This window comes from Lonchura striata, chromosome 6 (assembly GCF_046129695.1).
Source record: "Lonchura striata isolate bLonStr1 chromosome 6, bLonStr1.mat, whole genome shotgun sequence".
Taxonomy (NCBI): Eukaryota; Metazoa; Chordata; class Aves; order Passeriformes; family Estrildidae; genus Lonchura; species Lonchura striata.
This window is the reverse complement of record NC_134608.1, coordinates 28,259,658-28,331,746: the sequence shown is the minus strand read 5'-3', so window position 1 is coordinate 28,331,746 and position 72,089 is coordinate 28,259,658. Positions and strand designations below refer to the sequence as shown.

The window sequence follows — 72,089 nt, the reverse complement described above, 5'->3', positions numbered from 1 at the left end:
GACCCTCTGACTCTCCACCTGGGGCCCATCAGCCCAACTAGCAGGCTGGAGAGGATGAAGATGTATTCAGAGCTCTGACACAGGTAGGTTTGTTTCTAGTTTCAGGTGATCCAGATCACATAGGTATGTTTGGTCTTAAAATTTAAGCCAGTGGAAAAAAGAGAGAATGTAGAAATATTTACTAATCAATACGTTCCAGGGAGAGTAGGAGAGAAGAAAAGCACTTTAAACAAAGGATTAAATAACCAGCTTCTAGTACCTAGGAGATGTTGAAACATGCATAAAACCTGGCATTAGTACAATCAAGATATTTGTAACAAGCCTTATTTCCTTTTACTGGTGACATTATTACTTTTGTAGGAAGGTTGTATGTGTATTTTTTTTTTTTTCAAAAATACTTTAGTTTAGTCTATAACATTCTCATATGCAAAATAACAAAAAATGGTGAAGATTAAATCATGTGTGACTGAGTCCCTAGCTGAACAAAAAGGGAATATTAAAAGCAGGTCTATTTGTGGAATATGGGGTTATATTTGTTAAAGTTATCATGCCTCTGGGTTTTGGGTCTTATAATCTAGGAAATGGACCAGATAAATAATATATCATACTTGTGATACCTGACTACTAAGGGTAGAGTGTTCTTTTGGAATGGATCATGGTCTGAATAGAATCATGGAATCACTAAAATCAGAAAAAAACCCAAAATGTTACAGTGTCCAACCTTTGAATGAACACCAGCATGTCAACTAGAACATAGCACTAGATGCCCCATTCAGTTGTTTCTTGAAAAAAAAGTTTTGTTTACCCCCTTCCTTCCTTCACCAAGAACTGAAAATGCCATCGTTTCATGGTTGCTATGTCCAAGATAGCCTCCGATCACCACGTCTTTCACCAGCCCTTGTAAATCCATAAGGTCCAATGAGGTCCCACCCCTGGTAGCTTCACTTGACAACTGAGTCAGGAAGTTACCTTCTACACCCTCCAGGAGCCTCCTACAGCCTGCTCTCCACTGTGTTGGATTTCCAGTGGACATCCAGCAAGTTAAAGTCTCTGACAAGAACAAGCAATCATAAAACATCAGCCAAAATGACACAGAAAGGACACAGAAATGACACAGCATTGTAAAATCAGTGTAAAATATTTTTTCCAAAAATTTCTTCTAAAATTAAGTATAAAATAGCGTGAAGTACACACCTGACAAGCACCACACTTTAAATGCTACTCTGCTGAGAAAAAATCATATCCTGTTTTAAAATATGTACTTCTGATTGTTTAGCAAGAGTAGGATTTAAGCAGTAAGCTTTAAGTCTAAGATGACTTACCTATATGTCCAATTATGCTGAGAATAGAAGGGAATCAGGTTTTGCATAAATAAATGCACTTAAAGACAGGAGTACAAAACTGGAGAGGTGTGGATGGCAAAACAAAATAAATGGACTTCAGGTAGTCATTATTTTCCCAGTGCTTTTCATGATTCTTATCAGGAAGCATAGCCCCAAATCTTGCTGCAACAGCTTCTTTTCAAATGATAATGTTGTCTTCATTTCAAATTAATGGCATCTGGGTGCAGTAATTCTTCTGGTAAGCTTTCCTGAAATGTCTTTTGTTTTTACTTGTAACACAAACTGTGGTACAGAGAGTGTGAATTTGTTCATGTTTTTGTTCAAAAAGATAAAATTTTGGATTTCAATAATTTCAGAGAATGTGAAACTGCCTTAGCTGTGGAAAGACCTAAGCTAAATTGAGCTAGGAGTTCAGGGGAAAACCTGATTGAAATGTTTCTATCTTTTGTTTGGTAGCAGTGAATATAGTTTGTACTAACTATAGGTTAGGGAGTTCTGGAATAAATCTGCCTGCAGCCTTTCACTGAATTTAGTGAAACATTGATTGAATTGACTGTCAGGGATTTTTCTTACTGACTTTATTATGAAGAGTTAGCCACAATATACTGGAAAATGCTGTCATTGATGTGTATTGCACATGTAATAATTCTGTGAAATTTTCTTGTTAATATATTAAATTACTGAGAGAACCTACAGAAAGCACCTCTGCATGCTGTTGGCAACATAGTTCTGATTCCCATCTCAACAATCCAGAGAGGTTTTTCCCAGCAAGCAGACTTTTACAGGGAAGAATCCAAATATTTTGTAGAGAGTGACTTTGAAATACAGAGAAAACAAATGTTGAACTTGCTTACACTTTTTCCAAGTTATTTATTTATTTTGGATACTAAAATTATCTAGGTCTTATACAATATATTGAGTTGTATAAAACAAGGATCCTAGCTGGAGAAGAAATCTTCCCAGAAACTGGTCTTCAACTGTCCTCTTGACTTCACAACTATGTTCGTCCTCAGAAACAAAATTTCCAAGATCAGGCACCAAATCAAAGCTGACTGTAACTGGGTAGCACATGCAAATGTGTCATTACTTATAAACATGTAAATTACTGGCATCAAATTAAAAAATCCTCAATTACCTTCACCTCTCAATGTTTGTTCTCAATAAAAAACTAAATTAAAAAAAATAAAAAGAGATAGGGTTTAAAAGACTGGGATGGAACATAAAACAACATAATCAGATTTGAAAGTCATAAACTCTAGAGGTAATAATTTACTGGATCATAGTAATTAATCTCATCTTTAATTCATCTCAATCTCCTTTAACAGAATTTTGCTATCAACCATTTTCTTTCTCCCAGTCTGATTAGTGTACCTTGTAACATCCACAGCATTTATTCTAAAACTTGTATGTAGCTTTGAAGATTGTTTCTTCTTTTTCTCATGGCAGAATAGCTTATGGATCCAAAAGCTTCCCTCTTTTCTCAAGCTATACCAATTGATCTAAATAATGATACTATATCTTCCTACAAGCTTTGCCTAATTTGTATCCTTACACTGCCAGAGCTGCAATCAATAGAATCGACCTACACCTAAGTTATGGTAACATTAAGTGAGCGGTCATAATGTCTTTTTAAGGCATTTAGCTAAAGTTTAAACACTTTTTGTTTTTCTGATTATATCTGTCTCCATTCCTATCATACTAACTATCGTAGTCAGCCTTTTTAATAATCTTCCCCAAACCCTTCTCAAATGAAGAAACCCACTGTTTTTTATGAGTTTAGATCAATGATAGATAAGAGATGTCAGGTATTTGCTCAAGTTTACCTAAAAAGCCTCTGGACAAAAGCACAGTGCAAGGCTCTTAAACCTTGACTGCTCCTCTTCCCTGCAGAAATATCCTTTTGCTCACTTAAAAATGTGGATAAAAAGAGACCAAAAAAAAATCAATCTTATGTTCAAAAAATGTTTTTCCAGTGTAGTCGATATTCTGACTCCGACCTACAGTTAATTTTAAATTTTATCTACAACACACTTTAGGTTAAAATAAGGTGGCACAATTATACTGTAGGAATTCCTTGGGGACACCTGGCCATGATTTTTCTAGTATGGTACCTAGCCTATTTTTCTAGTAGGAGAATTATATCAAGGATTCAGTTTTTCTCACAGAACTTCAGTTGGTTTGCTTGACTTTGGGCCAAATCTTGGAAGCAAGACCTGCAAATGGTTCAACTTTGCTCTTATATACAAATGTGAAGTTCCTTGCAGTTCACATTTCTCAGCCAAAACTGAAAATCTTTTGCAATTTAAAACTACACTAAACAGATTTTGCTTTTTTGAATATATATGGCATTCGCCTATGAGGAGTCTAGCAATTAAGACATAGTAAGACATAAAAACTGGAAAACTAATGAATTTAGTTAAATAAAGTAATAATTTAAATAAAGTAAAAATTTGCAAGTTTCAAATCCCAAATTTCAAGCCATGTTTCTACAGAGTTTGTATATTTGAAATAGCAACTACCCCAGAATTAAAAATTCTTTCATAGGATTAGCACGGTAAGTCTATTTTTTTCAAACTCCTCGGTCTAGGCTCCTTATTGGTTCATAAATCTTGATGAGCCTTGTAAATGTTCTCATATTTTCATTAACTGTGATGGTACTTACAGCAAAATTATCCATTCTGACCAGAAGATGACTATAAAACAGTGTAAAGATGATGCAGAAAAGTAAAAATAAAAGTAAGTATCTGTAGGACTTATCTATATGCACTGCACAGCTCTACAGTTCACAACAGCCCTATGAAAGTATCAGTTTAAAATAATAATAAATAGAAAAAGCCCATTCATGACTCTTAAGTAGATAGAAACTCTGATTTTTTTCACTCATCTTTTAGTCAACTAATGAAAAAAAGATGAAGTTTTTAATTTATTTCTTAGGTCAAGCCATAACATTTCCTGAGTTTTTCAACTAAAGGAGAAATAATATAAATATGAGTGGTTGAGTGACTTTTTTTTTAATACATTACCTATAACTTCTTGGTTTGATTTTTTGCAATTCAATGGTTGTTGCTTTTCATCAGACTAATAAGAGTACTATAAAATAGTTTCAAAACAGCATGGATTAAGTAATGTTGCTGAAAGATGCAAGTCTTATAAATACTCCAGAAAAATCACAAATACTGATTGATAATCCTTGCTTTCCTCCTTCCATATCTCAGAACCCACTGCTGCAAACCTCTGGACATCTCATTACCATGTTCCTAAACAAAAGCAAAGTAACTAAGCTAATAGCATGTGTTTTTTCTGCTTCAATATTCCTGAAATACAAAGTTATGCAAAGACTACTACTCAGAGAAATTATTCTCCTTAAAAAACATAGCTTAATGGGTTGAAATACTGGTCTTATTAGGATTTCTGTCTGAAAGTTGAAACTCTTTTCAGTAAAATTCCAACTTCTTTATTCCAGATGGTCAGTTATAGAAGCTAATTTACAAAAGCAGTTTGGTTTCCATGTTAATTAAGATTATAAAGTGGTTTTTAAATGGAGATGTTGCTCTGTTTTTCTTCCTATCATAGTTTTGAGCCTTATAGTGATTTAAAAACAAACAAACAAACAAAACAAACAAAACAAAACAAAAAAAAAAAAAAAAGAAAAATATTAAACCAGTAAAATTGTTTCCATTGCAATCAATCAGTGAGATTTTGAACCAGGGCCATTTATGCAAATGATAAAAAACTGAGTGAGCCATTTGCAATGCATAATTTAGCTAAAAATGTTAACCTCTCCTTCTGTTCAAGGCTTATCCACAAACAGATCACACATTCTTTGAATTTATTTCTATTTAGATATGCTCTCTGGGAAGAAAAGATAAATTAATCTGGTATTTTTATAATCACAAATATTCACAAGTATTTGGCAACATTTATTTATAGTTGTGTCTGGTAGTAAATACAGATTTATTTATTCTTAGTATTTCTAATTCAAATCATGGGGTTAAAAATATTTGTGGATAAAATTCCATAGAATTTTCTTTAAAGAGAAAGTAAGACCTCTTTGTCTTATTCTTAATATTTTCAGAACCAGTTCCAAATAGTTGCTCTGTCTGATACCTTAAAGAGCTTTCAGAAAGAGGATTTTTCAAACTGCCTCTACTTTAAGCCTTCCTATTTTGACAACATATGATCCTATGAGCATATGATCTAATTCTGTTTAAAATGTTATATATGGCTTGCCTTTGTGAGAGGTCATACGAAGAGAATTGCAAACTCATTGCTCTAAAGGGTGCTTTGCAGACAGAGGAAAACTTGCTGACCATGCACAGACCCTACTGTAACCATGTAAGCACATTGTAAATATTAATGTAATAAAGCCCTTCTCTCAGCTTTGATTTCTAACAGACTGGGCAGCACAGTGGTGCAGCCTCCTGCTCCTGGCTTTGTAAGACTTGGTGAGTTTACATGTGGTCATGTCATGAAGTGTAGCATATCTGCAAAAAAGGCACCTCTTACACTCTCTAGAAGCCCAGTTGCTAATAGAACAGACTATGTGGATTAAATAACAAGACACGGGAGCATCATTTTCATATTTTGCTTCCATAAATGCAGGAAACAGAAAGTGCAACCCAGTAGGTGGGGTTCTGTCTTATTAGAATAGTACTACTTTCCTATCATAATGACACCTGCAGAAAATTAAAAACAACCATTCTTAGTCAATTATAAACATATTCTGCCATGGAATGTTTGTAATTAGCTGATATTGTGATTTAGAATAAGCAGTGTCTTAAATTTATGAGAATTTTACTGCAAGAAAGAAATTTAGATATCCTAATATTTATTGGAATTAAAATTGTACTGCTAATACAGCAAACTGTTTATAAAAGAAATAGAAAACAAAGTAATAGGAATACCTATTACAGCTAGAAAAGTATGTCCATTTTTCTTAACATAATTAACTAAGCACCATAAGACATGGATTGGCTGTTACCCACAAGCAATAAAATATTATCATAAAAAGTTTAAAATAGAAAAAATGCTCATACATGTTAAGCATCCATTTTAGATTTAGTTCCTGTAAGGGCAGAGTGTTTCCACTGCAGTTAATTCAGCATCCCCATTCCCTGAATAGTATTCTCTTGGGTTCCAGTCTATATCACACCAACAAGGCTTAAATCAGTGAAAATATGAATAAGCTAAAATCAAAAAGATCCCAAATGAAGCATATTTTATTCTTGTTTGACTAAGCCCTTTGGATCTATGGTATTTCACTGAAATCTTTTAAATCTCAAAAATTTCTTCTATATTCATCATGAATGGAGTTAGACAAACAAGAGTCATTGCCAAATTATCTTATTGTATAGTAAATAATTGCTTAGTTTGCCACAGGTACATTTTCTCTTGCTGTCTAAGGCAGGAACAGGAGCGTTTCTTAGTAAATATCAAATCCCCATCATCAGAGAAAGCAAAGGTTTTGTTGATTTTGTGTCACCTTTGTTCCTGAACTATGACAGATTCTAATAGCATATGTCACAAATGTCAAAAAGTATAAAGATTTCAGTCCTCAGTTTTGGTTTTCTCACAGTTTTATATATGATATCTGGCATTTTCTTTAATATATATATATAATCATATTTATTCAGCTTTCCTTCCCAAAAGAAATAATCTCCATCCCTTGGGAAGGAACTGAGAATAATTTCCAGGCACTGGGAATCTAAAGGGTTTTCTTTGGTAAACCATAGCCATGCTTTCCCTTTACATGTTTGTGTGAACTGTCAGACAAACAAGTTTACCCCTGTAAGAAAACACATATGATCAGTTGCCTCCTACAGATGCAGGATTGCAGAATGAAGACCAGATGGAAATAAGAAGAAATGGAGGAGAGAAAGGGTGTTCTGTACACAGTGGCATTTCAGGACAAAAAAGAACCTCCATCTGACCTGAGGACTGATCATTAATGAATTTGGATTTTATATTAAGGCAAATATAAACGATTACTTCTACTGGGGATAGGAAATTGAACAAACTAATTCAGTTCCTGTAGTGAAACTTGTAAGAATTGAATGCACCCTGTCTTAATTTAATGATTTGATTGCCAAATACATTAATTGGATGACCTGTGACTTAATTCACTGTCACATCTGAGCTTCATTTTCTAATTATAATATCTAAATTTTTTTGCATTTAAAATTGACACTGGTTAGAATTTATGGCAATGGCCTTGACTTTTCTCTTTATTTGTTTTATAGTTCTTTATAAAATCTACAAAGGTGTATATAAAAGCAGATCAAATGAGAGATTAGTTAACTTGCACTGAAAGTCTTAATAATCTTCATCTTAAAAGTCTTAAAAACTTCCTGAAGGACATTATTTTGCCTCATCAAGTAATTGATTCTCTCTCTGAAAAGGATAAACAGATTTCCCAGCAGAAAGACAAGGGGAAAAGAGGAGAGGTGCCCTTTCTTTCCCAGGGACAAAGAGAATGCAAGGGCTTTGCCAGGCCATCTCTGACTCAAGGTTGCAAGCTTCTTTCTACCCATTATATGATGTCATTTCCACGTCCTGTATAGTGGATTTTTAAATAAGAATGCCCCATGCATATATGCCTTCAGCACACTGGTCATAGAGGGTATGAAAACAAAGAACTCAGTTCCCACAAATAGAAAAGCCATGATTTTAAACAGTTGTAACTCGTAAATACAACAACATATTAAATATAGTGGAAACAATCTATAAAACTTTGAATATAAATAAAATAATTTATAAATTATTTGCCTGGTGCAACTTGCATTAAGATCATGTAAAAAGGAGAAACTCAATTATTCAAGCTTTCTACTTTGCTAGAAGTTGTCAATATTCAAATGACATGAAAGTTTGCTTTTGGGCTTTTTGAGAAGTTCTCATGTTTGCTATAAAATCTTGTATGGCAGTAAAAAAATGTCAGAGCTCAAAACACAGAAAAAAGCTTCATGCTTGAATTGTCATTTTATTCTTTTGTGCAGAGATTGATTGTAAGGGTCCATACTTTTAGTCAGTGATGTCAACAAAACTGACATATAAATGAACAACTTATACCTGAGGATTTTTGTGCATTTGACAAGTTATAATGGAAATGTTTGCAAAGTTTTATTGAAGTTGCTACTTCCATTTATCTTTGTTAGCATAGCTACAGAAATCTGCTTTATAATATTCCTTTAAAAATTAAACTAACTATAAGAGAATTAGACAAGGAGAGGAAAAGATCTTTATCCCTTTATCTTACTTTAAATATATCAGAAGTAAAAAATACATTTTTCTTATCCTTCCTGTGATTTCCACAATAGTTACTGTCTTAAAAAATGAATCAATATGAAATCATTGGAACAGCTTTTGGTAATAGTACTAAAAATTCCCTGTACCTTGCTCTATCTTACTGCTGGTATAGACCTGTCAGGTGTTGAAACAATCCTGGTCACTGGAAACTCAGTTCCTTTGTAGCCAAAGGAAATTTTTCCACAAGCTTTCACAAGGCAAAAATTCCACTTTATAAATTAAATCAAACATTTATGAAAGCCTTTAGAAATTTCAGCTGTTTCTCATGCTTTTAGTATCCTGAATATGCCAGAATGTGCACAGCAGGAATGCAACTCTATTAGAAAGAACTTGAATCTGTTTACTTCCACAAAATGCCAGATATACCTGAATTTTCTTTTAGATATCTGCTTCTTCTGATTGCTATTGTCTCCTGTTGTGTTATGCTTTTCTTCAGAACACACTTACTAGTGAATAACTTTAGCATTTGAATATCAGCTTGACATGAGCTTTATATTTCAAGACAAATTTTCTATAAAATTTGTAAGTGTGTTCATCAAGACAGCAGTGTTCCATTGCAGGGGATAACTCATTATTATGTGCACAAATAATGTATAAAAGATTTATCTGAGGGTTAATACATCCAGTTGGGAGTCTGGGAAACCAAATTTCTCCTGCTGTGAGACATAGAGCAGGGCAACTTAGAAACTGTTTGCAATCTGAAACAGGTTGCTGTACTTGTTGTCCACCCAGCTTGTCTAAATTTTTTGAGTGATTGTGCTCCTATGGGTGCATTTCCTACAGTCACACATGCTGCAGGAAAAAGAAATGCTTCGGATTTGTTACAGTAATAAGCCTGATACTTTAAATTGGTACACATCATCATACAACTTTTTGCCCACTTACTACTCTGCTTCAAACTGCAGCAATGGCTGTGCTAGCTAGTCCTTCTCCTCAAAGTTTGCTCACAATCATGAGCAGATATGAAAATTATTTAAAATTATTTTCAGGTTTCCCTCAGTGTCTGTATCAAATGATTCCTAACACATGCTACATGTGTATTTCCTCTTCAAATACTTGTATTCACTAAAATGGAATGTAATAAAAAGTAGGATTTCTTTAAACTGTATTTGTTATTGACATCAAAATTATGCTTCTAAAGATGATACCCATCATCTAGCCCATGCATCATTGTTAAAATTATAACTTATGTCTCAACTCTGTGGAAATTGTCTATATATTATGCAAGTTGTCTTACAACGCAATGATTCTGTGTACTTAAAGATCACTTTGAAAGTTCCTTGTTAACATATACATAATTAGAATTTGCCTGTTAATAAATTAAATATAGGTTTTAATAGGTTAATTGTTCAAAGTTAAATTTCACCTTTAGGAAAACTGTCTCTATGGCAATTGGTGTCACTAGTAACAAACCAAAAAGCTCCTTTGAGCAGTTTTCATCTAAAATTAATGTTTCTGAAGCTATTTCTCTCAGATTTGTTTAAAATATAGCCACTGAATTTATGATTATTCTTTAACAAACTGCTACTTAAAGCTTTTTCTTCCCATTACCAAGAGTGATACTGAACCTTTTTATTTCATTGTTGTTATTTTTATAGCATTTTAGCTGACTAATTAAATTACAGCATAACACCACCCTCAACTTTGGCAATACAGTAGGGAATCTAGTCTGACTGAGTAGAGATTTAGCCTCTGAACCCTGTGATTCCTATTACCTTATTTGGTTGGCATTAGACAAAAAGTACCTAAAACTAATTCAAGCAGTCAAGAATTGAATATTTGCCAGTATTCTATTTCAGTTTACATTCACTGATACAAATCATTGTGCTAGAGATATTACTTTCATCTTGTCCAAAATCTTTGGCAAGATTATCATCACCTTTATTAATACCAAAAGCTAAATTTTAGCTTTTTTTAATGGGGGGCATGAAAGATTAAAGACAATTTGTAGGATAACTTGTATTATTGTCTGAAGCACTAAAACTTCAACAAAAATTGAGTACTATATTTAACAGGGAAAATCCTACTTTACCTCTTTTTCAGCACTTTACTTGAAGTTCCCATTAACCTTAACAGTGCCATCAGAAAATTTTTGATTGAATGAAATATTCTTCTAACAGAAAAGGCTAGATTTGGATATGATGAATCCCATGAGTAGTGTTAGCAAGTTCAAAAGGTCTGACAGAACTAATACATCAACAGATTCTATACAGCAGAGAGAGTGCCTGACTGGCATACAAAGTACAGAGAGACTTTTGTCAACATTATATCCTCTCCCAACATCTTCTCTTACATTAATATTTTCTTGTCTCTCTCCAGTTTTTTTCTCTCATTCTTGTCTCTCTCAAGAGCCCTGCATAAACCCACCATAAATCCAGAATGTGTCAAAATTCCTGAGGAAATTTTCATCAAGATTTGGCTTTACTTTTGCATGCAGACACCTGTGATGTCAAGCAGACACATTGAAATGTACTGGGCTAGAAATTTTCCACAAATTTTCCATAACTTTTCATAATTTCCTGTGGACCAGTTTTTAGGATATGAGGTACTTTTATTTTGGTTAGTGTTTCCAGGTATATTGGCTATTAGTTTTGTGGCTATTCAGAGACAGCACAGGTGTGGTGTTCCCTTCTGTTATAGGGCTACTACACGCTGAATCTTTTGTGATATTTATGAAACAAAGGCATCTTCAACATAGAATAATCTCATACAGAAGCAAGGAAATTACTTTAGTCATGATCATAGCTGAAATGGAATGATGGTAGAAAAGTCAAAGTTGAGCATTAAGGAAGCAGAAATACAGCAGCCTCCAAACTGTTCAGAAATTTTGAAGGCAATTTAAAAAGAAAAAACACAGACTGTGTGCAATGTGAACTGAACTTCAGTTTAGTATCTTGAGTTCATACCCTAAGAGGATGAATTTAGGAGGCTGGATAAAAGCTGAAATTACTCTTACTTCCTAGAAAGGAAAAAAAAAGGACATCATTAAGCATTAAAATCCCTCATAGTACATAATTAAGAATTTATGTTTAGTGAGGTGTCAGTGGAGAATTACATTATGTTTTATCAAGGTGCAGACTTCAAACAACTGACCATACTGAGGCATACTGTCTTAAAGACACATTTTCTCACTTGAAATTCAAAGGGTTTTTTCCAGATAGATTTTCAGTGGTTAACAGACATGTAGGGGTTATAGTCTGCATCATCTCTTAAGTGACATTTTTTTTAAATCCCAGACAGTGAGAATTATAACTCCACTGTAATTCCTACAGATATTCTGTATCAGTCAAACTATTTTTAAGATTGAAAAAATATTTCAAAGCAAACATCAGAAAGAAAGTTTTTTTCCAAATGTGGATCATCCATATTCTTGTGAGAAGTGTCATGAAAAATAAAAAAGTGAACATAATTACACTTTTCTCATAAATTACCAGTGACGCAAAATCTTCCTGAGGGAAGAAAATATTAAAACATACAGTTAGTTTTCAAGCTAGCTTCTATTTCTGTTTTTCTACAATTCTCTGCTTCATGTCCTATTTATGACAATGGCAGTTAAAGCTAAACAAGGGCTATTTTCTACAGGATTTCTGCCACAGCAACAGTGTAGCATGCATATTCCTTCTGATTAATTTGGTGGTTTGCATATGTACATAAAAGGTTGCCACAATTTTGCCAAATATCAGCATACTATGTATTAGGAATACTTTCTTTTTAAGTTATTTTTCATCCTGAAATTGTCTTTATTGGCTGAATGCTGAGCTGTTATACAACTGCACACAGTGCAAGTCAAGATGGCAGAGACAGTGACTGTGACTGTTTATAATACACTAGTGGGAAAACAGTGCAAAGATTGTTACTGAAGTCCTTATCATACTTTCATTAAAAGAAATAACAGGGTTTAGGGCACTAAAAAAGAGATAACAACTGAAAAATTTACAAGGTGTTTCATGAAGATTTTATTTCTAAACATTTTTCCCTGTTAAATTTGCTTATCATTCTATTGCAAAGATTTTAGCTGTGACCTCCTTTATTTTGCTAGAGATCAAAAATTATATTCATTAATGTATTCAGGTGCAAAAAGTTGTGAAATTTAATTAGGTCCAATTGGTTTAAAAATGGGATAGAGAAATGAACGTGATAATGACCATCATAAGCAAACTTTCCTTTTATACATTAAAGCACAGTTTTTCTGTTTTGTCCCCTTCTCTAAAACTTTATTTGATTAAATAGTTCTATTCTGATCTTATACTAAAAATAACAATTGAAATTTAGTCTGTGTTAGTATGAGGGGCTTTCAGTCTGACATGGGGCAAATTCTGCTCAGTGTCAAGGGCGTAAGTGAAGGCAGACAATGAGCTTTTTTCACGTTCCAGTTCCATGAAAAATCAAAGTTGTTCAGTAGTTAATATCTTTCCTACCCAAATATCCTATTAATTAAAGAACTGTGCTCTATTCTTTTCCTCCAGGACCCCAAACCTCATAAATTTTGTTTCTCTGGGTTCAAAGTGATCTCAAATTCATTTCTCCCTAATCGGTTAGCTCATTAAGCAACTTTAACCACCTTATGTAACAGCTTTTATGTTAAATAAATTATAATGAGGAATCAATAGTAAAGCAAGCCTGATCAGGAAGAGGATCAAAGCTTTATACAGAGATAATTTGCTGTATGTCCTTGGAGTGTGATCTCTATGAAATTAAGGACAGATGCTTTATAGTCTACAAAATAATATTTTATATTACAAGTACACAGATACATGACCAGTCTCATGTGCATATGGGTTCTCAAACAGCCACCAAAACTGGTAAAAACTCAAATATGTACAGGTGAAAACTAAAAACACTTCAAGTTACTTAAATATTTTTGGATGTTCAAATTTGTAATTATTTTTTAAACACTAGCAGAAACAAAACACTTCTAACTTTATTTTTCTTAAATAACTGTCTTTCTAAATGTTGTATAACATTTCTCATAGTTATTCCTTTATCATTTACATTCTTTAACATGTAATTAAGTAATATAAAGTTTCTAATTTTTCAGCACTATAGAAAATAAGGTTTATTTTCTGGGAAATTCGTCAGTGTTTGTGTTGGTTTTAATATTTAATGAATGGCACAAATATGCCAATTCACCACTTCCTGTATGAAAGCAGTGGGAAAAAAAGTTAAGGTTCATTTGTAGAAAAAAATTCACCCACAACACAAACAATTCTTGCTGAATATTCTACTGTTCTCTGGAGCACCACTTTCTAAAGTGTGTATGAGGAGGGGGTGAGGGGTACAGCTTTTATTATCTCAGTGATTTGCAGGTAATATCTGCTTTGTGGAAGGACAGTTTATTCTGACTGCCAGCTCCACTCAACTTGTGGCCTACAAATGAAGAAGGCAAGCTTTGGTTTGGTCTGGTGTAACTTTATTTGGCTTGGATTTTTTATTTTAAATCAGGTAACACCAGTAATAAAGTTTCTGTAACTGAAACTTGACTTCAAACTTGGTTGATGACATGCGAGACAGAATAGAATAAACATCCATAGTCCTCTTTACAGCAAATAAAACTGCTAAAAGCAACAGATTCTGAATGCTTAGGGGTAAACATCTTCAAAGGGGAACTGACCCTAGAGGGCTGCAAGAAGTGTTCAACCCTCACAACTCCCAGCCTTAGTCACCCTTTCTTCCTTGCAGCACCTGATATTATTTGTCTCTGTGCTCAAAATGAGAAAATAGCTCATGGGAATTGTTTCTTTGCTGTATCCAAGTAATCAAGCTTCAGAAACAAATGAATACAACAGAACAAGTGAAAACAGAACAGCTCACTTTTTCTGTAAGTTTATATTTTACTGTCACAGCAAACCTGTGTCTCATCACCTGCTATTTTCAATCATCTGGTGAGAAAGAGCACTTCCTATTCAGTCTTTCTGGTATACACAGGGACTGGAGCTAGCATACACAGGGAACTGATACTCTGATTTCCTTCTGTTGTAAAAACTTTTTTAATAATAGTTATAATTTTCATTTGGAGTGCAAGTGTTTTCCATTTTTGAATGTTTCAAACTGATTCTAATATGAATATGTTTAAATATTTTTTATGTGTCTCAAAAAATGACAGTTTTGTCTTTAGAATTAGAAGATTAAATACTGTTCTCTTAACTGGGCACCATGGCTAGCCATCACATTTTTTATAATACTGCACTTTCTGTGTTTCGTAAATTGTTGGTCCACTCTATAGTTACTGAAAATTATGGTTAAAAATCTCTGCTGTTCAAAACATCTCTCCAAAAACTGTTCATTACTCACATATACACAGAAAGCTATTGCTGCATACATGATGCCAGGACGTTGGGATAGAGATTTACAAATACCATCATAAAGATGAGGCTGTTTCCAAGTGTCTAATCTAGCATGTCCAGGTCAGTGCTATTCAACTTCTAAATTATCATCTATGCCATAATAATAGTCAGCCCTGAGGCTGATCTGCAATCTTAATTAAACTGTTGTGAAGTCAGTTCACAATAATGAATTAATTATCTGTGGTAGTGTCTCTAAATTTCAGAGAAATAGACCCACTTCACAATTGGCATGGACTCAGCAGAAGTACATTAATGATTATCATGGTGAGCTGACAGCTAAATAGTTTTTAGTGCTGCACGAACTAGTCAGGCCCAGTTGCTGCTGCTCTAGATCCAATGCTTTTATTGTCTCTCTGAACTGAGTTTATGAAGATTCAGAGAGCAGGTGTTCATTAATAGTTCTAAAACACTGTCACCTTGTACAGAAGATTCACATTGGAATTTAAGATTTTAGATGTTCTCAATATCTTTACAAAGTAAGCATGTAATGGTTGGAGACATTAAAAATATTTTTGTTTCATTTCTTAAAATTTTATTGTACTGGATGAATCTGGAAAATATCAGGAAAATAATGTCTAAGTATGATACGTACTACTCTGCAAACATCAATTTTCAGATTCAGCATCTGGAGAGAGAGAAATGGTTGACAGATACAAAGCTATCTTCTGCAAGAACTAATTCTGCAAGAAACAAAAATTTTTAAGCTGCTGGTAATTAGAAATATAGGTCATAAAAATACTTGCCAAATATTGCCACCAGCATAATGTTTTGTGTAGCAATGTTTCTCTTCCCATATTTATAGCTTCTTCCACTTAGCCTCAGTCTCAAAAGTTGTTGTGCAACAAAAGTTTATACAGTTTATTAAGGGAAATGGAACTCAGTAATATGTCTCGGTCTGAGTTTGATTAGCCTCCCCCTAAACAGATGGCAAAATCAAGTTCCATGTGAGAGAGAACCTTCCCTACAGAGTTATCCTACTCAATGCTTTACCCACTGTCACCCAACGAGAAGTGCTGCCTTGTTCCGCTGTGCTGCCTGAGCTCTCTCTCACATTTCCAGTTCTAGTCCAGGACAGGTTGGGCTCTCTCTTTCATCCAGACCATTTGGGTTAAGAGGTGCCCCACTGATCTACATTAGGAATCGCATGCCCAATCTTCATGTTACATTTTTCAGTTTCTTTGCCTTGGAACTATACTAAGGAACTATATTCTTTTATTTGCTTCAAGCCTTCTATCATTTAATTATATTTTTGCTTTTATATCACAGAACCAGGATAGGAAATTTGTTTTATTTTTTTCATGTATGCTTATTTGATCATTCATTATTTCATACACATCTCTGGTTTCCATTTTTTCCTTTCAGAAAAAATGCCCTTGAACATTCTTATTTTACCCTTGAACATTCTTATTCTTATTTCTTATTAATTCCCTGTATTTCTTAATTTATTTATTTGTTACAGCGATGAGAAAATTAGTTTTGCATTTCACAAATAATTTACAAGTATTTGACCTCCTCTATTTTCCCAATTCTAAAGTTTCTTCACTTTTTTTTAATACACTTAGCAGATTGTTTTCCTGAAACTGCATAAATGATTTATTAATAATTGACATTTGGATATTTGTCATTACAGTCCTTATAAAACTGCCATCAAACACCTGAAAAGCAGATTTCCTGTGTGAATAGATAAAATTTTAATAGATCAAGTACATTCTATGGAAAATATTACAGCCAAATGGTAACTTTAAATAGGACAAGCTATTCCTGATCAGGACATTTTGAAAATAAGGCTCTATGACTTAAGTAATTTAAAAGTTTGTCTAAATTAAGATTTTTTTTAATTCTTAGATTATAAAGAAGAATACATCTCTTCATCTCTTCTCATTCAATAGCTATATAAATTCAATGTGAATGGTTTCAATGCAGGACAGGAACACATTGAACACTAAATTCATAAGGAACAAACCTTTAAAATTAGATGCTTATATTAAACTTCTTAATGTTTGCTGGATATCAAGAGCAGAGGAAGGAAACTCAAAGAATTACGTGGCTATCTAAGATATTTCCAAGGATTTTAGACAATCCCTGTAAAGCATCTAATATCTTTCAGGTTCAAAATGGTACCTAAGACCTTTAACCATCTTTAGAAATGTTACCCCTAAAAAAATGGCCTATTATGCAAAGACACAGCTCCTTCTACTGAAACTGAAGCAATAGATGTAAGAGTGTAATTTTAAGCAGTAATTTAAAAGATGGAATGTTAAACAATAATAACTCAACTAGCTTTAGTCACAAAATAACCTTTCCTACCTCTTCTTTCCTTCTTTTTTTTTTCTTCAGCATTTCCCCATAAAACTGTAAGTCTCCTCCAAAAAAAAAAAAAAAATTAAACGGGGTAGTAGATTTCCAAAGGTATTATTAATGTTCCTGTCAAAGTAGTTTCTTGTCTGCTAGGAAATTGGTTTTTTATGGTGAACCAGACTTCGACTATAGTTGGAGCTTTATAAGTTAAAAAAGTTCCCTTCTCAATAATAAAGAAAAAGCTTTGAAATAATACATTAAAAATGTCACTAAGGGCACTGTAGATGACTAATGAGTGATTTGGAAAGGATGAGTGCAATGTTTAGTCTTATAAGATTATTTATTGACTGTACTGTTACCTTTTATCTATTTTGTGATTGACCTTTTTTGAGATATAAGAATTACTCTGTGTCTGTCACCATCTTTATGAGGTTTTGGTACTAGAGATTAATGGATGAAGATACACCACAAAAGATTTTTTTCTCTTTTCTTATTATATTTTAATAATATTTAAGGAGGAAATAAGTCACTGGTACCAGTGCTTCATCTATACTAATGGCAGCCTGCATACTTGCAGTTATTTGCAGAAATCAGTTTTCATTTTTTATCACAAACTTGGTATCTACAAACTTCTTTTCAACAGAAAACCCAACTATTTATATGAATAATAACTTGTGCTTAAAATGTACATTTTTATAATTGCATTGGTTAAATGTTTGGGTTAATTTAAATTAGACAAAAGTCTCATATATTTAACAAAATAATTCATAATAAGCCCTTCACAGGAAATAAACAAATCAGGATATTTGGAAATTGCATGAAGAATTGAATGGTAAAGGAAAACAAATGCACAACTTTGATCCTTGCTCTTGACAGAACTAAGAAAAGACAGTTTCAAATTTTATCATAATATCCAGAGAATAAAACACATTTGATATCTCAGCAACAGGCACAAACTTGGCATTTCAGTGAGAGCAAATGACATTGAGCAGGACTTGGTATGATTATACCTTTCTAGTGAGTGGTAACTAATGAAGCAGTCTCATGCTCAGGAAGTGAAACTGGTGACAAAAAGGGAAAGAATGCAACTGGCAAGATCATGGAGGCAGGGAAGGAGGATCTCACACACATTAGTTCAATTCATCCTGGCCTGGATCAGCAATAGTGTGGCCAGCAGGACCAGGTAGTTCTTGTCCCCATGCACCCAGCACTGGTGAGGCCACACCTGGAATCCTCTGTCCAGCTCTCGGCCCCTTCGTGCAAGAAGCACATTGAGGTGCTGGAGCGTGTCCAGAGAAGGGCAAAGAGCAGGGGAAGGGTCTGGAGCACAAGTCATGAAGAACAGCTGGGGGAGCTGAGGTTGTTCAGCCCGGAGAAAAGGAGACTCAGGGGAGACCTCGTTGCTCTCTACACCTGCCAGAAAGGAGGCTGTCGAGAAATGAGGATCAGTCTCTTCTCCCAGGCAGCTGGTGACAGGACAAGAAAAAAATGGCTTCACATTGAACCAGAGGAGATTTAGGCTGGATCTTACAAAAATATCTTCAATTAAAGGCTGATCTTAGGAAAAATATCCTCAATGAAAGGCTGGTTGGAATAAGCTGCCTAGGGCAGTGATGTAATCACCATCCTGAAAGTATTGAAAAAGCATGTAGATATGGCATTTGAAAACATGATTTAGGGGTCAACATGGCAGTCTCAGGTTAACAGTTAGACTCAATGACGTAAGTGGTCATTTCCAACCTCAAGGATTCTATGACTCTATGTGCTTTAAAGGAAAAAAAAGCAGAAAATTAAAAGAAAAAAAGAGACATTTCAATGTTTTTGCAGAAGAAAATGTCTCTTGTAACTTATTAGACAAATCTGCTCACTGTGTATAGACTTCTAATAGAAACCTAGTGAGTAAATTAAGACAGAAATTTTCATATCTAATGTGGCGAGAAATAAAATCTCAGGTAAGATCATTTTAGAATTACTTACAAAAGCATTTTACAAATCTGAATTGGTAAAGTCAAAAAGAAAAAATGTGTGATTATCCAGCTTTTAGTATAGAATTCAGGCCCTTGAACTCTGTCTCACTTTTACTTTTTTTGTTTAGATTAGTATTTTTCACGTTTACAAGTACTGTCTCTCTGCTTCCAGAAACCACAATTTTATACATTTTTCTCAGTTATTTGGTTCTCAATGGCAGGTAGATTCTTTCTTCTCTTCCCTCTTTGTCTCTTCCTCTTCAATTTCATCTCCTCTCCTGTATCCGCTCCTGTCTCCTCTCCTGTCAATGTGTGGGCTTCTGCTTTTCCAAAATTGCAGTAATTTGATTTATATATTTATGCAATGAAGGAGAATTTTTATGAACAGTTACTGTATCTCAGCTGACACAGAATGAATTTTTAGCTCTATCAAATTGTTTATCTGTCTTCTAAATAAAGCCTATTTCTTTTTAAGCTTTTTTCAAATATTTTAAATGTCTAGTGGGGTACATATGTTGTAATCTGTCTCTTATGGGAGACATCAAACCACTCACTTTAGTTTCTTCCTCAGTAGTGTCATTGAAACTATCAGAACAGTTTACATACCTGAGCTTCAACAAGAGCCTTATAAATCTTATTTCTCAAAGAGCTATCAATACCACTTATTACTTTTCAGACTCTGAACAGCCACATTGCTCTCTGTGTGCCTCAGTTTCCATGCTTTCATTTTACTTCCTCTCTCAGGGGACATCTACAAGACTACATAGCTGTCATAACTACCACTAGACCAGTGCTAAATGATCTGAGATGAAGGATACTCAGAAATAGAGCTGCTCTTATAGCATGCAAGAATATTAGTATGGGAGAGAAGAGAGAAAAAAAGACTAACTCTGTAGGTTGCTCTTCAAGCATTCGTCATAGATATGCAACATAGACATTCATGGAGATTCTAGTCCCAGGAAACTTAAGATAAATGCACAAAAGTGATACAATTTTCAGTGGAATCACTGGAAAAAAAACTCTCAAATTGCTCCAGTATATCTGAGTTTTGCATATACACAGGGAAATTAAATTAAAGTTCTGGCTCAAAAACTCTTTCATGTGAACAAGTAACTCTTCCTTGTGAGTGGTGCAGCTGGGGGTTGATCTTATTTTTCATGGATAAAGGAGATTATGAAAGTATCTTAATGTAATAAAATTAAAACCTCAAATAGATGGATCTTTGTAGCAGACAGGAAGGTCTCTGCTTAGAACAGAAATATAAGAACCTGAGTCATACTCTATTTTTTTCTGTTTTATACACAGAACATCTGTGAGTCTTTGCACAGCCTCTTAGTTCTTACCATGAGATCTGTGCGCGAGAAGTTTGGTTTGATGGATGTCCCCTCTAATTAGGTTATGCAGTGCTGATTTTACCCTACCTTTTCTGGTTTTTTTTTTGTTTTGTTTTGTTTTGTTTTGTTTTTTTTTGTTTTTTTTGTTTTTTTTTTTTGTTTGTTTGTTTGTGTTTTTTTGGTTTTTTTTTTGGTTTTTTTTTGGGAAATACTCCAATGAAACGTAGATCAACACAGCCTAAGGTACTATAGATCAGAAGAACCACCAACCTCTTCAACTGTGTTCCTCTAGTGCTCAGTAAATGTGATGTCATTAAACAGAGCTATGTTGGAATGTAAAGAAGGTCAAGCAGTGTTGCAGTCCTGAATTTGGCTATACAGCACTCTTGGAGACTGTTACCATTGCTGAGCTGATACACAGTAATTAAACTGAATTTCATTGTGTGTAAATCCTTTAAATGCTTCCTAAATCTCTCAGAAAGGTCCTGGCAGAATGATATGTACTGCTGTACTGCTTTCCTGCCTCTTTTACAATTATAACCAGATTTCTTCTTTGGTTCAATACTGCCCTTAACATTTGTATTGTTTTCCATAGCTACAAGTCATGATCTGTATTCTCTTCCTGTTGTGGAACCTGTCAGAGTATGTGTCTGTCTGATTAGCAACATCAGACTCGTTTTCTCTTTCTACAGCTGAACATACTCCATTGTGAGGATGCAGGGGAATTGAGTTTGTGATGTCTTGTACAACACTGTGAAGATTAATGTACACTGCTGAACCTCTGACTACAGGAGTTCCCACTGGACAACATGATGGGAACAGTAGGATATTTTGTTATTTATGGCCATGACATTATGTCCTAGTTTCATGCACCACAGTGCAAAGCAGTTGTGCTACTCAGAGAAGTTACTTACAGAAATTATGTAGGTGGAATAGCAGAAAGGCAAAAATTATTTGATCAAAATTAAACATCCCACGACTCTTCCTAAGAAAGCATGTTGTTTGGCAATTACATTAAAATACTTCCCAAAAACTTGCACCTTGCAGATATGTGCTTACTCTGCATGATTCTGAATGTCAGGTGCTTTCAGTGGTTCTCACCTCCACCTAGCTCCCAGGCATGCTATAAAATTCTCAATATGGCTGTGTAATATATTTCTGCTGTGATTCCTGGTATTTGTCATGATCAGACACTGAGCTGGGTTAAAAGGCAGTAACCACAATACTTGCATGTATAGTTTCTCTTAGATGTCAAGCCGCATTCTTCACACCCTTTTATCTCCCTTGCTCTGCTATTTTCTTTCAGTGGTGAAAGATTTTCCAATGGCTCTACTTTGCTCTTGGTCTTTACTCTCATAGGGCTTTTTAACATGCAGGTTGAAGCTCTCACTTCCATAACTAGAGCCAACAGAGGAGGTTCCATCCTGAAGTTGCTTTAATGATAAAGCAATATCTTCTCAGCAATTCAGCAGTATTTCAGAAGAGCATCAGAAATTTAAAAAAAAAATGGCCTGTTGAATAGGCTGCACTGGATTTTAGAGCCACTCCTGCTAGATTTCACCTGTCATATATTGGTATTATTGATCTAGTTTTAAGTGGAATTTTAGTATTTTAGAATAAAAGTATTTTCTGAGATAAAAATTATTTTGAAACTAATGCGTGAGACAGAGCACAAGATGAATAGAGAGGATTTTTCTTTCAAAAAAGCCCTATAAAAACAATCTTTATGTGTTTGCACACTCAAATCAAAAAGAAAAAAAATGGAAAAGAAAAATAAAAAGCCTTGGATGCAGTGTAGTTAGCTCTAGAGTCTCTATCACAGTACCAGTTCTGAGCTGTCAGAAGGCTGCTCTATTTTATTCTTTTTTTTCTCTCTCTGTGTGACACATTTTAGCTTTCTACAAAAAGGGAATAAAGGGGAAGCAGCTCTGGCTAGCCTTGGAAAAGCTATTTAGCTTGCATATTGTGGAACTGTCTTCCCTAGCTAGTTAGTGCCATTTTATAACACTGCAGCATATTGGATCAAAGACTAGAACTGCCACCTCCTGTTTACAGTGGGCTGGAGCAGTCACAGAATTGTCAGGGCTACTTTCTGTCTCGGTGTGATTGGAAATAAGACTGAAAACGGTAGGTTGCTACCAACAGGTTAATTTCTTTTTTTATTATTTAATTTTTGGCTTTCACCTGCAATGTCAATGCAAGTAAAGCTAAAATATTTAACCCAGCAAGGCAAGTGTCTTTTTTAATCCTTTCAAACATTCTTGAGTATACCTGGGATAGCAGGCACAAATATGCATGCAATACTATTGCTTCAGAGAGAATTTCAAAAGCAAAACCATAGATCCAGGAAAAAAAAAAAAAAACAACTAAAAATAAAGTGTGTTCTAGATTTTTAGTATATGTTATACTGGGACAAAAGCTGTTAGACTGCATAAACACTATGTCCCAATGCATCAGAAAGATTATATTTGTAGCTCTACCAGTACCAAATTTTTGTGAGAGTCATCAGTGATTTTCATTTTGCAGTGACAATATGGTGTTTAAAAATATCAATTGACTGATTAGAATACTTCCCTTTAAAGGTGAAATTTTATTCCAAGTATCCAGGGGGTGTTATCTGGGGGTTCTGGTAGAATAAGAAGCATTTGGCAGGCAAATTTCTAGTTTATATATCTGATTTACCTTTCCAGCTTTAAGAAACTAATATTGTTGCTTATACTCACAGAAAAGAGACACAGAGCAGAGAGACAACAGACTGCAATTTTAACAGTGGAGTAAAATACAAACTTTTAGATTCCCATCACTGTGTCTGTTAATGCGCGTATCTTAGCAAGAAGATGTGCATAAGCCTCTAAAATTAAAATTAAGAGACAAAAGAAACACAAACAAGAAACATGGGTACTCACCATGTTCTTATAACACCAGCTAAGAGACCTGTGTCTTTCTTCTGTGTCACTTATATCCCTTAAACAATCTCATTCCTTTTCCTGCATGTGCCTTTTGCAAGACCTAGGAATTGCATCATTGCTCCCATTTAGTGTTTCTAGTTGGTTATATTAGGGGTGCACACTGTAATGTGAAAAACAATGGGATAAAGATGAAGCTGATCTGCTGTTTTCTTTCTTACAGTGGGCTTTGACGTATTATGAGATCAGAGAGCAAGATGCATGCTGCATCATGGGACCAAGGATCTTATGAGGATATTTGGTATCTATAATGTACCATCTGTACGTGATTTAAGTCACTCTCAGAGGTGCAACCCTTTTGCTTACTTATTCTGTGAGTTTTTATTGAAAAGCTGACTTGTATGTGCAAGCAGCATTTTGTGGACTCAGTGATGACTTAAGGACTATTGCCTAGAGACTTCTAAGGGGCTTTTGTAGTCTGTACAGATCCCCTTTTTCCATCAAGGTCTTCTACAACCAACTAGAACTGCTTATATTTTTAGTTCCACAAGTTTCTACTTTAATCATGATGGTGTCTGTGTATCCATCACCATCATGCATACTTAGGTCTCACAATGCTGTATGTAAAATAAAGAAGTATGAACTATTCAGTACCTTATTTATATATGAAACTATTCAGTACACTTACTTACTTATATGGGCTGGTATATTGAAAAAAATTTTTGACACACTGATAAGTACATATTTTGTAGAAATTTTACAAAATGGGATCAAAAGTTGTATTTGCATCTCTCTTCCAATTATTTTTTTGTGTTTTTGTGAATGAAAGAACACATATATTTGCAAAGTATTTGGGACTGAAAAGTATAGAATTATTTTCTTAAATATTTTCTGCTTTCTGCATTGAGAGATCCTTAGGTTAAATGCAGAAATATCTTCAGTATTTTTCCTAAACTCCTCTTCAAAAATGAAGAGACACAAGACTTTGTATTTTGGATCTGTTAATTCAAACAAGAAATAATGTAAATGGAAACTAATTAATGAAAAAAAAAAAAAACAAAAACTGGTGCTCAGAACATAAATGGGACTTAGAAATGCAGCTCCTAGAATTTCCAGCCTGGTTCAGTTAGACTATCATAATAAAATAGAGTGACTATAATTACTACCTAGTTATAACTGTAGCTTTTCATTAATTATCTTTTCTCACAGACATGTAGGCTCACACATTTATGCATTATGATTCAGACCATGCTTTTTATTATTCTTTTTTAAACTTTGGTATCCTTGTGTGTATTTGCTCAAAAGAGAAGCTAAGACAAACCATTTACTTTCTCTGTATTTACCTAAATTTATTAAATTTGTGAACTTACTTCACACCTGCACATCAAACCCACTTCAAATAACATTCTAGTACCATTCCTGATACTATTTCTTGCCTTGTATATTGATTTTAAATATCTTCTTCTAGTTCCTCTCTATGTGAAACTGTTTAAAATAAAGAAAGGAAATAACTCTGGTGGTTACAGGAGCCCACCAGAATAGCTTTCTCTGACACAAGTCCCCATTTGGAGAAATTATTTCACATTAATGATTCATCTCTCATGGAATTTTGGAAATATTTCACCATGTAACTGAAAAGAACTACTTTGCAAGGAGAGGACAGGCGATTTGCCATGTAGTGGACAGGCGATTACATTCAGCCATTTCTTTCCTCTTTTCTTCTAGCTGCAATCTCCAAGTCCTGTTTTAGAAATATTACCCCAGAGGAGGGAAAAAAAATCCCTGAAATGTTTGTAAGATAAAAGGCATTGTTTAAAAAAAGAGAAAATATATTAATTTGAATACTGTTACTTAGGCAACGTCAGAGCTTCAGCATAGCTTATCACTTACTCAGAAGGAAAATGGCTCCAGGTACATGTAAATGTAGTTAATGTAATTTCTTTATGGTTTTGGAAAGCAACCAGTTAATCTCAGACCACCTGGTCAGGCTCTCTCTTGTTTTTGCATCTAACTACTTAGTTTCACATCTGGTACAGTTGAGAAAAAATAAGGAAAAAAAGGTCTAGCTGGGTTGCTTTCCCTCTTCATAAATAAGAGTAAAGTCAGGCATTCCTTAACTATTTCACCTGTGATTTGGATTTCATTTTTCTTTTCAGAGAACAGACTTGTTGGGATGATGACTTTAAAATCCCTTGCCTATGTTGATATTTATAAACCACAGAGGGCGGAGGTTAAGCTCTGGCCCTGTTTTCAGTGGCTTCTCTCATCAGCCAAGGTCAGGGGCTGAGCTCCTGAGGGACCTTGGGTTCACAGTTTTATTGCCAATGAGTAATGCCTTGAAACTGCATCCAGTTCTGCACTTCAGAAGTTTATGTGGTGCTGTTTTTAGTATCTTGATTAAAACTTAGTAGTAAACATAAAGTAACTCTCCTGTCACTATATATTTTCAAGTTTTACTATTTTTTCACCACTCCTCTTTATGATCAGAGTAATAAATGTACCTCTGCAGGTTTTTCCCTGACATTTTATGCTTCTGACTTCATTAATAAAATCTGCTATAGAAATGCTAAAACAATCTCAGGCAGTTAAATAAGCAGAATGACCTTATTAAATAGGTGTTTTTCAATATTTTAAAGTAAGACATTTCTTAGATAAAATATGCAATTCACCAGCTTTGTGTTCACATTCTTTTTTTCTTTTTTCTTTTTTAATTCAGTAAAAGAAAATCCAGAATTGCTCACTTCCACCTGCAAATAAATGTGGAAAGAAGCAGCCTGGACAGATTTACCCTTACAGAACATAATTATGATAATAGCTACACATAGATTTATTTAAGATTACCCCTATTCTTGGCATTTTCTTAAAGATTTGTGGAACTCTTAGCCTTTCCCCTTCCTTACTTTTTTTCTCCTGGTAGTGCAGTGGGATGATCAGGTTCAGTGTCTAATGAGGCAGCCATTCTGAACACGTAGAGACAAAGAAGAGGTTTCCCTGGCAACGAGGACCATGCCAGAGCTCTGAGAACAGTTATTTTCCCTGTATTCAGGTTCCTTTTCTGTTTAGGATGCCTATTAGTGTGAGTTCACAGGCAATTCCTGGCAAGCTTTTCAGAGATTACAGCTTCTAAATATACATAACAAAATACAACTAAGGCTATGACTCATGAGTAAACTAAAAAGTGGTAAACTGACATATTTTTTTCAGTTTTATATTTTTTTGTAGAATCTTAAAACAATGATGACTGTTCATTATATATGTCTAAAGCTATTCAATACACTGCCCATATCTCTTTAGAACTTTACTGGTCTCAACAAAATTTGTGGGAGTTCACTGAATTCTGAGCCATATTTCTGCTATCACTAGAAAAAGCGCTGACTGAGGTTTTAGATCTAAAACATACATTAATTTAAGCACATATAGATGTGATGAAATATTTAGAACTGTATGTAATATTTCTTGAATTTAAATTTCAGTTTAAATGTAGAGAAAAATTACAGTAATAAAGTATTGAAATGTTAGATATGTTTTACTATTTAAAAGTAAAATGAATTTACAATGAAATTAAATTCTTTAGTTCAAATCTTTACTTGCATCCAAAATGTATAAGCCTTTTATGATGAAGACTTCTGTAATCAGATTAAGAGATAAGATTTCCACATCCTTACAAGTTCTTGAGAGAACTGGGAAGATTCCTGCACCACCCATTCCAAAGCTTGGTCAGCATCCTGAAATCATTCATGCAGGGATCCAACTCAGCTGAGAGTTTTGATCTGGAAAATGTTTTCAAAGTGAACCTGCTCACACACCTTAAACATATATGAGCAATTTCTACTTTATGTAGATCAGAAGCATTAATCTCATGTCCATGATATCCACTGGATATATGGATACATATTCAGTATATATCAATACAATAGTCCAGGTTGGAGGGGACCTACAAAAATCACCTAGTCCATCTGATAAAAACATCTATTTAATTCTACTTTTATCAAATGAGAATTCAAACCAACCAGCCTTTTTTCCTTCTTTCTCCCTTCCTCCCTCCCCTTCTCTTTCTGTTGTTCCTTCTGTCCTCTTGTCCTAAAGAGCCTTGTGACTACATCACTGCATGAAGGAATGGACAGCAAGTGTATGAATATTGTGAGGCAATAGAAATCTATCTGGACAGTACTGCAACCAGCTGACTTTTACTGCAGTCATCATTTCATCTGTCAGTAGCTGAACTTTTAAATCATTTATCCAGCTCATTAAATATATATATATTTATATATATACATATATATATACATATATATACATATATATACATATATATACATATATATACATATATATATATATACATATATATATGTGTGTATATATATCCTGAGCACTTTAAAGTTCTCCAAGTTAAAATTCAAGCATTAGGATCCCAAGAGGAAAAAACCTCCCTACAGCCTAGAGTAAAGAACATAAAAGTCAGATTTTAATCTCTCTCTCTTCATTAATTACTATTGGTGATCTGTAGGAAGCTACATAGCATCTATGCATACTGAGTGGAGTCCTGCTTATTTAGAGAAAACCCTAGGCAGGTGCTTCCACTGGGATGTTAAACAGATGGCAACTAACTCCTTGTGTCTGTGAGACAGGAAGGTTTTCTGACTATCCTGGAAAAAATAGGAGCCTTAAAAACAAGCTCTGCAAAGTTCCTTGTATCTGGTTCTCATACACTAACCAAATCACTTGTCACAAGTTCAGCTGGGATTGATAGGCCTGGGAAGATATTACTTGGCTCTTCTTTACATCTTGTCTCATATCAATTCCCTTGTAATATGTAAAGTTAAAGTAGTTGCAAAATAGTGAGAAACTGAGGAAGAAAAATAAAAATGAGAAATAGGAGTAAAAATTAATTAAAAAGTGGGATCTTGCTTTGAGCCTGTAAAGAAGATATTTTTTTTTTTTCTCCTGTGAAGATTGCAAAGGAAACTCATTTCAGCTTTGTAAGACCACAACGATTGCTTCAGACACAAAATGAATCAAGCCTCTTGTTGGATTATGTGGGTGGTATTTCCACTCTTCCCTAGTGGGATAATTCACAGCCTGCAGCTGTGGCATGAAAACTTAAATATTTTTTCTCTTTCTGTCTGGATTTAAAAGGAAGGACCTGCATTCATTTGCTGTTTTAAAGAAAAAAGAAAAAAAATTGAAGGCCCATTAAAGATTAGTAGTGTGAAACAGAGCAGTCATAAAACAAAACTGCATAAACAAAGAAGGAATTAATTTGCATCTTTTTAAGCAGCTATAGTCTAGTATTTGAAAGTGAATGAGAAGATATGTACTTGCTCAGGTGTATTAGTAACAAGATAATGGTTGTAAACAACCCCTTTTGTACTATTAAGAATCATGACTCTTTATTTACCTCCTCTTGAAGAATTGTTTTTCTTTTAAACAACAAAATTTTTAGTATTATTATTACCTATTAAAACAAATTTCTTGGATTCTTTGTGTGCAATTCAAACAAATTAGATAATACATAAAATATAAATTTGCTATTCTATATCATTAAAACCACTTTGCAAATTCCCAGCTGAATTTCACTTCCAAGTACATTTTTATTAGTCTATAAATATCTTCTCCAAGGGAAAAAATAAAAAAAAAAAACCAAAACAAACAAAATCCAGAGCAACAAAAAACAACCCCAAAAAAGTAAAACTTGAATTCAGTGTTTCTCTCCTCGCTAATACAACATAAAGTTGATCTTCCATGACACATTTCTTAAAAGCTGCTTTAAAGTTTTTCCATACCCTGTAAATTATTTTCTTTCCTTAATAGCTTGTTGTACTGTTTGCCAGTACAGCGACTAGGAAATCACTATTAACACTTAAGCTAATTAAGGTTTTCAGAAAACATTGGTTACGTTGTTCTCATTAGCAGACTTAAAAAAAAATATTATTCAGATATATGAAAAAGAAGATTGCTTTTAAATCTCAAGAAATGAATATAAGTGTTCATATTCTGGTACATTAACAGTTTGTTCCAGTACATTGATATTTTATGTGGAAATCTTACTCTGCAATTAATATGCCTGATGCAAATTGAAAAACCCATAATCCATCCTTTTCTGTTGTAATGTAAGAGCATACTATTATTGAGAAGCTACAGGGTATCAGAACCATTTTTTAAAGTCGAATGCCCATTACCTTAAATATGCATATAAAATAGTTTGCTTTCAGAGTAGGTAATATATAACTGACTTTATCATGATACACATGAAAATATAACAAAAAACAATAATAAAAATAATAATAACTAGTCCAGAGTGTTTCACCTCCACAAAGACAATTGCATCTTATAGCATTAGTAAATAAAAATAGCTTAAGATTAGACACAAAAACTTAATGAAATATCTGGCTGTTCTAGACAATGAGATATCTGCAATATCTGCATGATCACCTAATGTATTACGTTTGAAAAAAATGTGATTATTATTACCTTTTTGGAAATTTCCTAAATCTACTGAAAAGCAAAAGTTATATTTTTGAACATATAATGTAAGTTAATAATTGTGTAAATGTAAATAAAATATGTCAATGCCGCTTACTATCCCCTAGAGACATTTTCAGTTGAGGTGATTCCTAATGATTAATTGATACTGAGATACCCTTTCCTGATCAGCTGTGGATCATATATTATGAAGGAGCAGGGTTCTGGTGGGTTGACCCTGGCTGGATGACAGGTGCCCAAAAAGCCATTCTCTCAATGACCTCCTCTGCTGGACACAGGGAGAGGAAATATTAGGAATGGTTCACGGGATAAGAACAGAAAGGATCACTCACAAATTACTGTCACAGATAAAACAGTTTCAGTGTGGGGAAATTTAGTTTGATTTAGTGTAAATGAGATCAGAGAAAGACAATGAGAAATAAAAATACATATTAAAGAACATCTCTTCCCCACCCCTCCCTTCTTTCCAGGCTCAACTTAATTTCTAAATTCTCCATCTCCTTCTCAAAAGTAATGCAGGCAGATGGAGAATGTTGTTGTCAGTTCAACACACATTGTCTCTGTCATTCCTTTCTCCTCAGAAGGACTCCTTCACAAACTTCTCCACAGGAGTCCTTCCCACAGGCTGCAATTCTTCACAAGCTGCTCCAGCATGGGTCCCTTCCACAGGATGCAGTCTTTAAGTAGCAGTTCCAGTAGTGGGTTTCACACAGTGTCACAAAGCTTGTCATCAAACATATTCCAGCTTGGTCTCCTCTCTCCATGGGGCCACAAGGTCCTTCAAGGAACCTGATCCAGCTTGGGCTTCCCACAGTTACAGCTTACTTTGGGCAGATCCACCCAGTCTGATGTGGGCTTCTCCACAGGCTGCGGGTGAATCTCTGCTTCCCCATGAGCCTCCATGGAGTGCAGAGGCACATTCTGCCTCACAATGGGCTGTACCATGGGTTGCAGAGGAATCTCTGGTGCCTGGAGCACATCCTCCTCCTCCTCCTTCACTCACTTTGGTGTCAGCAGAGTTGTTTCTCTCACATATTCTCACTCATCTCTCTGGCTGAAGTTGTCCATACACAGTTCACCACCTAGTTCACCACCCATTCTTAATGGTTACATCTAAAGTTGCCAACTCTGCCTTGGCCAGCCATCGGTCTGCCTTGGAGATCACTGGCATTGGCTCTGTTTCTTATAGAAGCCATTCCTGTAGCTCCCTGCTACCAACACCTTGACATGCAAACACTATTCCATACCTTACCATTGTCAATCACATATTTAAAATTTATCATAAAAATCCACATTCCTTACACAATGTTCACAAACTTCAATCACGTCATTCATGTCTACAAAAAAAATTCCCCACACCAAAATCAAAATAACATCACAACACCAAATAAGTTGCTGATCTAGCAATTTTCTCATTAACAATGATGACAAGGTCTCCTTGCAACGCGCAGCACGGCAACTTCCTGCAGATTTATACTGACTGTTGGATACTCCACTGCTAGTACTCTTACTTTAGGTGAAGGGAAATTAAGAACTCATGTATCAAATACCCTGAAAACTCTTTTAAAGCCAGAAAAAAGGTTTAATACAATGAAATAAACAATGTGCAGCAATACATTTATTCCATGTAGAGACGCCACCTTTATGTCTGCTGTAGAACTCAAGAGATTTTGCTATCTGATTCAAGCAGCAAAAGTAGTTGGGATACTGCACAAGATTGTGAAATAAAAGTCTTTCAAAGGATTGTTCTCTGAACAGAATACCTTTCTGTACACACAGGCATCTTTCTGGAAACAGAATATCTGTGAGACCATATTCAGAATTAATTCTATCCTTCTTCAGGAGATAGGTTTAATTGTCTTTCATTCTACAGAAATGTGGAATGCCAGACTTAAAAAGTACTACAGTCATTCGTATATTACAGACCTATCTTGAGCTGGTCTGTATACAGAATATTCAAACCACTGCTCCAGCACTTACCTGGCAACAAATAGTTCATACTTTCTTTCTTTATTTCTTCATACTCTGAAAACAAGGTTTCTTGCAAGCATATGTAGTAATAACACAATCTTGCAGGAGCAATTAAAAGTAATGAATCAGTGTTCTAGTTTGGGCTGGGGTGGAGTTTACTTTCTTCACAGTAGCTAGTGTGGGGCTGTGTTTTGGATTTGTGAAGAGCATGAAATTGATTTAGTTATTGCTGAGCATGCTTTACACAGAGATAAGCCCTTTTCTGCTTTTTGTACAGCCACGCTGGCAGGGAAGTTGGAGGTACATGGGAGGTTGGAGGTACATGGGAGTTTGGAGAAGCAGCCTGTCACAGGACAGGTGGCCTCAACTGACCAAAGGAATATTCCAGACCATGGAATGTCATGCGCAGTATATAAAGTGGTGGGAAGGAGAAAGAGGGGGATGTCTGGAGTGACAGTGTTTGTCTTCCCAAGTCACCATTACAAATGATGGGGCCCTGTTCTCCCAGAGATGGCTGAACAGCTGCCTGCCAATGGGAATGGGAATGGGTTTTTGTATGCAGCTTTTGCTATTAAATTGTCTTTGATTCAATCCAACTTTTTTAGTTTTCCAGCTTTTACCCCTCCAAATCCCTCCCTGATCTTGCTACTGGGGTAGTGAGAGGCTGCTTGGGGCTTTCTTACTGTTTGGGCTTAAACCATGACCTTGAGGTGGTAATGAACGGGAAGTGAAGTCTAAGTCTTTGAAGTATGCTTGGTTGCAGTAACCAAGCAGGAGACTAAAATTCTGTCTAAGTTGTCAAATAACATATCTTTTTAAGAAAGCACTTTTAAATTCACAATAATGACTTTTACAGATAGTTTCTTATTCTCTGGAAGTTGTCATCACATCTGGATGTATGTGTGAATGGAGACGTATGTATGGAGATGGTTCATTCCAACCCATTCCTGCATTTCAAATTATGTAGACATGTAAGAACATTATTTTTATAGCTAATGCCAGTCTAATCCAAATTTTCCCTTTCCTATGATTGCAACTTACTCCTGCAGCCCATCTAGAACTGCTTATCTGTGATTTCTCCTGGTGTACAAGTAAATTGGAAAAGATTTTCATCCTGAGCATACAATAGACATGTTCAACTCCAACATCCTCATGAGTCAGCAATGTCATTAGCCACAACTTTACCCTTGACTTTAGGAAAATGTGTATCAAAATGGGAAGGCAATTTATGTTTTAAATTCTTTATTCCCAACCTCTGAATGACTACTGAATAGAACATTCATGTAGGGTGCAGCATAGAGTACTACCATGGCTTACCATTCAACAGCAAAACCCTGAGAGACACCATGACACCCATCCTGGACAGAGCAGGTGGAGAAAGGAGGGGATCTGCACACTGTAAGACAGACAGACACATCCTTATGGCCGAACATCCACTCTGGTGGCAACAGGCTGATTGCCACCAGAGTTCTCAGAGGCTGCGACCTGTGGCAGAATTACATTAATTAGTTAATAAAATCCCAAAATATGAGCCTTAAAATTAGCAGTACTCAAAGCAAAAATGTGAACAAAATTTATTAAAGTTATAGGTAGTTTAAAATGAGATTTTATGTAGGAAGTGGTTTTCTTTGCATTCTACTTGCAATTATACATATATAGACTATTTTTTCTATCAGCTTTTCTTCTCCACTCTTCTTCCCTTAACTGGCTACTGTTTTTTTTCGCTCTCCTTTTTTCTTTTTCTTAAAAAGTCCTTCACTCTATCACAGTACTTGTTCCACTTTGTTCCTCTTCCACCATCACACTTCAAAGACTTCCAGGAATCAGACAAAGTTCTTTCAACAAGGTAACACTTTCCCTCACAGAAAGGAAAAATTCTTCTCTGTATAAGGCAGGTGCAGTAGGAGCAGTCTAGGTAGCCTTACCAGCCCTTTATTTTTTTTTTTTTTTTTTATTTAACATATCCTATACCCATCACAGTTAGAAAAGTATGAGACAAATGCAGTGAGCTACAGTTGTTAAGGGAGACCACATGATTTATTTATTCTCCTCACATCACAGAGGGACTCTCAGTCTCAGACTGGAATAGAATCCAGGTCTACCTATCTTTTAGAAGTTTTTATATCATTGTTCCCAAATTAAATACTCTGCTTTAAGATAAAGAGAATGACTTGCTCTAGAAAATAATTTTTCAGATTATTTTAATAATTCAATATTTTTAAAAGCCCATATAACTTCAGATTGCTTTTGCAGAGAGGAATTTGAGATTTTTATTTAACTGTATAGACAAAGCCATCTTAGACACTCTGCTGCATTTATTTGATTTTTTTCAATTCTTGAATTTGAGAACTTAGTCACACTGGGGGTTTTTATTGTGTGTTCATAGATTCTGATACCCACAAATATTAAAAGCACATGATGACAGATATTTTATTTCAATTGTACAGTAACTATTTGTAAAGACATTGTGATGCAAAAATGATAATGAAGGCCGTCTCAGAGCCAAGCCATGGAAAACACTGATGTTTTCTGGTTTATGTTATGGCTTTAAAAACTTACCGAACTATTGAAATATATAGTTTGACATTGTCAGTTCCTGAGGACATTTGACTTACCTAATGGGCTGAATATATTTTATTAGTAAAAAGACAATATCATTAATAAACAGTTTTATTTTGCTTGCTTGATTGGATTTTTTTTTATTTTAGTACATGCTGTATTTTTTTACAAACTTAGATAAAGCTAGTAAATTACATGATAGCTCTGAACAAATACACCTTGAAAAGTCAAACAAACCAGTTTTGACACTCTCCATAGGAAATTGCAATTGCAGCATACAGTAAGAAGACTTTACAGATAGTGTGTGTTACAATAAATAAATGCTTAAGATTGGCTTTGGGTGGCAAGGTTTTTTTGGTTTGGTTTTTTTTGGGAGTGTGGGGTGGGGTTACAGTGATGAGGAGGACTCCATGTCAGAGCAGGTCAGGTGGATGCCCAAGGGAGGCTGTGACCCAGTGAGAATCAGGGTCCTGGCAGGACCTGTGGTCCCATGGAGAGAGGATCCCACACTGGAGAAGGAGAAGAGTCTGAGTAGTTCTTACATTGAAGAGGAAGGAGGCATAGAGAAAAAGTTTGATGAACTGATCAAATTCCCTATTGCCCATCTTTGCTGTGCCACTGGCAGGGAGGACATAGAGAAAACTGGGAGTGAAGTTGAGCCTGGGGAGAAGAGAAGGGTGAGGGCAAGAGTTTTTAAGATTGTATTTTATTTCTTGTTGTTCTCCTCTGATTTGATTGGCAGTAATTGAAACTAATTTTCTCAAGTTGAGTCTATTTTGCCTGTAACTATAATTGTGCAAGTGATCTCTTCCTGTCCTTACTTCTACCTGCAAGCTTTTGGTTTTATATTCTCTACCCTGTAAAGCTGAGGAGTGCAGCTTTGTTGGATAGCAGGTGTCCAGCGAGGATCAACTCACTACAAAGTTACAGCTGTCATTATTATGGTATTTTAAGGACTGGTAGGATAATTGTGATTAAAAAAAAAAAAAATTATTCCAAAAGAAGTATAAATACAACTCATCTGAAGCATTAACTATTACAGACATTTTTACAGACTTCCATTAGGCATATGTTAGTTTCTCCAGTCTTTCTGGCAACACACATTTTCTCTTCCCTTTAAATTAATTTTATAGCAGATTACAATTCCTAAAGCCTCCCCGGGGACTTGAGCTGACTTAGAAAGGAGAACTGCTAAAACACTATATGAAAGGTGAATATTTTCATGACTGATGTAAACATCTTAGAGACCTTTCCAAATTATTTCAGTTAGTGTAACATGTTCTTTATCTTGAAGAATATTTTGAACCCCACTTCGACCCAAGCACTCTTTAAAGGTCTGCAAAATCAACTGCTGAGCCAGACTGACTTTTGACAACTAGCTTCATTTTTAAAGTTTATATTTTCGAAAAATGGATTACCTCTGTTGGCCAAAGTCTTCTTATGTTTTCTATCTGATCTAATTAACCTAACACTGCAATGTTTTCCCAGTAATCTATAATGTTTTTATTCTGCTTCTTTTGGATTTTTTTGTGAGTTTTTTTGGCCAGGGTTTTTAAAGACTTTCTGTTGTTTTCTTTATATGTAAGTCTCTCCTAATCCTCCTCACATTGGTCAGTCTCCCATAGGTGATAAAAATGATTACAACTGTGAAAGTTTCACTAGACCAGAATAAGCAAGTCCTCTGATCAAACAAAGCTGAGGGGACAAAATTGCTCAGGCATTTTCTAGAATCTGGGATTCTAGTAAGGCCTGGCCAACTCTGAGGTACAGATTCAATGTACTGGAAGGCTTTACAAAGGATAAGGTTATTTTTCTCAGCTATTTTTTCATGCTACCATCCCCCTGACAACAAGGAGCCTCTCTTTTATGTGGATTAAGTCTGCGCCAGCTGCTGTTTTTTCTCAAATTCCCATTCAGTAAACACTGCCTTATTAACAAGACCATATTACTCACAATCATTAAAAAGGAAAGTAAAAAATATTGTTATGTAATTAATTATGATTGTATATTGATGCTATTAAATCTTTATTTACCCAGATTTTATAGAGTTCTGTATGTTTGCTTGCTAACAGCATGGTGATTTCGATGAATGGGGAAAGATAAAGCCACAAACATATACAGCCTCTTATTTCTGTCTTTGACCTATTTACATTAAGCACAGAGTAAATACACTTTATAATTCACAGAAGGCTAAGCCAAAGTCATCAATATGGGAGAACAAACCCATGTTTTGAAGTCTAGCTCTCCCTGATACTCTAAGGTGGATATGCACAAGATCATTATGTATTCTTCACCACAGGTCAGTTGCTTAGCTACCGGAGAAGTAGAGAACTACTAATTGAAAGTATTCAGTATTGCTGGCAGCATCTCTTGCAGGACACTGGTCTTAAAAACACTCAGATATAAATGTTGCAAGGGGAAGAATGAAAGAAAAATCCACACAATGTAATCTTGCTGAAAATGGCAAATGTCTTTCTTCTGTGTTCTAGTATATGAATTATTATCAGTGAAATGACATTGATTCTGATGACAATCAAATTTTGTGATTAATTTTGTTGTAGAGATTAGTTATTCCCAAAAATTTTACATGTTGTGTTTATATTTTAGATGCAATTGTTGCAAATACTGGAATAATTTCTTATTTATATAGCTCCCTCAGATTTCCAAGTGATTCATTACATTCAGGGGCCTCTAGTTAATAGTAGAGTCATTAAAATAAAAAAAAAAATACAATCAAAAACTGGAAAGAATATTATCTTCTCATGAGATCCCTAATTGCTTAAACTCCTGCATTTAGCTTCCATGAAACTTGAAACCTTGTAGTGCAACAAGCACTCCATTTTAGCTCAGAGAAGAATTTGACAATACATTATTAACTTTTCACAGTATTCTCCAGTGTAGGTGTTCTAGTTTTTATTTTATTGTTTTTCTTTTGCATTCAGTGTTTTATAACTTCATTTTCTGCCGCTGTCAATATCTGGAATAAAAAAGTTAAGGCCATCCTGTCGGAATAAATGAGAGGCTCTCTTTAATCTATGTCCTCATATCAGACTTTTCAAATGAGACATTTTCAACCCTTACCTTTTAGCTGTCAGATTGGAAAAAATAAATTTGGACTAGAATTACGTTCTACTGCAGTTTTGCATATAAAGTATTAGGAAAAGCATTTCTTGAAACAAAATCTCAGCAGTTTTATTGAGAAAGTTCAGTTAAATTTCTTCCATAGAGAAATGTCTCACAGGTAACTACACATGAATTCAATAAATCTATATTTCCACAGATAGATATTCTTTATAGTTAGGGTTGCTTATAATGATGACTTTGTATACCATTTTGTAGATTCGACAGCCCTGTCTGCGAATGAAAGATACAAGTTTGTTGTATTTATCTAATTTCCAAACATTTTAAAACTAAAGACAAATCTTCAGGATTTCTGGGCCCACTTAAAATACATTGTTCCAGGATTATCTGTTCAGATAACAAGATTTCATATTCTCTTACTTGGGAAGAGAATCTAGAACTTGAGAAAATACATTTCATTGACGGACTGCCGTGTTAATTTATTAATGGATCAAGTGTGCTATTGCAAGGCTCCCGTAATATAACTTGCAACACACTAAATTCTTATTTTAAATTTAATTATGCATCTGAAAAAGAATCTCACCCTATTATTTGCTTAAATTGTATGGCTGTTCACTAATGAGTAGGGCTAGAACTGTCCCTTGGATGCCTCTATAAAATAAACCAAATCACCAGGGAAAGTAACAAGTGCACCTTGTTGCAGACAACTTCAGCTCACACAATCGTACATTCTAAGACATCCAGTTGAATATTCATATATTTATGATTGCAACACCTTGCAGTCAAGAAAAGGTCCATAAGGTAGTGACATAATCCTTCTCAGTAGTACATGATCCTCAGGGAGCACAGCAAACCACCCAAAGTGCAGAGTTATGTTTAACATACAAGACTACCTTAAATTACAATCCACTAATTCAACAAAAATTTCAATTTCCTCAGCCAAATGAATTCTTCTCCTCTTGTAAAGCAGTTATAGTTCTAAAAACACTAAAACATCGTTCATTAGTCTCAGCTAATATCTGACATCCCAAATCATAGGGAATACTGACAATGTCACAGCTTCCTTGCCATGCCATGGGTCTTTCCTGAGATGATTCTACTGTATTTAAGGTGTGCACTTCTCCTGGTTTTCCTTTCTTTAACTTCCTCTTTCAAAACTCAATTTTATGTTACATGGAGTAAGTAGATTTAACATCATAAGTTAACATAATTTTAAGAGAGCAGTTGCTTAGTGCTTACTTGTCACCTGCACTTAAACCATAATGCTGACTAGTGCTTTTCCTCCCTTCTTATCTTTTTTGAATTCCCTGAAGTCCATATAGACTATTTAAGGCTCAATGCATCTTTGGTCCCTTCTTAGGTATTCCCATGAGATGTAAATAATAAAGCTGCCAACATAGAGGACTAAAGTTTTTCAGTAAAACCTATTTTAAGTTTGGGAAATAAGTAAGTGGTGATTAAAGGAAAAAAATACTTTTCATCCAACCAGATATTAGGCAGAACTTAAACAAGAACTAATAAAGTTGCACTTTTGAAATCACAAGTTACAGATAATTTACAAATAGTAACTGGAAAAGGTTCAGCTAATGAGGTCTCTGGACCATTAATAATTGTTTCAATAATTGAGGATCTCAATAGACTGGCAAGAAACTGTCACAGTCTATCTGGTTAAATAAGGTAAAACCAATAGCCCAAATAACTATATATTTTTGTTTGACCATTTTCACATAAATACTGATGGAAATTCAATAGAGATATTTTTTAAAAGCTAAATTAATTAAAGATTTTTAAATCTTTGCATGATTGGAACATGAATAATCATAGAGGACATGGGGCAAGGGACGTTATATAATATGACCCTAGACCATTGTGTCTTCTCCATTTCCCAATTCAACTCATACATCAATAAATTGGAAGGAAAAAACAACCAAACAAACTAATGCCCCACAGCTGATAGAACTCGGTAAGGTTCCAGGTGGATGAAAAAATTTTGACTCAGGTCAAAAATAGTGTCCAAAGGCTGGTTGTAGAATTAAGACATTTGAATAAGAAATAAAGCATAAATTTGAAATATCAGTATGTTATATTTTAAAATCAAGCATGAGATCAGACTACTTGATCAGGACTTGATTTACAGACTAAAAACTATCTCTGTCCATTTGATTCTGACAAATCAATCTGCAACAAGGACTAGCAACAAACTCTTACAACTAAGAGCGTCAACAGCATCCTGGAATGTATTAGGAAGAGCACCACCTGCAAGCAGATTTACGTAGTTGATCCTTCCCTTCTACTCAGCACTGGTGAGATATCTGCAGTGTTGTTCCCTGTGCAAGAGGCATGAAAGCATTGGACAGAGCACAGTGAAGGACCACTAACATGATTCAAGGATTGCATCATCTGTTAAACTAGGAAAGACTGAGAGTTGGGAGTTTTTGCCAGGAGAAGAAAGGGTTCAGCAGGATCTTGTCAATGTGTATCAATTAATGGCAGAAAATAAAGATGTAGAAGCATGACTCTTCTCAGTAACACCTAACAAAAAGACAGAAGGCAGCACACACAAATTAAAAAGCAGGAAAATCCTGTTTAACACAAGCAAAGATATAATTCCTGTAGAATCACTAAGAAGTTTGGGTTGGAAGGGATCTCTTAAAGATCATCTAGTCAAACTCTCTGCCATAGGCTGGGACATCTTTTACTTAGGTTATTCTTTTGACCAGATTGCTCAAGGCTGTAAGGTGAACACTGTAATGGGTTGCCCGGAGAGGCTGTAGAGTCTCAATTCTTGGAGAAAGAAAAGAGTCAACTCAATGCATGACTGATCAATCTGCTTTAGATCATCTTGTTTTGAACAGTGGGATGTGCAAGATGACCTCTGGAGTCCATTCCAGCCTTAATGATTCTGTGATTCTATGATGAAAAAACAAGAGGCAACCATTACATTACTGATGTATATGATGTTTGAAATGGAGCTTCCCACAAAGCTTTAATATTAGATACTGAAATATTTCAGGTATTATAATTTATATACAAATTGTTGAACTAAGGTATGGATATTTGCATTATGAACCATCTCTTTCTTTCTCCTACTCCTCAGTACACACAGAGGCATACAAATATACTTTACTTTCTTTATCAACCAAACTTGTCCTACAATCACTGAAAAATTTGAGACACTCTTAAAGTCACTGCAAGTTTTAGTAATATTTCTTGTTTTCAGTTCTCATGAACCCCTCTTTCTAAGAAATAGCCATAATTGTGAGATATCTAAATTCTATGCGCTAATAATAGACTTCAAGATTTCCGTTTCAGACATGTATGAGAGGTGGGAAGCATTAACTGAAATAAAAATTGTGAAGTTTTCCAACCAAAAAATATGCTATCATTGTAAAATAAATGGTTTCCAGTATTTTTCCTTTTTCAGAGGGATTTTCTGGATTTCTGTGTCTTCCTTTACTAATTTTCAGACCTCTTTAAGGATAACAGCATTCTCACTGGGTCTATTATCAAATAGTTCCTTCATATCATTTCTATATTGGGAAATTAAACCAAAAGCAAACACTTTTACACAACTGTTCTTTCCTGTAAGAGTTTTTTTCTATTAAATGTATGCGAAGGAAAAAATCCTTGAATAACAGAAAAGTAGTGTCCAGAATAAATAAAAGCTGACCAAGATTTACTATATTACATGCTTCTTAACCCTGCATCTAATTTCCTCTTCAGTTATATATCAATGACTTTGGCATACAGAATTATACAGTATTGTCCTATTAAACTGGTGGCTTATATAAAGGAATGGTTTCCTACTCATTTTCTGACTCTAAGCTAGTCTTTGCAAATGTCATTCGTGGATAATTACCTCCTATACAAAAAAAAAAAAAAAAATCAATATTTGTTTATACCCAAGTTTATGCATCCTTTTTATGGCATGAACAGAAACTGGGTGCTTAGGCTGAGCTTGTAATAATAAGTCAAGCATACTGCTTTCTGAAATTTATTGTTATTATGCTGCTTTTAACTTGCTGATGTGGTTACTAAATGTGCAAACTGAACTGGTCTATACAGTCCAACTGATAAGTGTTAGAGTTAGGTTGGCTACAGTAATTATTGTTCTGGAAATGATAGAAAGCACTTCCCACCTTTCCCTCATGCCTGTTTTTCATACAAGGAGGAAGAAAAAAGTTGGAACAGCCTAATTTGAGAACAGTAAGACAATTTTAACAAATTGCTAAAACCTATAAATCTTCTGTTAGTCTGTCATCTCTCCTGCCGCATTCCTTTAGAATCCTGGAAAAATGGAAAAGAGAGAAGAGGAAGCATCCTTAAACTTTTCTTGGCATTTCATTCTTACAGTGAAACCAAAATCAACTCTCACAATTTCTACTGCAAATATATCTATTGATAATGCAGCCAATAAGACATGCACAAGCAATTTAGTCACTAGAATGAACAAAAAATTTAAACTTTTATTTAAGTATATGAATTCTCATATTACTTATTCCAGCCACACTAGGTTATTTTATGTTGCCTCATTCCCCATACTCTCATGGTGTTTTTCTGACACCATGCCATAAAAGGAGCTCCATAAAAGGAGCTCCTTTTTATGTTCTTCAATCCAAATTATAAATGCACTCTGCCTTTAATCCAGTAGATACCTTGATAATCAAGACCTAACCATTTTCCTCTTACACCCATTCCCTCATCTCCTCAGACTGCTTTCCAGACCACTGTACTTAAAATTGCCTGTCCTTTGGAAGCCATAAGATGAAATAAGGGGGTAGTTTTGCTAACCTATGGGTTTATGTCCAATAATGTTTTAAGACTATAGAATCATAGAAGTAGAAATCCAGAAAGCCAATAATCATCTAAATTCTTACCAGTACTCTTTATTATAAGTCACCCAAGATGCCAGCTTATTGAATTGTGACTTATATTCCAGTGTGTATCCTCTAGTTCAAAAATATAAGTGCTCATTCTCTTATCCATATAGATTCAGCTTATGCTCAATTTGTATGCAAAGCAAATAATTTGCTCATACTTGTAGAGGATATGCATTATCAGAGCACAACACCTGCAGGACAAAGGATAGGTTAATTTCATTGTTGCCATGAAGCAAAGGAGATCATTACAGAGCCTGCAGTAACCAAGCTCTGTGAAATAGCTGCATTAGTCATTAACTTTCTAGCACTAAATTTCATATCAGACTTAATTAAATACTACATAGCTTTTAATGACAATATTTTTCAGATGCAGCTTTTGTTTACTAATAAGATTTCCCATCACAACCAACTTTTTGATTCCTTTGGTGGTGTTAATATTCAAGTCTTGCATTTCTTTGAAGAAAATGGAGCAAAGAAAATCACATTTCCTGAAAGTACTCCTTGAATTATTCTTCTAAATTTTAAAGCATTTAAGTTGTACTTTTGCACTAAATGGTAATAAGTATGTAGATATTATATCCACAGAAGATTTGGAGTTGTTTATAGAACTTCCATATGTTTGAACATCCTGAACATTTCTGTTGTATTTGAGACTTTCATGATCAAAGGCTTTATTGTTTTCTTATCATGCCAAAATTCAAAGCTCAGAATAAAAGAAGTCACAAATTTAATGTATCTAGAAAATAGTTTGCATAGTAATTAGTAAAATATGCACAAAGAGCAGTTGGATTAAGATATCATATCACCCACAACCTACAGAAGAAAGAATTTCAGCAATAATCTTTGAGATTTCAGAAATATTTTCAAGTCTATGAAGCGAACCCAATAAGCCAACATTAGTTTTTTTTTTTGTCTTTACTTTTCAAAGGTAAAACCTTAAAATGGCACCTATTTAAACCAAAAAGAAGAAAAGTATCTCTTTACTGTATTTTGCTTTACAATACAAGAGAGCATCTTTAGCTGTTACTGGCCTTATTGTTGCACCTGAAAATAGTTGTTTTGTATTCTTACATTAGAAAAACAGAAGCTAAACCTCAAAATTTGCTTTCAAAATTCCTTTTCCTATGCTATTACCATGTTAGTCTTCAGCCCACTTAGAATTGCATTCCATTTTATGTATTTTGTCATTTGTAGTCATATCATCTGAGCTTCTCATTTCAAAGCTGATCACCTCTAATTCATTCACCTGCACCTGGGTTTTGAAATACTCACTATGCACTTATCTTTCCAGTATTTTTTTAGATCTTTTTCTCTTTTCTGCTGGTTTTGCCCTTTTGCATTTGTCATAGGAAGAGGCATATTTTCTGTTATAAACACATATGTAATATTGTCCTTTTTTATCCATATGTTTTTATCATCAGTTTCTTGGGAATTCTTCTGTGACTTCTAAGTGTTCTGTTAGACTAATCTAGTGAAGTAAGGAATTCCCAAGTCTGCTTCTGCACCACTAAGGAGTATTTAATTTATTAATAAGCAGCATAGAAAAAGTAATGTACCAGGTTGCATTCAGAACCAAAGAGATCTTTTCTCCTAATTTCACCATTCAGATTAGTGTAAAAGCACTAAAGCACACATCACTTTAATTACCAGTCTTCTGGGCAAGGAAATCAGACAGGAGAAATAAAATCTATATTGGACAGCGGTTTCCTTTTTAATGTTATAATAGCAGCTGCCTATGAATAGGATTTATAGAACCCTTTCATAGGTGGTCTTAAAGGTCAGCATTACCCCACGAATATGCCGAACAATATGTAGAAAATAACTGATTCTGGGGTGACTGCTTGCTGTCTTACTTTTTGCTACATAAGAAGCCATACAAATGCTAAGTTCTGAGGACATAAGCCTGAATATTTACCTTAACAGCTTTTAAAGAATTTTGAAGTGTTCTTTTTTTGAAAAAAAAAAAAAAAAAAAAAAAAAAAAAAAGATAAATCAGACTGGCAGAGGCATTACACAGATTTAATTTTTTATTATAAAATAAACCTCCCCAAATTTTCACCTCCTCACATTTGCTCAGCCTTAACTGCTGCCTTAACTAATGGCTGAAATATTATACTTAAAAAGCCTTACCTGCCCAGAGAAGTCTTGCAATTATAATTCTACCCTAACTGGTAAAAAAAGGACTTGAAATTGTCTCATGAGTTTACTCTCCTAACAGTGAACATTTATAAAATATATAATGTTTCCAAAATTATCTTGTACTTTAATGCCTGGTTAAATAACATTTGTTGTGAAAAAGCATGGCTCAAAGAGCCTGTGTAACAGGTTTGTCTTCTGTTTGTTAGTCCTTATAGTTTCTGCACAGTCACCAGACATTGAAACAATTGAAGCATTTAATTAGAAGTTCCCTGTTCCAAATCTAGTTTCCACTGATAAATTTCCAATTATTTTTCCATATAACTCCTAATATCTCAAGTGGTGAAAACCTCCTAATATTGTTTCATCTATATTGACTCAGGGATGTTGCAGATATATAAGTTCCAAAATTCAGAATCCAATTTTTCCAGTCAGTTATGCTGACACAAATGAATATTGGAAGGACAACACAAGCTTTAGAGGATATCTTGAGAAAAGGTCTTCAAATCCACCACATTAATATCAATAAATATGAGGAAACACTAAATTGAGGAAACTGGGAAGAATTCTCACAGTCTTATTACAGAAATGTTCCTATGGATGGATCTGGGCAAACCTGAAGACTACTAAAGAGGAACTGAAACCCAAAGAAAAGCAGTGACACAATTCACTTGCTGAAAAAACAGTTTCATAATGGGCCAGCACATCTCTTCTTCAAAATAATAATTTTAAAGATTGAAAAGTGACAATGCACAGAGAAAAACTGAATAGTAACATCTACAATTAGGGTTTTTAATTAATCTGAATTTTAAACTCACTTGAGTTTTCAAAAAGGCACCTCGTTTATGTTATCAGACTGGAGTCATCCTCTAGCAATACTTTTAAGGTTCTGCCTTCTGCTTCCTTCAGGCAACAGTATTAGACCATAGTTGCTCACAATAAACACACTGTGATCACTTAACTGCCTGCTACCAAATTTCCATCAAATTTACACTGTCTTTCTCATCTCCCAAATTATAAAGTAACTATTAGGCTCAATACCACTTTCATGATTGTCATATTCATTCTGATAAGAAAGAGGATTTTTATAGTTACCTATACTTATAGTAAAGTAACTTATACTTACCTCACTTTTGATTTATTAAGACAACAGGTTTAGCAGGTAAAGAAGGAAATCTCCAAAACTGATATGGGAAAGAGAAGCCAATGCAGGCATTGAAATACTTATATGTTCCATTTTTCTTGCTGTTTATACAAAAAAAGTCAGAATTTCCTTTCTGTGCTAACAGTCTTCTGAAAATCTGTCAGATAATATAAAGTAGATGTGGTTCCTTAAACCTAGGACAAATTAGAACTATTGAATACAAAAGAATATTTAAGCGGAAAGATCCCATTAAACTCCACAATGAAAAAAAACCCTTTAAAATTCACTAAGAAGGAACATTTTTAATTACTTTCTCTTGGATACATCTTCAGTGCCATTGCTTCACCACAGCTCAGGTTTCATGGATCCTAAAGATATCACTGTAGCTTCTTAAGTGAGCTTTTACAAGCAAAGTGCTTTAGATTTCATATACAAGCAATTTTAAATTTTATTGTGAAATTTTTACAGCTTTTGCAATTAATAATTGTGATTAAATAACATTCATTGTCTTGTAATATAACTAATGTGTAAAATATATTCTAGCTATTAAATATTAATATAAAAATAATAAAATGTTTTATTAATATAAATTAATATTAATATAAAATAATAAAAACTAGACTTTTTTTCTAAGAAAGATTATCAGATAACATGGAAAAATAAGGCACAATTAATTAAACTAAAAAAACTAACAAAATGACCTGGGGGTTAAAGAACAATTGTATATTTTCAAATACATGTTCTATACCACACACTTAGCAGCCACTCTCTTCAGTTTTAATTTATCTGAAGTTTATTATAATTTTGCTAGTTACCTGACTATTCAGGTATTTCTTCAGATTTAGAGAATTGTCCCAAGTTCTTTCAAACTCTGTTAGCCTAGTCTGGACTGAAAGGGCTGGTTCATTTTGGTCTGGCTACAAGCCCCTTTGCAGAACTGAAACCTTACAGACATGCTCCAAGAGAGAGACCTGAAACCTGCCTGTAAGATGTGTGAACATTACCATTTCTTTCTGTACCTAATATGAAAGGCACTGACAATTAGCATTTGCTGAAGAGCTTAGCTCTGTCTTATCTGTGATAAGAGTTTCAGCTCTGTTCTCATCCTCTAAATTAAAGAGGGGAAGTTTTACTCTATTTGAATTACTCTCCAGTCCATTCAGCCTTTGAGGGCTCTATTTATCAGAACATATAAGTAAGTTTATTAGTCCCTTAGAAGTCAAGAACCCCTTTTTTTCCTACTTGTTTAGCCAATTAGCATTAGCACTAATCACACACTTGTTAAAGTTTTTTGGTAGTTAAGAATATACCCCAACTGATGCAAGCAGTTTTAAAATTGAATGCATGAAGGAGGTTATAGTGGTGTGTTCTTACAATATGCGATAATGCATTGATAACATTCATTTAGTATGTTAAACCACATTTTCAAAAATTGAAAAAGACCCCTCTGTGAAGACAGTTTAACTGGTATTTACTAAAAACAACTCACAAACTCACTGCAAAAATTCCTCACATTCTTTTCACAAGGGATGTTAATTTTTACCCTCATTATTAATACATGCCCTTACTGCTCAAGCTGCAAGATATATTAACATTTTCATATGGTTTCTATCATGTATATTGATACAAAATGGTCAGAAAAAAAGCTAATCACCTCATCCCTCATATATTCCTACCTGAAGGTTCTATCCAGGCAACCCAAGGGCAATGGCTTTGGATTACAGCTTTATTAGCATCTCATCTCAAGGAGGAAACACAAAAAGGTTTTAACCAAACATGCAGAGACATGTTTTTCAAAAATGAACAACCAAACACAACAAAATTGTATTTCAGCTATTGAAAATAAAAATTTCCAGGGCAGTCTTGTCATCAGCCTTTGATGACATGAAATCTAAGGCTATTAATCAGACTAATTCCAAAATATTTTGTTCATTACAATATTTTCATTACTGAGTTTTCATGCAGAGGCTCAAGAAACACCATTTAAATGAACTACAAATTTCAAAACAAGTTAATACAATTTTAACTTTGTCAAGCTGAAAAATCATTATGATGTAGTTGGGTTGCTCTTATAAAAGTGTTATTCTACAGTTTGACTGCAAATATACTCTTTTCTCAATTATGAAGTGCTGGATGACAGACATAATGCTCTTAATATCTCTTTGACTTGAGTCCTTATTGTATTAACTTGCTAGGGCCTCCTTTTTAATTTCTACTTCTTAAATTATACAAAGCATAGGGATAGGCCACAGACAATATTTTAAATATGAACTATTTGAATCTCTAACCTTCAAAGGAGAGGATTTGGGGCAAAATTAAATTCAATACATTGAACTCAAGTTCAAAGCAATTCCCTGAGTTTCTGTTGTTCTGCGTTTTTGGTTTTGTGTTTGCTTGTTGGCTGCTGGATTTTTTTCAAATTGGTTTCAAGCATCGGAAAATTAAGCTGAAAAAAGGAAGCTCTATTTATGAAAATTTTCATGCAGCAAACACATATTTTTCAGGAAAATATGATACATGGGAGCTACCTTATTTTTTTGTTCAAGACACAAGTGCCTTGGAAAAAACAGAATTTGAAAATCACTTCCAGGCTGTTCTTAAATAAAAAATTCAATAGATAGTTTAATCATAATTCAATCCAAATAGTATCTCTAACAGAAACAGAAGACTAGTACAGTTTCACTCTAAACCAGACAATATTTTGTAGAATGAACAATAATATATTAAATACTACAACACCAATTCACCAAAATACTGTAAATATACTCTGCATTAATATTACTACCCATGGTGAGTTAATTTCTGGTTGCCAGTAGCCTATCAAACTACTCTCCCACTCCCCTTCCTCAGCAGGGCATAGAGTGAAAACAAGATGAACAAACTCACAGATCAAGGCAAAGACAGAGAGATCACATAACAGGCAAAACAAACTTTAGGAAGACTAATCTAAAAGTCTTCAATAAAAAATATCTATATTCAAAGCAGAATAAGACAGTAAGTAATGAAATACATAACTAAAAATGTCTTCTTTCTCTGCACCCCACTTCACTAGTTCAATTTTACTCCTTCACTCCACACTGTTCTACTTCCTCCCAACCCCAAACAGCACAAAGGGGATGGGGAATGGGGGTTATGGTCATTTCAGAACACTTCATCCCTGCCACTCCTTCCTCCTTACACTTTCCCCCTTCTTCCTCATGGATCTTTTCCATGGGCTACAGTCCTTGAGAAGCAAACTTCCCTAGCATGGGTCCCCATGGGCCACCATTCCTTCCAGAAAGCCTCCTGCTGCATGAACACATCCCCCTGCTCCAGCCAAAGCTCTCTACAGGCTGTAGGGTGGTTCACCACAGGGAAACAGACACTTCACTATAGCCTCCTCTGTAGACTGTGTAAGATTCTCCATTTCTCTCACTTAGGGTCTTCAGGGTCTCTCACATTCATCTCACTTCTCTCTCTCGCTGCTGCACAGCACTTTTTACCTGCCCTAAATATGCTATCACAGAATGATGGGGATGGGGATCAGCTTTGGCCAGCACTGGGTCCATTTTGGAGCCAGCTGAAACTGTGCCCAAAACAGAGTCCCTAGACTCTTCTCACAGAGGCCACCTCTAAAGCCCCCTTACTACCAAAACTTTGCCACATAAACAAAGTATACTATCTGAAACTATTTTAAATTGCTTAACACTCTGAAAGAACACTAATACCTCAGCTTTAAATGCTTCCTAGGCTTTTCTGTAAGACTGCACTATTGATTTCTTACAAGGGTTCAAATCCAAACTGTTACTCTCATTTTTAATGCAAAGAATATTTTCAGCCATAGACCTAGAAGACAACTTCCATCAGAGCTGACAAGTCCTTTAACTAAGCTAATGAGAGCTGAAGAAAAACAGGTTTTAAAATGGACCTTCTTGCGTGTCTGAGAGGATCTTTATAAAGTACTTGCTGATATCATGAGACTGAACACCTTTTTCTTGTGTACTATACTACTGTATCTTTACTGTGAATAATACAGTTTACATATATGCCTTTTGATTATAGATGGCAGGGGTAGCTGGGAAGGTTCACTAGTTATTCTGGGAAAAAAAACTCTAGCTAATCAAAAGTTAGATCAAGAAGTTGAGCTCAAACAGAAGATTTCAAATTTCTATACATGTGAACAGCAAGAATGAGATAAAATAGATTTGGAGCCACAGTTTAAGATAGTATTTATGTTACATGAATTGGCATTCCCTTCCTTTCTCACAGGCCAGCAGCCTTCTCCTGCTCATTCAATCCTGTGGTGAACCAAATTGAGAATCTGATCTAAGTTAAAATTAATTGAGGGGAAAAAAAAGGCAGTTTTAGCTCCGATTGGTTCCCTGACCTAGTTCAATGAGCAGCAGCACAAGCATTTCAGCTAGCCCAAGGGAGGAAGCAAAGCAGGGTGAGAATAAGCTGTCAGGTAGAGAAGGAGGTCAGGACTGCTGCTTGAGGCAGCAGTGCTAGCTGACAAAGTACTTGAAACTGCAGCTTGAGGTGTTTTCATATTTGCAATTTTTTTTATCAAAACAAAATCTTTATGTTCTGCTCTTGATTAATTCTGGTGCTCCCAAAGGAAGGACTACAGCATGAATCTTTACTTTTAAATACTTTAAAAGTATTAGCCATTTCTGTTTTTTCAAAAGGAATAACAAGATTTATTAATGACAACAAAGGTGAGGTCACTATTACAACAGTGGGGCAATAAAAATACTGCCCAGACCAATGCAAAAATAAACCAAATGAAATTATGTTGCTCCATCACTTCAGACTAACAGTGTTTATAGACTAGTTTCTAGTTTTTAGCAGCTCCTGTAATTGAATGTTATGGAAAACTGCCTCTCCTAGGGTGTCCTATTTTTAAGGATATTACTGTGGTATTTGAACATTTTTGCAAGCCACTGTACATATGTAGCTGTCTGACATGAAAACTAAATGTGCAGGAGTGAATTAGTATTCCAATCTGCGCTGGTTATAACTTTTAAAGCAGTGATGCTTGCACATAAGACTAAGATTCAATTTATGTACCTATAAACAGGGAAGACTCAAACAAACCAGCTTTCTGTGGAAAAGCAGTCAGTTAAATTTACAGCCTTGTATTCACAGAATGACTGCAGCAGTGCAGATTACATTAATTTAGAGATGAAAATCAGTAGATATACAGCAACTCTTGCATTTCATTTGTACAGTTGCTGACTGGAAATGAGGTAAAAAAGCAGCAACATGTCATGTAGCTAGTATTTGCTACCCTGCGACTAAAGATCACTTACATGGCAAAGAAATCACCAAATTTTTCACACATTCATGGATCATAGCCCAAATTAAATACAAAGATCTTCAAATATTTTTCAGGTAAATAAACTTCCCAGGTTTCCTTAAGAAAGCAAACTGAGTAAAACAATTCCAGGTGATCAATTGATCAGGTTGTTTTGAGTGTTAGTATTAAACAGAAATAACATTTGCTTGTCTATGCAGCAACTGAGAGCCTTTTAGCATCATGAGCTCACAAGGCAGATGTGATGCTTTGTTATAGCTGTCAACAATTTGCTGCATTGCAGGCTAATGGTAGTACTGTAGGACAGCAGTGCTACAGTAATACTGAAAGACTCATCATTAACCATCACACTCAGATTCTAAAATAAGATATTAATTGAACTCACAGAGTGTTAAAATTGTAAATAACATTGTCTGTTAAGTTTGAACATTAGTAGATTTCTAGAACTTTAATTCTGCAATTGCAGCAACCTTACAAAATCAGAAGTAGAATTTTAATACAACAGCCTCCTCAGAGAATTGCTTACACAGTCGGACAGAAGAATGCAACAAAGGAGTGGAAGATATCTGTTTTCACTCTGCCCTTTGAACACACTCATCCAAAAGCACATATATACATTAATTTAATTAACTAAAATATCCCTGGTGGCTGATACCTACTTGCTTTTTAATATTTTACATCTGCTTCATTAGAATAGAATAGGAAAAAAACCCATAAATTATAATAAAAATTAATACATGGTGCAAAATTCCATAAAAAGTTATAAATAACTGATTTTGTCTCCTGACTGAAAACATCAAATGTCTGATTCTCCCAGACAGTGATAATCAAAAACACATTTTCTCCTTCCTGTCTCACTTTTTGACAGCTATCCTGTGCATAAAGGTTTCAAGGACAAACTCACACAACTGCAAAAAATCACCTAATCATCTAATTTTATATGACTAAGACAGAAAAGAATCCTGTTTAAAAGGCATTTTCACATGGATCACATGTGGATTTTCTTTAAGCTGTTTTTGTCATTTGGATTTTAGGTGTTCCAAAATTAGCCTTTATAATTAGATGTTCACAAAATTATGCCAAAATTTCCATAAACCCAATGAGTCCTTTTAAAAATTGTAGTGTTACATGATCCCAAACTCTGTATTAATGGTTCCATCACTAAACTGAATTACTCATTTTTCCATAGCTGGAGCACAATGCCTATAGCCCACAGGACAAAAACTTGAATTCCTGGAGCATTGAACTGAACCCTTCCTATCAGAAGTGTCATATAACTTTTAGGTGGTTTGCTACCATCCATTTCTGTCAAGGTGAATACTATGTGGGAGAAAACAAGTCTTGCCAATTTGCACATACAACTTAAAAGAATTAGTAGTGTATAGGTCATTGCAGGGTATGATGCTGTTTTTCTTCCTGTGTGATTAAACTGGAAGATAACAGTAATCAAGCAGCATTGATTAACTGGATGATGAAAGATTTTTCTTTTTTTTCCAAATCCTGAAATTAAGGCCAAGACATTTCAGTATGACATTAATTTGTGATATTTGGACATTTTTTTATTTGGATTGTTTTGACAGAAAGCAGATTTTAGTAGTGAAGGGTCTACAACAGGGATTGATGGAAGAGCCTAGAGACTGATTCTGAGGTGATGGCTTATGTGAAAAGGATGGACTATGACTGGTATGGTATAGTACTAAAGGGACACTTTAGTGGTGGGGTGTGAGAATCAGAGATGAAAGTAATACATCTACATTTTTTTTCATGTTGAAATTTCCTACACAATCACAGATGCCAGATGTTTGCAATGGATGTAAGCCAATACCCAGGGAAATCTTGGCTTTCAAATATAAGTTAAGTTATTGATTTACTTTTCCAAACTGGTTAAATGAAACAGCATTAGAAGGACTGAGCATCTCTCCCTAAACTCTTGAGCAAACAAGATCAAGAGAAGAGGATAATTTCTTCTCATGCATTCCCTAAAAATAAGGGTAGGGTCCACACTGATAGCAACACGGGATATGTCTCCCCACCTGTTCTTTGACCCAGAACTGGAAACAGCCTGTTCTGGATGCTCTTACTTCAAGTTGTGCCAGAAATGGGTAACAGATGGGTTTTTCTCTGAGCCAATATTTCAGGAATACATGATTGTCTAGCCGAGATTATGGTCTCTGGATTACAAATTATTGATGCAGTTTTAAAAAAGAAACATGAAAAGTTAAAATGCTGATCCCTAAAACATTTCTGATTTATTTTCTTGAACTTCTAACTCCACAGCAGTATCATTTCTTAATATTCAATAGCATTCATATAACATCCTTTTTGTTAGTAATACCTTTCCTATAAATCTGTGTGAAAATTCCAATTACCAAAATAGATATCAAATTCTAGATGTAGGACTTCTGTACCTCTTTTCAAAAGATGAGTTGTAACAAAAAAAGAAAAAAAAAAAGATAAACCTCTGAGCACTGAAGGAGGAAGCAGCATGGCATAGCAGATAGACCTTCAATCTAGCTCTTCAAGCAGTGACTAAGCACATCTTGGTATTACATACTCAACCTTTATTTTTGCAGATAACTCAACATTCACAGAACAAGATGAACAAGGAAGACAGTCATTCCAATGAAAAGTTTACTCTTGGATAAGTCAGAAAGCCTTCTCCAAATTCTGGTATCTGCATTGTTATTCTCTGCTAAATTTGAATCAAATCAACATGCTTACAGGTGAATCAGTTTAATAGCACAGGTTTGACATTAAAAAAAAGAGGAAAAAAAGAGCGCCTTTCAAGGTAATTTTTCAAGGTTATTTCATTCAAAAATTCTTTTCTTTCAAGTATTTTTTCAAGATTACTCAAGAGCTGAAATAAGAAAAATTATATTTATTTATAAAACTTAGTGTTTTTACTTACTGCACACTATATTATGTACTGCTTCTTTTGGGAGAAGAAACACAAAATAGGGACAATTTTAGAATATTTTGCTCCTATAAGGAAAAATACTAACTGATTCTGGTCCCATACTTTTTGCACTTCCTCTCCCATGTTTGAATTCTTGGGGATTCTTCTCATTAAATAAGAAAGGATTAACATTAATATACTTGATGTGAGCTCATAACTCCAAGGAGAATGGCTGAGAAATGCAGCAAGAAAGTTGGTGTTTGTTGGATTATTTTGCACTTACTCACATGTGTATAGAAATAGCTCCTTGGGAAAAATACTGTGGAAGGATTTAATAGCTAGTGTCTATTCAGCTCTTAAGGTGATCCCACAGAGTAAATTCCAAACAGAAATCCAGCAACACAATTTCTGAGATGTGACATAAATCACCACTACTAGACTCTTCAAGACTGTAAATAATTAAACTTCAGAACCTATAAAGGGTATCACTACAATTTGCCATTTGTTACCTTGAACACTATATTTTTTCTAAATATGTTTTTTTTCCTCAAGTCCTGCTTTCTTCCTGAATTTTATGACAATGTTTAGTGAAGGCAATTTTAATATTAAATCTTTTATATATGATTTAATTTTTTCTAGCTTATACTCCCAAGTTACTTATCCAAAGTGAAAAAAGGAAAAAGGAAATCAGTATACATATTTTAATTCAAAACTCATGCCATAAATAGAGACACAGATATTCAACACAATCTTTACCCTGAAGGTATTCTTAGGCCTTCTTTCCTCCTCTAAAGCAAAAGGAAAGCACATATATGGCACAAGTTTTTGCCACAGGAGAATATGCAGTAAATGTGTGAACTCCTGGATCCTGGGGAATTTTTTTAAATTCATTATGTTAAAAAAACATTGAAAACGAGAGATGCACTGTTTTCTATCATTACTAGGCATGATCATTTTGTTAAATTTCTCTTGAGCTTAAAGATGCTGATCTCAGGTAACTCCATGAGCCTTCCCTAGACCACATTTCAAACTTTCAGACATCAATGTCATTGCAGGAGTTGGTACATATACTGAGAACTCATGTTAAATTTTAGGAGATAGATTTCTTAATCAGATCTGGAAGCTGATATGGCCAATTTAAATTTCTTACTGTGAGAGCTCAAAGAAAAAAGGAAATCTTTCATCATACTTTTGATATTTTTTTAAATGCAACCTCATGTCTTTAGCTGATTATGATACTGCTATCACCTAGAAAAAGTCAATGTAAATTTGTCTCTTGTAAGATTACAGCTTCCCTCTGTTGAACTAAGTCAAAAACTCTCAAACTTTGAATTTGTAGAAATAGACAACATCAAAAATATATGTAAAAAAGATATTATCAAATAAATACTGTAGATTTTCAGTGGCCATTTCACAAAGTAGAACAAGGGGAGAAGTATTTTAGTGTCAGTAATAAATATGCATATTTGAATTCTGATATCATAAGCCCTAATTAAAAGTTCTCAATTACCTTGTACAATTTATGATAGGACTAAAAATAAAAAACACAGAAAGAAATTAAATTTGGAGAAAAATCTAATTTGCTCAAAGAGTTTATTTTCTGCCTTAAATATGTAAAATCTATGGAAGCATAAATTATTATTTAACTTCTTATTTCATTTGAGAATTCTGCAGCTAACTTGATAAAGGGCATGGGGACTCAATTTGTCCAGTGAGGAGCTATCGTCTCTCAACAGGGAGTAGTAAAGGTTCAGGGACGCATTTCCTGGCTACTCGTCCAGCCTAGATGGTGTCAAGGGAAAAAAGATCTCCTGCAAATTCTTGAAGGCATATGGATATCCAAATTTGTTCCTGAACCTCTCTATAACCTCAATTCAGGGGACATTTCAAGGATAGGGGATTAGGAGCACAGGAAAAGCCAGATGACATGCTTCAGGGATATTTCAATGATGTATGTTCCCTGGTGATCTGAAAGAATTCAAATGTAAGTTTATTTGAATTTGTTAAAAATTGACCTTAGAAACTGAAACAAATTGTAGAACATTTTCCATTAGACTTACTTCTTCAATTTCTTATTATTAATTATCACTCATTTCAATAGCATTGTCGACATCCATTGCTCATGATTCTGCTATAAAAAGGAAAGTGTTTGTCCTTTTACTATAGATGGTGTGCCCTTCAATTCTGCTAGTTAATTCTCATGAATGTCAATATTGTGCAGTTCAGGAGAACTTGAATCAGAATGTTTAGATTACTAATTTTTTTGTCTCCAAAATAAATGAGTTATACCTAGTTAACAGATAATCATATGGATATGAAAAGCAAAAAACAAAAATAAATCCCTTACACTCTTGCTCCTTAAACAAATTGTTTTGTTCAATTTGATCGCAAAAATGATTTTTATCTCAATTATGTACATGTCATTTTTGAAAACAGAAGGTACTTCACAGAAAGTATTTGTGAACAAGATATTTAATGCTCAGCTGAATTTGGCCTCAGGTAAGCACTTAAAAATGTATTGCAGTCTTAAAATCCATTCAAGGTGTTCCTTAAGTCTCTGATTAGGTTCTGATTTGATCTTTAGTGTATATATCAAGATCTATTGGGAAAAAATCAAGTATATACTGTTTATCATCACAAACTTAATTTAGAATTCAAAATCTTCACATTAGGCAACAGATATAAACCTACAAAGCGGCTACTTTTGACAGAGCTAAGAAAAGAACATTCACAGTTTTAAAACACTGGTAGGACCTCATATAACAACTATTTCCCCCTATCTAATATAGAAGGATCAAGGTTGAGTTTCTTTTAAAGATTTTGAAATCAAGCACAAACATTGTTTATGGAAATATCTTCATCAGTAGCAAAGAAAGGGAGTGCACCCTCAGCAAGTTGCAGACAACATGAAGCTGAGCATTGCAGCTGACACAACAGAGGAAAAAGATGCCATCCAGGGGAACCTGGTAAAACTTGAGAAGTCGGCCCATGAGAACTTCATGAAATTCAACTAGTCTAAATACAGGGTTCCGCAGCTGAGTCAGGACAATCCAAGACATGAGTAGAGACTGAAAGAAAAACTCAAAGAGAGCACTCCTGTGGAGAAGGACTTGTGGGTTCTAGTGGATGAAAACCTGAACATGAGCCAACAGTTTGCACTTGCAGCCCAGAAGCCAACTGTATCCTGGGTTGCAGAAAAAGCAGCATGGCCAGCGGGGTGCAGGTGTTTCTGCCCCTCTCCTCTGATCTCAGGAGACTCCATCTGGAGTATTACATACGGGTCTGGGATCCTCAACATTAGAAGGACATGGACCTGTTAGAACAAGTTCATTGGAGGGCCATGAAGATGATCCAAGGTCTGGAGCGCTTCTCCTGCGAAGGCCGGTGGAGAGAATTGGGGTTGCTTAGCCTGGAGAAGAGAAGGCTCTGGGAAGACCTCCTTGCAGCCTTCCAATACCTAAAGGGTGCTTTTGAGAAAGAGGGGAGCAACTTTTTTTGCATAGCCTGATCGTGTAACAAAGCCAAACAGTTTTAAAACAAAAGAGAGATTTATATTAGATATAAGGAACAAATTCTTTATTCAGAGTGTTGTGAAGCACTGGAACAGGTTGTCCAGAGAAGACCCGGATGCCCCATTATTGGAAGTGTTTAAGGCCAGGCTGGATGGGGTCTCAAGCAATCTGCTCTAGTGAATGGCATCCCTGAGCAGGGTGTGGGGTTGGAACTAGATGGTTTTTAAGATTCTTTTCAACCCAAACCATTCTATAATTATATGAATGGGAGATAATAAGAAAATTAAGAGTATCTCATTTTATTTTCAGGGTAGGACATCCATACTGTTCTCAAAATGTGTATGTATTTTGGACATATAAGACAAAGACGTAAACCCCCCCCCCCGCCAAAAAAAAAAAAAAAAAACAAAAACCTACAACAGTAGTAACAGTATAAACAAAATTAAAAAACATTGTGTTGACTTGGGGGATATTTATTTTTTAAACATCCTCCTTTACCTTCATATACACAGAATATAGGACAAACTCCCTAAGAAAAATCCAGAGGGAGTAGATTTTTAACATGGTGGAGTTTGCTCTTCAAAAAATGGAAATCATTAGAATAATCTGCATAGTTTCCAGATGAGTTAATAAAGATGTAATCTCATTAAGTCACAGCCCTTGTATCTTGTCTTCTTTCTTTTCTGGGACAAAACCTAATTCTTCAACACTTTGTACACTCCACTAAAGAGTTCCATTACATTTTAATCGCTACTTTCTGAGTAGCCATTATAAATCTGTGTCATTCCTCTTTTACTGAGCCAGTCAAAAGCTATATACCTTGTAATGAAAGGTGTGCACTTTGAGTGCTTTCACAAGAACACCATCCTCTCTATCATGGTGTTGTGTCAGGGCACAGCTGTGGGCAAGATGGAGCACAGTCATACTGATTTCAGTGTCCTTGCTATCCAGGGTTTCTTTCAGAGTCCAGAAAAGATGAAAGAGGCAATCAAGAAAGAGATTCCATTTTATTTTCCAGTGAGGAACATTCAGTTTGTTTTTGTGCAGTGTGGTTCTGATGACTGCTGACATATGAAAAGAGACCTTAAAGCAAGTCCACATCCTCTTATAAAATGTAACAAAGGCCACAAGGCTGGCTCACTTTTTTCTTACCATCTGACTTCATTCCACTGGCATTCTAAGTAAAGCACCTCAAAAGAACAAAATTTGTTGCAAAGTTGAACTAAGCCAGGAAGGAAAACGCTTCACAAAAGAGGAGGTAGGGGAACTTGGCAAGGATATACACAGCTGCATTTTTGTCTTGCTTGCTTAATAGTGTAAACAACTTTTGTTGCTTAGCTTTGTATGTGACCATTCAGGAAACCCTCTATATAGACAATGTATCTTGTCAACCATTTCCTCTGTGTGTAAAATGTAATTCGTCACCCTGTGCTGCCTTGGCAGCAGCCTTGTAAAGAGCTCACTGAATTAATGAATATTTCATAAAGATGTGATTTATTAGCATTCCTCCCCCTCAGCTTTGAAAAAGATCCATCCTTCAAAAGCTGAATGCACAAAAGCTATCTGCAGGTATGGAAAGGCGACTGAAACCCCTGAAGACAAAACCAGGATTTCTTAATAACCTCTGGGCTCTACAGACTTTAGAAGAGATAGTTAGTCAATCTTGTATTAATATTTTAGATGGTAAAGAAAAGCCATACTAAGATATTATACTGAATTTTGCTGTCAGAACCATGGGCTATCACAACAAATAAAATATATTACCAACTCAGAAACTTTTATTTGCATATATTTTAATGAACATATAAAAAATAGGTAATGGCATAAAGCAAATACTTCTAGGCCTTCTGAGGTGCCCAGATTTTCATACTGCTACAGAGTACTTTCCTTCCAGAACTACCAGCAAATTCATCTCAGGCACAAATTATGAAGTTGTAGGTACCTACAACTAAGCACCTACCTGTGTTTTTATCCTCACCACTACTATCCTTGAGTACTAATACAATAAGTACTATAAGAATAATCATTATTTTCTGTGATTACAAATATTTATTGTGCTCAATTGATATGTATAGCCTTGTTTCTAATACATAAACATTCACTTTCAGAGAATTTGCAGATTCTGACACACATTGCAATACAAACACAAAATAAACTAAAAAATCCAATGTGATTGTGATATTTAAAACAGGTAGTACTATCTAACAGTGGCAAAAACAAATTTACAGATGTATTTTTCCTTTTTTTTTTTTTAACAGGCATCTGTTGTTTGCAGTTCTAGTGCAATCCCATTGTAATTGTCCTTTTAAATTTGATCCACAACACCTGTTGCATTCACACAATTATTACAGCTGGATTGCTAAACTCTTATCTTCAGCTGTAGGAATTTATACTTTCAAGTCAGGAGTACTCTTATTCTGTAAAGATGGCAAATGCTGCATAATGTCAGACCATGGCAAAATAACACAGAACTACTTCACAACAAGAATCATCTATTATGGTTGTGTTTAAATCTCCTTGACTAAAACTTTCTTGTGTCTCTTTCTCTGAGAGAAGATGAATAGCTCCACTGCACAGCTTTCGAATGTGAGGTCAAAGGAGAAAAATGTGTGTGGCAAGTTAGAAGGACAGAGCAGTTTTCCCAGATGATAGATGATACTTTTTGCAGTGATTTTTATTTAATCTATCTTAATTAGTTAATCTGATTTTTTTTTAAGTGGAAGAAGTACTCATTGTGTGTCTTTACACTTCAGAGAGACACATATATATGAGTGGAAAGAGGCTTATGCTACAGGAAGAACATTACAAATAGGAAAAAGAAAACTAAAGAACACCTGAGTTATATTCAAGCATAATATGAAATACATGGCACAAGGACTGCATGAACTCAACATCTGTATAGAAATAATTCTTGCATTTTGCTTCAGAACCCAGAAAAGCCTTCTCAATAAGATGATAAGCCCAAAATACTAAGGGAAAATATGTAGATATACTTCCTAGAAGGTTGTTCTTGCACAGGAGCATTCATCTAGGAAAATATACCTATAATCCATCAAGAGGGTGTATGAGATATCATATATAGCTAAGATAAAGCTTATAAAATGCTCAGTCAAATATTGGTATGATGGACTTAGAGAAATGAAATACTATATCAGAAGTTAATGTTCTCAGACACATCAGAAGGAAAACAAGAGATTTTCTTGACACTGCTGTCATCCCCTTCTAGGAGCCATTCCCTGGAGTCTTGCTGCATATTGTTGGCTTATTCTGTGAGCACCACAAAAGAGATATAATTGGTTGTGGCTGTGGTTTGCTCTGTAAATTCAATTCTTTTCCTAATGCAGAGGTCAAAACAGTGTCAAGATTTCTATTTCAATAATTATCAAAGTTAGAGAAACATAATGTCAGAAAAGTTTTTAAGGATTTATGGAACTAAGTGGGGTAAAACAAATAGTTACACTAAGAGAATTCCATGAACATTTTTGAAGCAGAAAGTGATTAAGTTACAGTTTCGCAGTGCTTGCACTCCCTAGACAAATTGGCATGCAATCTGATTTAATCACCTATCTAAACAGAAAAAAAAATTGGATGGCATTAGAGATTTTGGAGAGAATAGAACTGAACAGTAGGCTGAAGCAAGCATTATATATACTCAGTGGGTCAATACTAATTTACCTTACATGATGAGTTTATAAAGTTGTACCTTGGCAAGGAATTTACAATAAAAACTTGGGTAAACACATAGGGCTTGAAGTCCAACTTCTTAGTTCTTGTTAAATAACAGCAGTTTCAGAATTGTTGGGGAAAGTCTATTGATATGGTGAAAAGAGTTAATGACATTTCTAATAAAGTAAAAAAAAAAATCTTTTTGTTGCCTTTTTTGTTACAAGGTCACACAACAACAGGACATGTGAGTAGGCCAGTATCCTATTATAGCAGGGAGGTAGTTGTGAGCTTCAGATGCAGCAGGAAGAAGATAATTCAAAGTGAGCACAAGTTAAAGTTTGAAGAATCAGTTCTAATTGATTTTGTGATTCTTTGCATCATCCCCAAAGAGTGTTAGAGTCAAACATGGTGGCCTTGTAGTCATTTGTGAAGTGCATACCTAAGTAGGAAAATGTCAGAATAGGAATCTGTAACTAAATCTTTGCATGCTGTCATATCAGGTGCAAAGCCCTGTGTATTAATACTGTGAGGATGTAGCAAAATGAGGTTGCATGGGAATCTCTGGAAAGCCAACATGTCACTGTCATCAATGCATTTCCTTTTCATATGACCCACCAGATTGCATGGAGAATAGAATGCCAGCACACTGGATTTAAATAGAAAGCCCTCTTTTCACAGAAGAAAAACAAAACCTATTCTCATCACTGATGAGAGACAAGATCATGTCAAAAAGCTGACTGGTCCTTCAGCTGTACATTGAAGCAGGTCAGCTAAATACTGGCTGGATTACATAGTCATGATAAACTCACATTTCTGCCATCCCCTCCTTCTGAAATTGGAAACAGAAAAAAATGAAGCATGGAATTATTTGGGGTAACCTACCTACAGACATCACATTATTCAAATCATCTAATGTAGTTAAAAAATAACTTGGAAGATATGGGAAGAAATCTATCCCAATCCCTTAAATGTGGAGACCTTTATAGATTGACACAGATGCCTAAAATCAGACCTTCAGCAGAGCTTTCAGATATTATAGAAGTTCAGTGGAAAATTTCAGTGACATTTTTCTACTGCTACTGCACTGTGTAAAAAACAAAAGGTTAACAAGGTAACTGATCAAAACTTTTCAGAGAGGCTTGAACTAGATAAAGGCATTATTGTCTTAATCTTTCTTTTCCCATGTTTACTGTCCCAAATGCTGCAAAAATATTTGAGCATATCTCCAAGATTTGAGAAGTGAGTAGGAAGTTCAGAAAAGATGGAGAAGGGGAAAAAAATCTACCTTCTTAGTCTTCTCAAGGGACAAAAAAATGTAAGCAAAATTTTTCCATTATGGAGAAATTATACTCTCTAACAGCAGAACCATTATCTGATCGATTGTAAATGTAGGCATCTCTCATACTAGTCCCCTTTAATCTGGTTTGACAGAATGAAAGGAACATATTCTAAATTGCTGTAATAGCGCTTTCTGCTTCAGGAATTTAATATGAGACTTGTTCATATCAAAGGCAAAATGTGCATATCAAAGTCGTAGACTTTTTTTGTCACTTTCCAAAACAGTAAATGAGATGTTTACATTTAAATTATGCAAATATATTTTTTCTTTCCTATCTGCCTTAACCTTTGGTTTGTGTCAAGAGACACTTCAGGTTAGTTGGCAAACATCAAAGCACTTTAATCCCTACCGCTGTCATTTTTACAATAATTGTATTAGACCACTTAACGATGTTCAGTTTCTTGTATAGGTCTCACAGCTACAGAAAGGGAAAGGAAAATAGGAGGGTGAAAACTTTAGAGACCTGTAGAGGTTTCCAAAGAAACTGTTAATGTTTGAGTACACTGCTGTGATAGAAGCATTTCCTAGTGTCTCACACTAGCCACAGAATCACTTATAAAGCAATCAAAGAGAGAGAAGACTTTGGGGATCTTTGGAGATTGAACTTTGGGGATCTGTACTAATTCATTATAAAGACAAAATAAATTTTTATTTAATAATTAATATATTAATTTTATTTTCTACTTTTTACTATTTTTGCATTATTAAAAATGTACCAATTGCCTCAATTATTACCATGAAAGTTATTCCCAAACACATCTCAAAGATGTCAGATAGTACTGCCTACACAGAGGATGTTTCTTTCTTTCTAATTTTTTTCACTCTGCAGTTGCTACAGTTTCTATATGTGAGTTTTATTGCCACATCATTACTGATCCCACAGATACAGGGGGTTTTCTGTATCTTCATGAATTTGTCAGTATAAATTTATATGGTCTAGCATATTGACTTACACAATTTATTTTCATACATAGCTTAAAATGTATATGGCTTCTCATATAACTTGGGGGTGTCAGTCAAAGCATTTGGAGAGTCAGGTCTAATTCTTTATGATGCTACACAGTGTTTGCTAGGGGAACTTCTATGGGGCTGAGGGGTTTGATTCCTATTGAAGGGGCATTGTCTGCCTAATTCTAGCATAGTGACGAGGCTGGAGTGGCAAAACACTCAAATGAATCCAAGGAAGAAGAATGAATCAGATGTGATTAATAGAATTATTGTGTATCATAAGCCTTTTTGGATGCTTGGAATGTGTCAGCTCATATGACATTTCGTCATTACTGCAGTGTGACTGGGGCTGTGCAAGAGGGCCGGGCGTCAGGAGTCAGGAGGAGATGTAGTGAAACCATATGGTGAGTCCTGAAGTAGTGACTAGGGCAGTGGTGCCCTGAAGACTGGTCAGAGACTTGGGTCTACTATGTGTTAGAAATGTGCTCCATGGGCCATTAGATATTTCAAAATATTTTCTTATAGGTGCAAGTTTGATAAAAGAAAAAACATGTAAATTGGGACTATGGCCACTGCTATATCTAGAACAGTTAGTGGGAGTAGGATTGATACAGTTGCCCTGTTTATCTTCTGGAGAGTTATCTACATAATGCCTGGACAGCTGATCCTAAGTTTCAGAGTCCCTACATATAGAGATACAGATCAAGATCAACTGGATTATATCAACTACTCTCATCAGCATTTGTCCTGAGATACAAGTCTGCAAAATACAGCTGCTGAAAATCATATCCATTCCCTGCCTTGTCACTTTTGCTAAAGAGGCAGAAATTTCCACGGAGGATCATAGTGAACATATTATGGAAGAGTTACATATTCAGTTGTCTCTACTGAGTATACCACACCTTTCTTCTCAGTTACACTGGTTATGCAACATGAACACAGGAGAGAAAGAACAAATATGGTCTAAAAATACTAGTGGTTTGGTTTTAGGTTTTTTTTCCTTTTGTGCCAGTATTCCAAATGTTTGCACTATTTGCTTTTCTAATTTGAGTGAATGGAAAGTCATTCCTCTATATTTTGAGATTCTTTGGTCAACTGAAAACCTAAGCACAGCAGGCTCGCTGAGAAGTGACATTTTAGATTTAATGCCCAATTTTCTGCATTCCAGTGATTTAATCCTTTTTATGTGGCTTTTAAACAATGTTATTCTGGAATCTACCAACATTAATAGTGGCTTTAGTAGTTGAATAAAAGTATTCATATGGACTGCAGAAATTTATCTTTGGATGTTAATTTCATGTTTCCTTTTTGTATGTGTGGAGATCGTGGTATTAATATAATAATTGATATGATATAAAGTGAAGAATACAGATTTGTTTAGCAAGAAGCCTGAAAATTTTTGCATATTGTAATTTATAAAAATATATTGCAGAAAAAGGGAAAATTACATCATTTGTGAATGTATAAAATGTATTGAGAAATGACAGTTGCAGATTTATGGTGTCTGATTTATGCTGATTTATGGTCATCTGGTATACAGTTAATATATGTTAAATCTAAATTCTCTTTTTAAATTAATGTCATGGTGAATTTGCATGTAAGTGAAGTTCAAAGGATTTTTAACTCTTCTAAATTTCATAATAATGTGTTTATTTACCCTTACTTATTCAGTAACATGTTTATTAAGTTTAGATGTATAGGTCTCCAAACTACAAAATTTCCACATGGCTCCAGGTAGTCATATGCCTTTGAAATTGCTTGCAAATATATTTACCCTGTAAATTGAATGTATTGAATAAACCTGATTTGAAGGCAGTCCTGATCTTTTTTTTTTTTTTTTTTTTTTTTACAAAGAGATGGAAGTAATGCCTCTGAAGTGGATGGATAGCTGATTCTTGAGACTGGTGGTCTCTTGAGTTACACAGTAAGGAAAGCATATAAAATGACAGAAAATATCACAGGCAGATTGTTCATAGAAGTAAAAACTAGTGATCCATCAAAAAGCTCTGAACCATATCTTTCTTTTTGTTGCAGATATGACAGTTGCAATTCATTTTGTTTCTTGCTGAATATCTGAAATCTGGTTCTCTAGAGCTGAGAAAAAATTTAAGGTTAGTGTAATGGTTTTTTATGAAGCTTCATCTGCTGTACACTTCTTAATGCATATATTACATCTAAATATTCTCTTTCCAAACACATGTCATGGTGACATCTCAAGACTTATGGGGCCAGTGATGTTTAACATCTTGATCAATGATCTGCATGAGGGAATCCAGTGCAGCTTCAATGAGTTCACAGACAGCACTGAATTGGGTGGGAGTGTTGGTCTGCTGAAGGATAGGAGGGCTCTACAGAGGGTTCTCTACAGGCTGGATTGATGGGCTGAGCCAATTGTATGGAGTTCAACAGGGCCACGTGCCAGGTCCTGCACTTGGCTCACAGCAATCCCAGGCAGCGCTACAGGGAGGAGTGGCTGGAAAGCTGCCTGGTGTAACAGGATCTGGGAGTGTGGGTCAAGAGTAGCTGGACATCATCCAGTATGTGCCCAGGTGCCCAAGAATGCCAACAGCATCCTGGCCTGTATCGGCAATAGTGTGGCCAGCAGGAGCAGGGCCGTGATTGTCCCTCTGTACTTGTCACTGGTGAGACCACACCTCAAACCCTCTGTCCAATTCTGAACAACAGAGCTGGTGAAGGGTCTGAAGAAAAATTCTTATGAGAAACAGCTGAGGGAGCTGGGGTTCTTTAGCTTGGAGGAGAGGATGCTCAGGGGAGACCTTATCCTCCTGGAAGGATGTTGTAGCGAGATGCAGGTTGGTCTCTTCTCCCAGGCAACTAGCAATGGGACAAGAAATGGCCTGAAGCTGCGCCAGGGGAAGGCTGGACATAAGGAAAAAATTCTTCACTGATGGAGTGGTTAAGCATTGGAGCAGGGCTGCCCAGGGAAGTGGTGGAGTTACCATCCCTGGAAGAGCTCAGCAATATGACATTTAGCACTGTGATTTAGTTTGACATGGTGGTTTTTGGTCAAAGGTTGGGCTTGATGATCTTAGAGATCTCTTCCAGCCTTAATGATTATATGACTCTAAATGCATTTAATTGTGAATTAAGAGAAATATACTTTTTATTTTCTAGGAAATAAATCATCTAAGTTTTTTAGAAAATATTTGAGGATTATTTTCCAATAAGCACTTTATATCTATTTATGTCTATTTTATATATCTTTATGCTCAATAAAAGACTGTGATAATTACCAAGAAGAGTCCTTAAAATCCTAGTCAAGAATCTTACTCTTTCATATATTTTTGTTATTGTTCGAATATATGAGAAATTAGAGATCAAAAAAGGGTTACAAAATTAAAATTTCACAAGACATTTTCTGAGGCCAAATTCTCCAACTGATTATACCATTTTTAGGATCAGATCAAACTTAGAAGGAATAACAGAGCAATATTTGCCCCTAAAATTCTTTTGTTATCTCTCTTATGTTAGTACACCAAGTTGCAAACACATTTCTGAAATTTGACCATTATGTTACAAATTTTGGCTAACATAGACAGAAAATATACTATAAATTGTACTAGAAGAGATACTTGGGAACATGATGAACACAGAAAAAGAAAATATGGATCATAACTAGAATAAAATTTTCAGAGTTGGGTCTAGTCACAAAGGATAAATATTTTCATGGGCGTGCAGAACACCACAGGTGGAAATTACCAAGCTATTATCAAACTGTCATCAAGCTTCAGCAGAATGTTTTGACCTTTCAGAAGACCAGAATACAATCTTTCACAACACACAGCTAAGAGACATCATCTGTGTGAATGAGGTATTTCCCACATCATGAGAGTGAGCTGTTAACAATAACAAAACAAAAGGAAAACAATTCTTGGAGTCCACAGATGCAGGAAATCAGAGGGGTCAGAACACATCAGTAATAGTGGCCAATTCGTATTACCAGAATTGAGGACTCAGAAAGTTTCATGGTCTCAGATATTCAGGTTACCAGAAATCAAGAGTTGCAACCAGACACAAATCTTTCCTCTGCATTTTGTGGAGCACCAAGTTCACTTACTCCAGTTTCATTGAATGCTAAAAGCAAGGCAGGGAAGCAAAACATACTGACAAATAAAAAATTGAAAGGACAAAGTGAGTCAAATGTTCAAATAAGTACCCCTTGGTTAAAATGTATATCCATTCTTACATTAGATATATTTCAAATAATCTCTGATGCAATTGTTCTTTTCATTTCAATAGAATTATAGAATTTATTGAAGTTTGCTTTAAAATTCTAAAAATATATTGCCACTCTGCAACATCAATATAAATCTGGATTGATTGCCTGTGAAATCAATGTATAACTCTGGAGTGAATTGCTCTTTGAGATTGACATCACACTCAAAGAACTATATATATAATTTTGTTTATTATGTTCTTCTTTCCACACAGACGTGAATCCATTTAACTTGGAAATTTTTATACTCTATTAAAAAGAGCCAGTGCTTTTGAGCTGTGAGTAGAATTAAAAAGGTAACAGCTTTGAGCAGCTCTCTTTCCTTTACCAGTTTTAATTTGCAAAAATGCCAATTTTGATGTCATTATCAAAGGAAGTAATTTTGCTCATTTGTTTACAAAATCATATTTACACTGAGAAATGTATTACTCCATTAGTGAATTGCTTTGCAAATACTCATGTGCATTTGTATAAAGAAAGAAACAGCTGCTCTTGATAATTTACCAATTTACAGAATATTCCTCGACTTTCCAAAATCTATATCACAGCTGAATAAAATATTGCAAAATATTTTTTCAGATGCAACCTACAAAGTTGGTTTTCTTTGTATGACTTGTTAACTGTTAGAGCTCATAAGAGAGACAATATCAACCCAACATTTTTTCTTTTCTTCCTTTTTCTTGTGACACATCACTAAAACTGTAGTAGGCTGTAGGGACCCAGGACCTAAGATAAACATTTTTCTTAAGGTAACACAATCAAGTCAAAAATTCTCAGACAATGACCATGTCATACACAATAGCAAAGATATCTATTTTAAAAGAGGTTTGAAAATGCTGAGCACTAGACTAAGCTGAGACAATAGACAAGTAAGAACAGTGCTTGACCTATTTGGTACAATACAAACACAGTATTAACCATGTATCAATATTTATATTTTAGCTGATTGGAAATTTTGGATCAGAGTCTTGTATGAATATTAAAAGCTTATCTCACACTAATTTTAGTGAGGCTAGTTCTCTCAAATTGCCACACCTGATAAATTAATTATACAAACACAAAACATTCACAGGCTAAAAATGAAATTAAATGGATGCAAAATTTGAATTTTCTCAGAAGAGAAAACATGACAGTGAGGTACATAAGAATAGACTTTGGTTCCAAACTTCCTCTTTTAAGGTGGTTTTCTTCTTTAAAATTATAGTGGATGGCGGGTGTTGGCCAGTGAGTTTGCCTAACTTATTTTTTTAAACAACACTGAAAATAAACATTTCAGTGGAGAAAAATTCCTATTGAAAATCAGTATACAGAAGGGAAGTAGTTTTCTATCTGATCAAAGAAAAAATATGTGTTGTTATTAACAATAATAAATAATCATCAGCATCTACATTTCCGTATTGAAAGATTTTATTTCAGGATTTTTTGTGCTATGGAATGGTGATTAATTATTCTATTTCATAGTTGCGATAGATAGGAAGAGAATATTTCTGTATCATTCCTACCACATTGGATGTGAAAGACATAGGGAAGGAAGAAAAGTAGGACAAATGAGGAAGATGTGACTGTGATGTGGCTACTCTACACCATCATAATAATTTGGAACATACCAGTTATACACTAATGTTATTTAAAACATTAACCTTGGTACTTATATTATCAAGACTGTGGAGACCTTCAGCTAAATGTGAAATATGGAATGTGAAGAGGTAAATCTGAATTTCATCTTCATTCTTCTTGCAGTTAGTAGAAAAAAATGTAATAAAGCAAAATAATGGTTTCTGCATTTCATTAACAAAACTTGAGTCCTTCGGGCTGCTTCATCCTTTCTTCATCTTTATGAATGTGTTCTATTTTAGTACTGATACTTTTTTATTTTCTGTATGTGCCAAGCCACTATACTGTAGAGTCTTATCTCATACTTCATTAATAAGTCTGAAGTTTTGCAAAATAAAATCATAAAAGAAATGTAGAGAATGAAATCTTTGTAATATGTGTACATCCATTTTTGCTAGAATGTTCTCATTCTAGGGAATTTTTCTGCTTCAAGAGTAATTAATAGTAGTGCATTGCTATGGAAACCTTTTAGTCTTCTTATTTCCTTTGTTATTTCATCACAAGTTACGTTATGTTTTCTGTGGCTTGTAAGTTCACATGCACGCCTTGCTTTTACCTTAACTTCTGATTTGAATCTTGTTAGTACTGTAATAAACTTCTCCTAAAATAACAAATATCTTGTACCATAATATTTATTATTTTTTATACCTAAGTAAATTCAAAGAAGAAAATAATTATTTTATCTTTTTGTTCATCATAAGTTCTTTTCAAATGTTTGTGATGTATTTTCAATGTAAAATGAATGATTAAATATAATTATCAGATAACTAAGGAGAAAAAAAAAGTAATATGTTCCATTTTACTTACATTTTTTAGAGGAATGAAAGCTTACCAGAAACAATCTTTCAAGCTTTGTTCTTCCCCCAGGCTTGAAATGAATATAAATGGATGTCATAAACTATGCCAAAAAACCACTGAAGGAATACAAACTGCAAAAGTAAGGTTGTTTTAGTGTACTGCTGTGCCCACTGCTTCACACACAGCACAAGCTCTCCCTTCTCATAGTGTGTATGTGCATGCACTTGCACATCTCTAATGTTCACAGCTGCACTATAAAGCATCTTGGGTTGCTTTAGATGAAGAGGCATGTACAAGTTTCTGATTCATCTTGAAACAAATATATATTTAATTGTATATTTAAGGATCACAGGAGACAATAGAATAGGAAAAGATATGCAGGGAGTTGATAAGCCTAGTCATAACTGCAGTAGACTTAGGATGGTCTCAGACTGAAGACAAATTCGAAAGACAAGTACATTATTTTTCTTATGTTGCCAAAAAATATTTTTTAAAAACATATATATTTCAATAAATATATATAAATTATTGTTGCATACATAGATGTACTTAAATTATTCTTCTAATATATAGTTATATCTATATACAAATGCAAAATCGAAACTGTCATCACATATGTATCACTTGCAACATAAAAGCTATTTTATCAAAGATGAAAATAAGAAATAAATTCTGCACTATATTTATTGTCAAATATATGAAAAATATTTGAGAAAATTCTGTGCCATTCAACATTCTGTTAGCTTTCCAAACTTTGGAGTGCTCTGCAGTGATGTGCAGAAATAACTGAAGTAATCTATACAGCATAAAGAGTATCACTAGGCTAATGCTGACCTCTGCCTGCAGTGGTCCTGCCAAGTATAAAATGGGAAAATCTGAATTACCATTGTAAGAAGGATCTTGGTACCCTTCTGGAACAAGTTCTCATCCTGTCCATTAAATACTCACTAGCTCTACTACAGGAAAAAATACAACAAATCATCCAAAACTTCAGTTTAAAGTACTCTTGCTTAAATTGATTCTGTTGGTTAAAGACAAAAGGAAAGTCAGATTAATCCCTATTGACAGAGCTTTTCAGATGGCAGTGCAAATGAATAGCAGGGACAAATGTATCTTTGGTAGTAGTAGTTCCAGAAACTAGTTGTCTGCTAAATTAATGCCATTCCAGAGCTCTTAGCTTTTTCTACTCGGGCAGCTTTGATTTTAGTACCTAAATAACTCAATATCAAGTACACCCCTGAACTGGTTTTGGGAAAACTATCTCATGCAATGAAGGCTTTTGGAGCTGTCCTGATCTTCCATTTAACGGCAGGATCCTTGGGCACTGGATTCATGGCTATGCTATCCAAACAGCCACCCCTGAAATCATCTGACTGTTCTTGTCCCCTTTCTACACACCTCTTTTGCATTTACCTTTAACTTACCTGTGTCCTGACAGACACTTGTTGTGGATGTCCAGTTATTCTTCCATGTGTAGCTGGATTTCCTCTTTTTATCATAACCAAGTAGCACTGCTAATCAATGTTAAACAATGCTCCTAACTTAAGATCATGATCAGATCACAGTATCACAAAATTATTTTCCCAGATACTTCAAGAAATCAGTTTGAACACTCTTAAGCTTTGGCTTAACCTATGACTCAGGTATTTTTTTTGCAGAGCACTTTCAGCACAAAAGTGTTTCTGCAAATGTTGACACACAAAAGATTAAACACTATGATTTATGTAATTGTAGGTTTGAGAAGCAGCTCAAAAGCAGCTTTGGGGACTTTGGGACTTAAGGTAAAGAGAGAGGTGCATACATCTCTTTTGAGACCCAGAAAATTTAAAATGCCAAGCTGTGAAAATACTTTTAAAAATGGCATTTACAAACCTGAAACTCATAATCATATAATTAGCTCACTTATGGACCACTCCATGTGAAAGAATTGGCCAGATAAATCTTACATGAAAGTGTAAATAAATTGTCTTGATTGGCAGAATAGAATTCTGTCAATATATAGGAGGAAACTCCAAGAATATCAATAAAATGT

The 72,089-nt window shown here is 34.8% G+C and overlaps 1 long non-coding RNA gene across 2 annotated transcripts; it reads left to right on the top strand.

The window, feature by feature from the left end:
• Positions 1-22,638: 22,638 nt before the first annotated feature.
• Positions 22,639-53,801, top strand: LOC110475290 (uncharacterized). 2 transcript variants are annotated; one of them, XR_013340163.1, is made up of 3 exons: positions 22,639-22,715; positions 23,718-23,815; positions 53,621-53,801. It is a non-coding gene; the product is annotated as an uncharacterized LOC110475290 (long non-coding RNA). The 2 variants fall into 2 exon arrangements; XR_004148419.2 differs by having other exon boundaries at positions 23,718-23,841.
• Positions 53,802-72,089: the final 18,288 nt, after the last annotated feature.